The 65021-nt window shown below is 36.6% G+C and overlaps 5 protein-coding genes across 6 annotated transcripts; 1 reads left to right on the top strand and 4 right to left on the bottom strand.

Annotated features, from left to right (window-relative positions):
• Positions 1-7210: 7210 nt before the first annotated feature.
• On the bottom strand, positions 7211-9048 carry LOC109048250 (transcription factor 15-like). Its single transcript, XM_019065938.2, has 2 exons — positions 8301-9048; positions 7211-7577 (listed from the first exon to the last, which is right to left on the bottom strand). Exons 1-2 carry the CDS (start codon positions 8784-8786, stop codon positions 7512-7514), a joined length of 552 nt encoding a protein of 183 aa, XP_018921483.1. The 5' UTR covers positions 8787-9048; the 3' UTR covers positions 7211-7511.
• An 18811-nt stretch (positions 9049-27859) lies between these two features.
• On the bottom strand, positions 27860-33247 carry LOC109083341 (transcriptional repressor scratch 1-like). Of its 2 annotated transcripts, none has more exons than XM_042762399.1 (2): positions 32549-33247; positions 27860-29102 (listed from the first exon to the last, which is right to left on the bottom strand). In XM_042762399.1, the coding sequence occupies exons 1-2, from the start codon at positions 32694-32696 to the stop codon at positions 28318-28320; spliced, it is 933 nt and encodes a 310-aa protein (XP_042618333.1). In that variant the 5' UTR covers positions 32697-33247; the 3' UTR covers positions 27860-28317. The 2 variants fall into 2 exon arrangements, with proteins under 2 accessions (XP_042618333.1, XP_042618334.1); XM_042762400.1 differs by having other exon boundaries at positions 27860-29096; positions 32549-33235.
• A 13096-nt stretch (positions 33248-46343) lies between these two features.
• LOC109070495 (solute carrier family 52, riboflavin transporter, member 3-A) lies at positions 46344-50534 on the bottom strand. Its single transcript, XM_019087063.2, has 4 exons — positions 50332-50534; positions 48339-49495; positions 47553-47676; positions 46344-47438 (listed from the first exon to the last, which is right to left on the bottom strand). The coding sequence occupies exons 2-4, from the start codon at positions 49337-49339 to the stop codon at positions 47226-47228; spliced, it is 1338 nt and encodes a 445-aa protein (XP_018942608.1). The 5' UTR covers positions 49340-49495; positions 50332-50534; the 3' UTR covers positions 46344-47225.
• Positions 50535-54300: 3766 nt separating this feature from the next.
• Positions 54301-61313, bottom strand: LOC109094798 (plasmanylethanolamine desaturase-like). Its single transcript, XM_042762398.1, has 6 exons — positions 61092-61313; positions 59190-59309; positions 58855-58946; positions 57338-57482; positions 57031-57243; positions 54301-56524 (listed from the first exon to the last, which is right to left on the bottom strand). Exons 1-6 carry the CDS (start codon positions 61225-61227, stop codon positions 56403-56405), a joined length of 828 nt encoding a protein of 275 aa, XP_042618332.1. The 5' UTR covers positions 61228-61313; the 3' UTR covers positions 54301-56402.
• A 2201-nt stretch (positions 61314-63514) lies between these two features.
• LOC109095106 (CCAAT/enhancer-binding protein beta-like) lies at positions 63515-65021 on the top strand. Its single transcript, XM_042762397.1, has one exon. The coding sequence runs from the start codon at positions 63725-63727 to the stop codon at positions 64553-64555; it is 831 nt and encodes a 276-aa protein (XP_042618331.1). The 5' UTR covers positions 63515-63724; the 3' UTR covers positions 64556-65021.

The raw sequence follows: 65021 nt of genomic DNA, 5'->3' as shown, positions 1-65021 counted from the left end.
ACAGTGTTGTATGAGACATTGCATGAAATTGCATAGTTTTGTAACCACTAGGTGGCAGCGGAAGACCACTAATGGGCTCATTCAACTAACTATAACAGTACTGTTCATGGGTTTGATGGATTCATGCTTAAACATTATAAAATCAATGTTATAACATTTAAAATCGCATTGAGTCTAAGTTTACCATTTTGTTCATACAGACACATCAGTTTTTACAATTATGCCAGATTATGATTACAGTGAAATCTGAAAATGACATATAAACTCTTAAAAAGAGAAGACTTGCAATAAGTTTTGTGTCACCTATCATTTATTTCAAATACCTATATCTGCGACAAAATGTGTGTGTGTGTGTGTGTGTGTGTGTGTGCATGTATGTCTGTGCATGTGTGTGTCTCTCTGTGTATGTGTAAGCATGCTTATTGAGTATTAATATAATAGTTTAACCATTTTATTTTTGCGTGTATGTGTCTGTGAGCCTATTCTCCGTTTTGGATGTCTTTTACTGTCAGCCAGAACATCTAAGTTGGCCTAGACCCTAAAAGCATACCACCTTAAAGGCCTTAAAGTGCTTGAACCCCGGTAATCGCTGTTTGCAGCTATTTTTTGTGTGTGTGTGTGTGTGTGTGTGTGTGTGTGTGTGTGTGTGTGATTGTTTTTTTTTTCTTTGATGTTTAATGGAACTGCTTATTTTACAATTAGTGCATATAGCTTTACAGTAACTAAAAAGTGAACCAAACCAAATACAGTAAGCTTTACAGTATAACAGAATATTTTCTGTTGTTTTACTCGCTGTTACTCGAGAAAAGACCAAAGCATTAATACAATAATAAAATAATTTAAAAGTTAAACATTATTTGACTGTAAATACATTTATGGCAAGTTAAATGACACTGTAAAATAAAAAATACACTAGATTAGATTCCTTTATTGTCATTGCACAGAGTACAACGAAATTAGGTATTTTTGCTATGAAATAAAATTACAGTAAGTTAAGAGCAAACTGCTGCCAGCTAGTTACTGTAATTTCTACAGGAAGTTTTTTTTTTACAGTGTAGATATGAATTTACTGATTATTTTAATAAATATCACAAATTTAAAAGGTGTGCAATATATTTGACACCTACTTGAACACTTTAAAGTTGGTTTTATGACTTAAGAATTCTCCTCAAATTCTAAAGGAGCCCATATTTGATAAAGAACAAATAGCAATATTTAAGTTTATTTGAATAAATAATACAAATCTAAAAAGTGTGCATTATAATTAAGACCTATATGAACACTTTACAGTTGGTTGTGTTACTGAAAGTCATTCTCTTCAAATGCTCTTGAAGTGAGAAAAATGTATACCAGTGTCATATGTAACTTAGAGACAGTCCCTTGTGAATGTCAACCGCCGGGAAACGACACCTCTGGCCGTTCCGTTGGGTCGTTTGTAAAGCCACAGATACTGTATGGACAATACGGTTTAGTTTTTTTATGTACTGTATCTTGCTGTGCTCTGTCTCTCAGCAAAAGTGAATTTATGTAGGCTATACTGGATATACACCATGTATATCCTGTCAGAGGGAAAGCCACGCCCCCAGCTATGACATGACTGACCAAGTCCATGGTTGACACCCTCTCATTAGCATGTTGCGCAGAGGCAAAATAAATGTGAAACTACATTCAGAAATAAATGAGTTATTAAAAGAAAAGAGTTAAGATGAGTTTAGCATTTCCTTAAACATTTCCCATTTGCCCACCAATTTATTTAATTTATTTGGCTACTTTCATCACACGTTTAATTATTTATATATGCATTTAAACAAGAATGGGTGTATTTATATACACATTTATTTATTTATTTGCATATTTATTTATTTATTTATTGTTTTTGCAGGTTTAGTCATCCGTGTGTGTGTGTGTGTGTGTGTGTGTGTGTGTGTGTGTGTGTGTGTGTGTGTGTGTGTGTGTGTGTGTGTGTGTGTGTCAATTATGTGATGGGAATTTCTTTTTGTCTGTGTCTATTAAATTATTCTTAAATAGATTAAAATGTGGCTCATATAAAAAAAATTTGAGACAAACTTTTGTGTAATTAAAAATAATTTTTATATGTTTAAAATGTTTTAAAAATATTTCAACAAATTGTAAAAAAAGAAAAGGACAACTGAACCTTGGGAATCATAATTTTACATCTTTTTATTTTTATTCATCAAACAAAGATCAGCAGTGAATCATTTAAAATATTATTAATATAGGAAAAACCTTTGTCCACCAAATCAGTGCCAGTTTTTTTGTTTGTTTGTTTTGTTTTGTTTTTTATAAACAAAAAATATTGGACTATATTTAAAAAAAATTAAAGTATGCTTAATGTAATGTGCTATGTGCCTTTTCTTTGTAATTGTTTGTGTTTGTAAAATTTAATAGCAATTTCAGAGTGCACATTATATAAAAAAAAATTCAGTGTGCTAAGAAAACTAAAATCTAATTTATTATGAAAACTTAAAGGCTAAAACATTTTTTAATCACATAATTTGACCTTTTTATTGAGAAGATTAAATATTATCAAAATATTTATGATTCTTTTTTTTTCTTTTTTTTTTACCTTGAAATGCATGTTTGAAACTGTCTGCCGAAGTTTATTCAGTGTCTTACTTTCATGGTACAGTGGTACAAAGCTAGATTTTTAACATTTCTTTCTATTATCATATAATACATATACATATATTTACCTGACTTTACACTGTATGAAATGTTCTCATAGCTTGTGTGTGGTTCTTTATTTCTCTGAACTCTAATCCATTAGGTTTTCTAAAGTAAGTAAATCTTTTACACTCGTTGCAGTTAGAAGGGTCCCAACGTATAATTCATTTGAAACAGATAATGTTTTTATTTCAATATTAATATAATTACCATGGAGGTCAGAGTTCTCTTTTTTCTGGCCGGATACAGTCCTGTCAGTGAATTATGGTGTCTGGGAATCATCCATCTGCTGGGCTGGTGGAGCTGAACAGCAGTGAGGGGTGTGTGTGTGAGGCACGGTGAGACAGTCACAGTGGGGTCGGACATGCATGTTTTGCTTTCCTGTGTGCCCGTGACAACTTCCTACAGAACAAAAACCTTGGGGAGCCATCTCACATCGGACATATGAGCCAGAAATGCACACACCGGAAAAAGACAGTTCTTTTCTATTCATAAATGGCAATGGAGTTTCCATGTACACACAAGCAACAGGGAGCCTTCCTCAGGTCTTTCACGACCATTTTCTGACCTGTCTATTCTAAGTCTTTCAAAACTTGTGTGTATACATGTGTGTGTGTGTGTGTGTGTGTGTGTGTGTGGGTGCCTGGATCCATATACTGGCTGTAGACTCTGCCAAACTCAGAGGAGGGAGTTTCCTTCTGGGACAAGTGTCACTAGGCAACCATCTAGTCTGAGTAGTAGTTTGGGGTCTGAGAGGAAAAACGTTTTTTTGGGTTTTGTTATGAAATGCTTCTAAAAAGCCAAGTGAAAGACTCAAAGAGACCAAATCAAACCCGATTTATGAAGCTCCAAATATCATAGTCAATCCTATAAAATCTGCTGTCAAATGATGAAATCACAGCAGTGAGAGTAAGATTAGACTGCAGTACAGACGGCTTGGAGACATCAGTCACAATTTAAACACTGTGGATCTGCATCGTATGAGGGGAATTCAGACACAACCAGCTGCCAATACACTGAAGTACTATCACTGCACACTCCTGAACCAATTCATTATCATAAAACATATACAGTGAGGTTCAAAATTCTGAGTGCACTTGTGAAAACGTGTCTCTAATTTAATATAGATATTTCCTTTACAAATTAGATGTTCATAATTTATTAGTATGGGGTTAAATGTCACATTTTAATTCCAGTTAATATTTCTCAGGGTATATTGTATAGGCACAAACCTCAAAGACTTGGATATAAAAGTTATTGAAGTTGTATCCACTATTGCTCAGGAGAAATATAGTGGGTATAGAAAATAATCTCCCCCTTTAAAATAATCATATTTTGTTGCATTGCAGCCTTGCATACCATAAATCTGACCACATAGTGGTTGAAGGAGAAAAAGGTGAATGTCCTTGCATGGCCTAGTCAGACCCCAGACTTAAACCCCATTGAAAATCTGTGGAATGACGTACAGACAGTAGCCCACAAACAGTCACCATCAAATTTAACTGAACTTGAGCAGTTCTGGAAAGAAGAGGGCAAATATTGCAAAGTCTAGATGTGCAAAGTTAGTATAGACAGAGACATTCGTCTGGCCAGATGAGAACTGGCCCCCCGACTGAGCCTGATTTCTCCCAAGGTTTTTTTTTCTCCATTCTGTCACCGATGGAGTTTTGGTTCCTTGCTGCTTTCACCTCTGGCTTGCTTAGTTGGGGACACTTCATTTCCAGCGATATCGTTGACTTGATTGCACAGATACTACTGTATTTAAACTGAACTGAGCTGGATGATGACATCACTGAATTCAATGATGAACTGCCTTGTTTACTATTGTCATTTTGCATTATTGACACACTATTTTCCTAATTAATGCTGTACAGTTGCTTTGACACAGTCTGTATGGTTTAAAGCGCTATATAAATAAAGGTGACTTGACTTGACATATCCCAACAGACTAAAAGCTGTAATTAAAGCAAAAGCTAGGTCAACAAAATACTGACACAAGGGGGTGATCCTTTTATTAACTGTGTTTTATTTTATTTATTTATTTTTTTTTTTAAATTCTGACATGTTGGAGTTATATCTTTCACTTGGATGCAGGCCCAGCGCCAGAGGACCGAGGATGACTCCCGGACTTTAGCTTCGCGTGTATAATAGTCTAACTCATAGTGTGAAATAGTCTAACTGAATGCTTTTAGATGGAAAAGCTGCCCATGATTCCTGGTCTAGGATCTGTTTTCTTCATAATAATAGCATAACGAAATAGATTTGGCAAAGAATCCAGAGTATCTGCCCTTTCTGTTTTGGAAGTGTCAAACGATTTTACAATGCATTTCCGCAGAGGAGAACAAAGTAGCCGATCACAGACATGTTTGTTGATTTCTACAACGCAATGGCCAATCAGATGTGTTTAGGTTGGAATCCACGCACTCACCTCTTTTTGCCCAGTGCTGAGTTCTATCATGCTCGTAACTTCATTAAAAATAAGTATCATTGTGTGGTCAGGTCACATTCATTGGTTAAAACGGAACTTTGCAAGATTATGATGAATAAGTAACAGTTTTTAATAAATTTAAAGGGAGTGCTCTTCCCATGCTGTATGCGATAATATATTCAGAATTTAAATAAAGCGTGCGTTTTTCATGCTTGACACGCGGCCACGTACGACACAGAGATAGCTAACTACTACACTATATAGAAAAAGATAACAGCCTAATTTCAGAAGCACAACGTGATTTGATTCTGCAGCCGAGCCTGGTCCTGATCTGACATGACACCTTTGCACTGTGTGGTTAAAAAAAAAAAATCTAATTTCATTACATAAATGACCTAAAATTATTTAATGTCAACAGGTTTTGGAATATTTTCTAATATATATTATAATGTATATAACACATTTATATATATATATATATATATATATATATTATATATATATATATATATATATATATATATTAGATCTCAATATGTGAAATCCCAATCATTAATACCATTATTTCTCAGATGGATTTGGGGCTTTGATTAGACTACATAATAAATATTTATCTGGGCTGTGATTAGACTAAATAATATATAATTTATCATTATATATTCAGATACCTTTTTATATTATTTTTTATATTTAATATATAACATATTTTAATGTATTAAATCTCAGCCATTAATTCAATCATCATAATTTCTCAGATAAATCTGGGACTGACCCCTAGCAGCCATAATTTTCCGAGCAGATCCTAAATCTATTCCTGGTTGTTGAAGAGACCATTACAAAAATCACAATCATAGACTGTTTCATATGAGAAACATACATTCTGCGTAACTGCATCTCTGATGGAACAACTACTTTAAAACCAAAGAGGAGAGATCAGACACAACATATTTGCTGTCTCCTATTAAGGTTTTCCTTTCTCAACCAGTTCACCCAGGGGTCTTTTTTTTTTTTTTTTTACTACATAAAGTTCACAGAATATATTGGGATATTGACAGTTTTACTGATCCATATTTGACTCCAATTTTAAAACACCCACTCAGCTTGTATGTACAGTAACCTTTGACCTTTATCCAAGCATCTGAGAGCTTGGATGCTTAATCTTTACCCAGACCTTCGACCCTGCTTTCTCTTTGTCAAACCCCCCTCTTACACTTTCTCTTGCTCTATATTACCCCACCCCACCTTCCAAGTTGACCCTGGTGGTGATTTATGCAGCTCACAGTTGCACAGCTGCAGCAGGTCCCCATGCTGACCGAAGGGTAGTATTTACCGTAACTAATACACCACATATCAAAAAAACAACAAGAAAAAAGAATGAGAGAGATATGTATAAAAGAATAAAAACAAAAACAATGGAAAACATTTAGATTCTGTTCTTCAAAGAAATTACAAACCAACTTAACAACGACAAAAGGACCACATAGAGAAATAAAGGAGTTAAATTATGTAAAGAGATCATCAGTAAGTTTGATCTGAATATGAACTGATGTTTATTTTCATTTGACTGATTGATTTGAAGCTTTGCCTAAATCCCCTGAGCTCTGAACTGTTCTTCCAGCTATTGGTTGTATTTTCCTGACAGTGTTTGGATTTTTAGTCCTCGAGGAAAGGGATTCAAATGCAGAAAAGCACCAAGTCACTATAAATACTCTATGAGAGCAATTGGGCAGTTTCAAAAATAAGACAATGTTAAAAATTAGTTTTTAAATAAAGTAATATTAAATTATGAAAATTGCTACATTATTTCTTTCACATTACAGAAGCTGAATCATCCACAGCTAAGCTATTATATATATATATATATATATATATATATATATATATATATTATATATATATATTATATATATATATATATATATATATATATATATATATATATATAAACGTTAAACGTCCAGCCAAGCACTGAATTTTGTTTCATCATCATCATTCAGAATTTAAAATGTAAAGAAAAAAAACTTTCAAACTAAAACATGCACAAAAGTGTTTTTTTTTTCTTTTCTTTTGTCTTTCACGCATAATTGACAGAGGACATTTGAAATTTGAAAAAATATATTTTATTTCACCATGGTGTTTTCACAATTTGTGTATAAAATGAATCAATTCTCTTTAACCAAAACGAAAACGAAAAAGAAAAAAAATAAATCTTATGCACTGCATTTAAATGTTCATATCTCTATACAAAGCACACAGAGGAAAAAGTACAAAAACTCAGAATCAACACTTGTTTGAATGGCGAGTCTTCCGAAAATCTCCGTCGCGAGGAGTCTTGCTCACCTCTCGCGCTCCCTGAGTTGCGGTTTCATGTCACGCGCTGCTGCTGCTGCTACTGCTGCTACCGGCGTGTCAAGCGCAATGAAGTGATTCCCCGCATACGGACACAGTCAGTCCCGTCCTTTATCTGCGAAAGCACAAACAGACAAAACAAAAGCTTATTAGTTTCATGTATTACAAATATATGATCTAGGCTATATGATCTGTATTTTTATTTATTTATTATTATTTTTATTCTTATTATTTTTATTATTGTTTTTATTTTGCTTAGATCTGTATATTATTTATTTATTTTTGCTTTATTCAAGATTTTAGTCATGCCTTCTGAATGTTGGGAAACAACTCACCTACAGTTTACGCCTTGATAAAGACTAATGTTTGACAGGGAAAGAGTAAACTACTGTGAGGAAATATAGTGAGGAAATGTAAAACTTTTTTAATCAGCATCTGGCACAAAAAGATGTGTCCAAATACATTATCAGTCGCCTATTAGAGGGTACCAAATATTAAAGTTAAAAAGCTGTCACTAAATATATTATGGGCATAATTACCACTAATAACATAAGGACTTCTATTATTTTTGTAAAGTAAATGTGTTTTCCTTTCGTTTAAAGCTCTCAAATCTAAATCTAAAAATTGCTCTCTTTATCAGCCCGTATTAGCAACATCTCAAGGGTCCTTCACACTTTCTGAGGTGCGTGGATCTGTACATCCTGTCCATTTGCCAATCATAAATGTTTACTTTTATAAAGATAAGTGTTAATTATTAGGCTACTATTTCTGTAGACACTATCTATATCCAAATGCATTATTCTCACGTGTCCATCCATTTGAATTATCTTAGGCCTACCCCTTTTCTCTGGCTGCTGAGGCAGAAAGTACATATGGTGCGCGGCTGCTTTCCTCCACTGTCCCCCTGCGCGCTGTAAACCGCGCTCACGCACGGCTGCGCGTCCTCGCCTCCGTCCCCTATCAGGAGCACATTGGCCAAATGTGAGATGTAACTGGAGGCTAAGCGCAGAGTCTCAATCTTTGACAGCTTTCTGTCCACCGGCTCGGTGGGAATAAGAGTCCGTAACGCCGTGAAAGCAGTGTTGACACTCTGTGTCCTGTCGCGTTCCCGCGCGTTCGCTGCGTTCCGTTGCTTTACTATAACCACACTGCCCACCGTGGAGTTGCGCGACATCCGCCGCCGCTTCTCCGCACTGGGACAGCAGCCGTAGCTCTGCTCCGAGCTGCCGTCGCTCTCGCTGCGGTTTTCCTCATCCTCAGACATCATAGCAACATCCGGGTACGCTAGATGAGTCGCCATGGGCCGCAGCATGGCAAATGCCATCACTTAAAATGATTTGTCCTCCGATCTGAGTGAGAAGAGCTCGATGAAACCGAAGAGGGAAGTATCCAAAGTATCCAAAATGAAACGATGGCTTGTTGTCAAGCACTAGCCACGCAAACACTGCATCGCCAAACCCTGATGTGTTTCAGCAGTTGATCAATCTCATCACATGTTAAAGATCCTCTTGATGTGCGTCCTTATAGTCATTCCATGCGCGAGCAGCTAAAGCAGGAGCAGCGCGCGCGGTCTTATAGGATCAGGGAGGAGCAGTCACTGATATGCAAATAACCAAAGCTACAGTCTCACAGACTTGCTAAATCATATTTGAGCACAACCTATTTTTAATACTTGATAGTTGTGCTAACAAATTCAAATACATACAGGGATAAAGAAAAACATTAAGAACAAACAGAAAAAGAAAAGTTGCATTCAGATGAAAGTAAAAAAACAGTTTTTGGACAGGTATAGGCCTACCATGCATGGCTGTGCTATTCTTATAACATGCACTCTCAGAAAAAAAAAAATGGTACAAAGCTGTCTCTGATTGGCATCTTTTTAAAGGGTCCATATTGGTACCTAAAAGTTACAAAAGTGTACCTTTTGAAAAGGTACCACCCCAGTGACAGCTTTTGTACCTTTTTTTGATAGTGTGTAAATACACTGAGAGATTAGTTTCAGTTCAATACCATGATATTGCCTTCTGGACCATACTGCCACAGTAATGTAAGGCTAAGGGTGTTTTATGTTTTATAGATGTATAGATTTATCATTTCTAATATTTATATAATATTTATAATTTATAGTATTATAAAGTCTTATATTATTGATTTCATTAAATTGGTTTATTATTCCTGGTGTTATATTATTGTTGTTGATGAAATATTGCAGTTGTGTTTTGTCAGTGGTTCTTGTTGCAATATGATTTCCCTGTCCGGTTTTAAGAATTACAAAAAATTATTTTGATTTTTATTTTGCCATTTTTTTTTTTTTTTTTTGTCTCTGTCAGAAGTACTGTAAAAATAAACCCACTAAAATTGAAAACTTCCATTTAAAATTAGTAGGCTATTACTATTATGCAATGTGGAAACGAAGAAAAAATAGACTTTTTTAAAATAAAAGAGCTCGTGCAGTAATATGACCCATGACTGGGAAAAACAGAAGCTGCACCTGCAAGTAACTCTCGGCCGGTGATTATCCTCTGAATTTACTGCTTTTATTGCGCGGCCATTTGACAGCGAGGCGTTTAAAACAACACCGGGCCAATTATGAAGACTGGCAAATGCACTGTAATGCTGCAAAGATAAAGATGTTTATTTACAGAAGCACTTTCCGTCACTTTCCTAAGTGGCTTATTAGAAAAACAAACAAATAAATAAATAAATAAAAAGATTTCGATTGTCATATTCATGGTGAATCGAGGTTTTCAAGTCGAACTGCACCAGAGAGTAGCTATTATTTATTTTTTTATACGGCCCTTTTACTCGCAGTCACATTGGGCATTACTGATTTTGTGAAGTGAGATTTTAAGACCCGCTGCGTTTTGTTTTCATTCAGTGGCTCAAAGAGCACGAGGCCACAGTAAAGAACAGTAGGGGTCTCTCTCTCAACTTTTTACTTTTTCTTTTTCAATTCTTTCTTTTTTTTTAATAACCTATATACAGACGGTCAGATTTGTCCTACATTTGATTCCTCTGCTTCACACTCACACGTTTAAGTTTTCACTTTCCTTCCTGTCATAATTTATGACTGGCCTTGTCATATATGCATAACTTGTCTCACTGCTTCACGATCGTGCTCTCTGTTTCAGTGCAAAGGAATGCAAGACCTTAAATCAACCATATGGGCTAAAGTGACCAAACTCTCAAACCTGTGACCTCTCATCATTGACCTTAGCTTATACTCAAGCAATGTGGACATCCTCATTTGGTCCTCAATATGCATAACTACATGCTTTATTGAAACAAAGACTTTTTATGGAAACTGTTATTTTTTTAATTACTGTAGCTATTATATTTCTGGGCATTTTGACATGCATTTCAACTGATCTTCAGAAACTCTCCTTGTTTTGACAAGTCACCTAACAACAGCTAAAAGCACATTAATGTGACCCTGGACCACAAAACCAGTCTTAAGTATATTAAGTATATATTAAGTATATTATGTTTGTAGCAATAGCCAGAAATACATAGTATGGGTCAAAATTATTGATTTTTCTTTTATGCCAAAAATCATTAGGATATTAAGTAAAGATCATGTTCCATGAAGATATTTTGTAAATTTTCTACTGTAAAATATCAAAACTTTATTTTTGATTAGTAATATGCATTGTTAAGAACTTCATTTGGACAACTTTAAAGGTGATTTTCTCAATATTTAGATTTTTTTTGCACCCTCAGATTCCAGATTTTCAAATAGTTGTATCTCGGCCAAATACTGTCCTATCCTAACAAACTATGCATCAATGAAAAGATTTTTTATTTAGCTTTCAGATGATGTATAAATCTCAATTTCGAAAAAATTGACCCTTATGACTGGTTTTGTGGTCCATAGTCAGTTTTACTCCAGCTTTAACTGTTATGCCATTAATAAGATTAAATTCACATATTTTTTTTGTTGAACTCTCAACTGTTTGGTTTGTAGCCGAGGGGTGGAGGTTCTGCTGGAGTCTATGAGCTTCTGCTGCGGCTGAGCTCACGCAGCGATGGTTTGTTTATAGCCAGAAGCGGGTGTTGGGTAAATAAACATGAGGCAGATGTTAAGAATGATCTAAGAAATAAAGAGTGAGACAGTGGCAAATGGGTTCCAGACCTTCTTTCTCTGTCTCATTTATTTTCTCTTTGCTTCTATGGCCCGTAATACGTCACTTGGAGCAGCTTTCACAAACATGCCAGTGTCACTTAAACCCAGGACTTTCTGTCCCCTCAGCTGCACCAACAACCCCCTCCCAACATCTATGACACCGACGACATTTTCAAAACACCTGCATGCTGTTTTTACAAGCCTGGTGGGCAATAATCAATGAAGCTATGCTGATCCATACAATCTCCAATTTAAATGTTCAAAACAATCATCAATTAAAGGTTTATTAGTCTCAGTTCATATTAATTTCTTTATATATTAATGTAATTTTCTTAAGAATGTATTTTTAGGTAACTGCATTAACTTATGTTAACAAATTTATTGTGTCACCAATTCTTTGCTAGTTATGTATTTATCATGCAATAACAGAGTCAGTGTTCTCATATGAGTTGGATGGGACAAGTCAGTGAGCAAAGACTGCATCTGAATATACAGATTTACAGGGTCAATAACATCACGTCAGAGAGAAAAAGAGAGACTTGCTTAGAAGGAAGGAGAGAGGGACTGTAAAGGCTGTAGGGTTCATACATTTGAGTGAGAAGAGCAGGTGTGTGTGTGTGTGTGTTACGGAGTAGAGGGGGTAGACTATGCTATAATAACTTTCCCTTTATAATGTAACCCGGAATCTGTGGTACTATGTTAAAGGAATATTTGAGGTTCAAGTTAAGCTCAATCAACAGCACTTGTGGTGTAATGGTGATTACCACAAAAATAATTTAGACTCATGCCTTGTTTTCTTTAAATATAAATAAAATAAGTAAATGGGGCCCATTTTTGGATCATTTAAAAGCAGAAATTTATAGCTTAGAATTTTATAAAAGCACTTACATTAAAAGAGAAGTTTATCTAAAAATGCTGAAAATCGACCCTCACCCTCAGGCCATCCAAGAGATGAGTTTGTTTTCTAATCAAAACAGATGTGGAGAAATGTACCTTTACATCACTTGCTCACCAATGAAACGGGTGCCGTCAAAATGAGCTTATAAAAACAATAATTTGCAAGTAATTGATACGACTCCAGTTCATCAATTAATGTCTTGTGAAGTGAAAAAAAACTATGTTTAGTAAACAAATCCATCATTAAGGATTTTATTTATAAACCTTTAGAATTCCAGTCCATAATCAACAATACACTTCCTCCAGCGAAAAGTCCATGCCCTGTTGATTTCTCACATCAGAACACAACATTTGTTTTGTGCTGATTTTGCTTGAAAATGGTGGGAGGGTAAATTTTCATTTTGGGGTGAACTTCTCCTTTAATTCATCTTTTAAAACTGGCTATAACTTCTGTATAATTACAGCTATAAAGCTGCTCTCATCATTTTACAGTGGTTTTATGGCTACATTACAACAGAAATGTAGTATTAAAATCATTTTACCCAAAAAAGTACAATTAAAATCATGTACATGCATATTGTTTAGCTGGCTATGCTACTTGTTGATGGATTGGCACTATTACTTCCATTGTTAGTGCCTCACTGTAACCAGATGTTTGTATTTTTTATGGAAGAAACAGATCAAAATGTACTTTGTAATATTCCTTTAATACACTGCTGTCACAGGGAAATACACATTTGGACATTATTCTAAGCCATAAATATGTTCATAGCATGCATACTGAGGATGTAGTGCACATAAGGATGAGTGCACATTAGAATGAGTTTATCATTGTATATAATGTTGTATTGTTGTGCAGTACATCAGCTGTATGACTGTAGGGTCATTGTCTAATAACTCATATTGTGGCCACATGTGATGGAGGTGTGTGTGAGAAAGAGAAGAGGAAAAAGTGTTTTCAGGACAACTAATTCTTCACAGCATTTGCAAGGCTAATGTTCATCCATCCAGAGGGGATGAGAAGTCCATTATTCAATTGCATGTAACTCAACAAATATGCTGAAATGGTTTGGTAAATTTCCCAATGTGAGTGTGCAAGTATATGTCATTATTTGTCATCATGTAACCCCTCGTGCACTGCAGCGTCAGCAGGGGATTCATACAGCGCACAGAGACACAGTGTGAAATCAGGCGCTATTCAGGGAAATGTTGACTGACCCCTTCAGGTAAGGGTCAATGGTAGGATCCTGCCAAAAGCTGTACAGGAAAAGGAAGTCTATTCATGTCCTATTGCTCCATAACTCTTGGACTCTGACATACAAAAAAAAGACCATGCAGCAGGAGCACCAACACACACTTAAACAGACACTTCAAAACAGAGAACACAGCAAGTCTACATCAATGTTCGGGTGTCTGATGATAAAGTATTCAAACACACATTAATGGATTGAAAATCTTTATTTTCTTTTAAATTGTACAAACTGCAAATCTGTTAATGCTGAATCCAGCTGGTTCTGGAAAATGAAACCGAAAGCTCAGCTGCACCGAGCTCTGAAATAGAAGGCTGAGCATGTTGTAAGCAGGTTACACTATATTTGTCAAATAGAAATGATCTATAGCTCTGAAAGGTTTTACTGTCATATGCTGTTCTATATAATTTTTCAAAAAAAAGTTCCTGAGTAATTTGATACATTCGATTCAAAGGGAAATTTACATCAGAACAGTTCATTCTGCTCGTAATTCATGATTTCAATCCTTTGTGAAAAATATGAAAAACTCTTGGGACTAATAAAAAAAAAAACTGTGAGGTAAGGATATTAAAATTTAACAGGAAAAAAAAAAACTATTTTGAGGTAAAAAAAAAAAACTAAATTCATACCTAGATTGTGATTCAATAATGGATGTTAAATGACTAAACTGGTATCATGAAATTCTGTTATTGAACTACCTGTCTTATTGTGAACGATTCATTCATGTAATTCATTTTAAAATTTCTTTTGACCTTGTAATGTTATTTAAAAAAAAATGTACAACTCGATCTTCTGATGAAACATCAGATTTTCTTACAATCAACTGCAAGTTTACATTCAGATCTGCCTCCTTCCAAACAATCAATAAATTGAACTGAAATTTTTAAGTTATTAGATAAATATTATTATCAAAGTTTGTTACAAGCCAATGACATTTTTAGCAACACACACACACACACATATATATATATATATATATATATATATATATATGTATGGTCATTTGTGCATAAATATAACAATTTCTACAAAATATCATTTATAACCTTAAAAAGAGGAAGGAAGATCTCCATCCGGGTCAAATGTGCCCTCATGATCCTCAGACAGACTGGATTTGTCTAAGAGGGATGATTTCTCATGCCTGTCAAAAGCAGAGTAGTAGAATTACACCGGTTCATGGCAGGTGCTTGCGAGGCTGAAATAATCATGACATTTTCAAACACATACTTATGTGTTAATGTTGCCTCAAGTACCTGGATCCGTTTCTTCTCCCACCATCTGTCATTCTTTGTCTCTCTCCTCCTAGTTAGGAAGAAGAATTTTTGGGATGTAGGAGACATTCTTACAGCTTCCTTTATTTCCCCAAAAAGCAGCAGGTGCAGCCCACACTTCCCAAATTGGGTGTGTGTCTGTGTCTCTTTCTTTGTGTCTCCTCAATCAGGGGTTTTGCGTGTCAGGAGACTTCTAAGGATACATTTTTTCCAGACCGTGTGGAAGCTACAGGAAGTCTTCTCACACGCGACCATTCTTTTGCCAGAAATTTACAGTTGGGCAGGTTTGTTCCGCCGAGGCCCGGGGCCCCCTCTTCACTTCCTGAGGGGTCCCAAAGGGAGGCCAAGATCAGGGCCAGCACCCCAGGGACTCGTATATAGCCAATGGAGAAACTCTGTTATCTTCCAGCAGAGATCTACAAGGTAGTAATCAACAATCACAGGCCTATACCTTCCTCCACGATCAAAGGACAGTAAAGACGTGATTCCTGCAATCAGCAACTGCTGGTGTCCAGCTAAACTCTGTTTCTATGAAGATCCCAAGGTAAGACCACATTTCTTAAAGGGACAGTTCACCCAAAAATGAAAACTCTGTTATTATGTACTCACCCTTATGTCGTTGTATGACTTTATTTTCATTTTGTTTGTCCAAACAATACAACAAGCTTTTGTACCTTTTTTTCCTGAGTGTTTGGGTGCACTTTAAAGGGGTCATGAACTGAGAAACCAAAATTACATTGATCATTTGACATATAAAAGGTCATTGTACTTTAAAAACATCCTGTAAGTTTCAGAACTCAAAACTTTCTCGTTAGTCTAAAAACAGCTTATATTGAAGCTAATCTGCCAAATCGACAGTCTGTGGAATATGCCTCTTTATGACATAATAGTGTGGCTAAACACCGCCTCCGCAGAAGACGATCAACGGCTGCTTATGCATCACTGCCTATAAAAATCTTGATAACATTATAAGTGGACCATAGAGAACAGCACAAAATAAAAAAAAACAAAGGCAGTTCATGACCTCTTTAACACCTTGGAGCTGCTGACATTTGCATGGGATTTTATTTGTCTATTGAAGTCATACCAAACAAACTGTTGCAAAGTTCAAAGTTTAAATACACAATTCAATTCTGATAAAATTCCTACAAATCCAATAAAAAAAAAATCAGCATTTTTATTGTATTATTATTGACTGAGCCACCTGCAGTCATAGCTGTCAGAGAATCTGGGTTTCAAAAGCTTCAGTCATCGTTCTTGTAGAATATGTGAGGCCTTTTGCTATGGATATTAAACCAAGGTCAAAGGTCAAGGAAAGTGAAATGCCGTTACAAGGAAGAAATTTGAGGTGCTTGACCTTTGATCTCCTCAACAGCTGAGAGCAGAAATGTCTGTAAGAGCAGTTTTCATGTCAGATTCAGCGGTTTCACTATATTTCCTCTATATCAGTCTGACTGTGAGCCTCAATCCATCTATATATAGCAGTGTAATAAAACTGAGCTGCTGCATTCAGTCTTTTCCTTCACTCCAGCCTGCTGAGGAGAAGAAGGCTGGCCAGTTCTCATGACACATGACCCCCAACATGTCCTGCCGTTATGGAAGAGCTTAAGAGAATGTCCTACATTTCTCATGCCCCTCCACTGGCACATAAAAATAATAATTTATAAAAATGCTGTGAATATAGTTTATCTAAAAATACACAAAGCACATAGCTTGCTGTGATTATTAAATGTGATGATTAAGATGTGTAGCTTTTAACTTCCAAAGCAGATCTGGACACATGATTCTTTATGAATTTGACTGTGCCAGTCCACCCGAGAGAATCAGTCTCAAAGCTTGTGGTTCAGAGCACAGAGCAAAACCAAGTCCAATGATCTCCAGACCAGCACACGCCTGTGGTCATCTTGTGGATGCTCATGTTGTGGTTTTGCATAGAAATTTGAAAGAGACGTAATGAAAAAATCATCAAAGGTCAGAGAAGCCTGAGCATCAAATAGAAACATACAATACAAATCATCTGCTTTTACCATTGCAGCAACTATTATTATTGTTGTTTTATTTTTTATTTTAACAAATCAAATGCATTTATGAAATATAATAAAGTACAACCTTTCAACTGCAGTGAACTACAGGAGTCCGTGAGTTGATGAAAAGCTAAAACCTCATTGAAAAAAAAAAGTACAATTAACATAAATAATCTTAAAATATTAACAATAAAAAAAATAATAAAAAACACTTAATAAAAAATAATATTTTTATAAATGTTTGTTTATGTACATGTCATATTAACCAATAACAGAGAAAATGTGTTGTTTCATTCGCTGTCAACTTAATATCTAATTGGGTAATTAAAGTTCATATTTAAGCTCAAATTAAAGAATTTCGGCTGGCGAAAATTGTATGGAAGCCCTGCTTTAATCAATCAGTATTGTAACGCTGCCATCTCGTGGTCAGACTATGAACTGACAGATGGAGAGAGATCCGTTTAGTCATCGTGACTTCAATCACACAGTGACCAAGTAAAAATTAATAATATAAATATGACAGGTTACAGTTGTTTTGGATGACTCAAAGCTCTGATTCATAAGAATGAAACTCCTTTAAATGATACATACAGAGAAGAGGAACTGAACCGAAATTATTTTTGCTCTCTGATTAGAAACTTTTGTGAATATTTACTTAATTTTAGCTGTTCTCGAGGAACATAAAAGTGCCATTTTCAAAATAAATAAAAAAAAATGGCACACCGAATAAGTACATTTTAAACGTTAAATGGAGTAATTGTTACCTGTATACTGGTCATGAGGCTTTGGCCTTCTGCTCGTCTAGAACAGGCGGGATGGGATGTTGTGAATGTCCTGGATGTTATCTGAATGGATGGAGCGGTCTTCTCTGCTTAAACTGCTCATGTTTCGTGTTGAAAATCCCGAGTGGATTCACTCCGATGTGCTTTCGGAAAACACCGCTCAGATTTATAAAAAAAACTAGAATCATTTGTTTCGAAAGCAGGGAAGTAGCCTACTGTGTCTGCACATGCGAGAGTAACTGCTTCGTGAAGCTTCGAAACCTTTGCGAATCATTTGTTTCGAAACAGTAGTTCGGAGCGCGTATCAAAAGGCTCTCGTTCGAGATGCATCGGCGCTGCGCAGACCGATCGGTGTATGACATCAAAGTACCGCGAGAGCAATTTATGAGTCGTCTGCTCTCCAATCACTCTCGCGGTACTTTGATGTCATACACCGAAAACAAACAAAACAAATGCTTCAAATGAATAAAAAAAAAAAAAAAAAAAAAATGCTTCAAATGAATAATTAATTTTAAGAAACGAATTATGAAGACACTAATACATTTAATGGTATTGTATTATTTAATGTATTATACTATCAATAAAACATTTGCAGTGGTTTTGAAAAATGTTATTTGTAAAATGTTTTTTATGCATATTTTGGCCTGAGTTTATGTTGCAGTTATAGTTTGGACCAGCAGCTGTCACCAGCGTGTGGTGTTTCGAGCATTTCAATCATATTGCTAGTAGTTTAATTGATTCTAAGCTTCGAAAAGGTTCGCTTCTCCCATCACTACTTTTCCTCTTCCCGTCCGTATTATTATAAGTCAGGCACGCCAGGGACAGTGGGGTCATGACCCCTGCAGGTTTGAAAAGACAGCAACCGACCCCGCACTTTTGATAAGTGAAAATGATGGCGTTATTTTACTGACAAATGTCATGAGCGCACTGTTGTAGCGCTAAAGTACATTTCAGGGCCGCATTAACCATTGGGCTAGGTGGGGCTGAAGCCCTGGGGCCCGAGCAAGGAGGGGGCCCGTGATTGGCTGTGGAGTAGATTGATGGACATCGGTAGCAGATCGCTAATTAAAGCCCCTCCACGCCCCTCACTTAGCGCTATTATTTAGTGGAGTTTTTCCGTAAATTCCATGCCATTAGAGATTATAAGGTCTCATTTGAATTTTGTTTACCAATCAAATGCATTTATTATATATTTTACTTATGAACAAACTGTGCACGTAGCCTGTCTATCAGGTGATCGCTATGCCTAATGTCTGGATTCGTGTCTTCACTTAATTCTGCTGTAATTCTTCACTTCATTCTGATCCCCTGGATCCTGTGTTCTGCAGTGGGGGGCTACTGAAGAACTGTGGGGTGCTCGCCCAGAGGGCGTGCGTGCACTTAAACGTGTCCGTGGCAATCGCGAATCTCTATTCTCACTCAAAGTGTGTGCTTGTGCTCGCTCAAACTACGTATCTGCACTCGCAAATCTCTCTGTGCTCTTGCAGTAGAAATTAATTATTTTCGCACCTGGACTAAATGTTGTAAAAAGTTTTCAACCACTCAGACTTCCACGACTGACCAATGCTAAGTGAAATCTAATTGGCTGCATGAGAGGGAGCTGCATCTGCAATTCTTTTGACAATCAAAGATTGATCTTTAATTTCGTTACAACTGAATAATATTTAGCAATATTAATCAAATGTATAATAGAAATGGCTGGGATTGGGCTGCTTGGATGATTTGTACAAATAAATAACCTAGCAGTTTGTCTGTCTACAAACCCCTCTGAACAACTTATCTAAAAAAAAAGAAAAAAAGAAAACCATATAGCCTGTGGCTCTTACACTGTATATAAAATATCAATGTTATGTCATTTCATCCAGAATTTGTTTTCAGTTCTGATTTTTTTTCTTCTTCATGAAAACCCACTTCATATCAGCTACACATTCATTGGCACTTTCCTCTAAGTGAAAATATAGTTTATGACAGACAACTACACTGTCTGCAAATTCATTAAACCCAGAATATAAAGATGTTATGACAAATATGAGAAATTCGTTATAGAGGTATCTTTGTTCTCCAAATTTTAATTATTTATAGAATAGTGCATCTGACCCTGATCTAAATAGTTCTGTCTTAAATAGTAAAAGAGTATTTTGTATTAATTGTTTTAGTGCAAAAGGGTTGGCTCTACACACAGTAGCCTATTATATTCTCTAAAGGAACATTTTATTGCAAATTTCTTCATGAATGCATTATATTGAATTAACTGACCATCTTCATCTATCAAATTGACAACATAACTTTTTTCTCTCAAACCATTCTTGTTTAAATAGCGTCTTCCTATTTATTGTAATAATTCTATTATTCCACAAGGTGGACCCATGTGGTGTAAAGTTGTGGGTAAATATAATTTTCCAGTAATGCAATATCTGCTTGTGGATCTTTGAAAGCTTAACTGCCCTTCTGCGTCATCATCACGTGCCCACACGAAGGCGCCATCATCATGCAATGAACCTGTGCAAAGGATCATGGGAGCCCGAAGTGTCCATCATTTGTACCCTTCAAAATCCTAATTCCTCATCCCGAAGGGCCCTTTATTGCGAGCGGTCTTTATGAGTTTGAGTCACTGAATCATTCACTCAAATGATTCATTCAAAATACACTGATTCAATTTACTGGTTCAAAACAGTAAAACTGACTGTGTGATTCAACGGTCCAGCCTTGCTTCTTTATTTTCATTGGTGCGGCTACAGGACAAAGTAACCGGCGATATTGTGTCTAAAATGTAAATTGCTTATTGTAATTTATTGTTTATTGAAGTTGTTGTATAAAATCAATATAGTAATTTAATAACACGGCTGTGATTACCGCTGAACTGTTGCTCATGTTGTAGGCTATTGCTTGAATATGATATAGATACAGTTAAAAATAAATGTTAGAGAATGAGCTCTTTGTCGTCAAACATACACACAACTCCTCACAAACTTATTTTTAGTTACAAGAAAAAGGGTAATTGCTGCATATAAACTGGCACAATGCATATTGGATATACTGGGCATTAGTACTTTGCACATAGCATGTGAGACGAAAATCCACATATTTCTCTCTTTTTATCAGCAATGTAAAGATATTTCAAGTAACAACAACAAAAACATATTTTCATACCTCTCACCTAGTGTCTGATGTCTGAATCCTTGTTCTGTTGTTTCTGATTTTATTTCTAAGCAGGCCAAAAAAGTCTTCCCAGAAATGATCAATCATTTGGTGAAAGCTGGCCTGTAAAAACATAACTATTGCCATATGCCAAGAAAATCTACAACAAATTTGTCTCTGCAGTACACTGGACATTTGGCATGATGAGGAATAAGATCTGTCCACAGTAGTTGAGATTTTTTTGGAGGAAGGTTCACTCTGTCTCTCACTGTGGATCATTAATCGAAAGGAAAATGAACATTTGGATCTCTAAATGCTGTGAACTGATTCTTCTGACAGGAGCAGAAGGGGCGTTTGGACCTACTGCCAGCAGGCTGTAACAGACAGATGGATTTTCACACAAACAACAGAAAACATCAAGAGCAGTGAAGCTGGCACACACAGAAGAAGAAGTAGCAAAGGGGAGAAAGTCTGGATAATGAGGCACTGCTAGCAGGAGATGATAATTCACTTTGTGCTGTGAGAAGACAAACTGTCCTCTCTGTGTAGAGTTCAACTCCATAGCTGCAAAGCCATATGGTGGGTTCACTAATAAAATTTAGTGAAATGTCTTAATTGTACCTATGAGCACCATAAGGTGTATATAAATATGTATAGTGGTTTAAAGAAAATAACAGTTAAAATTAAAAAATGAATAAAATCACAGTGCAGCAGCGACATATATTTTCTTCTGTATTGCAGATCAAACAGATTATTGAAAAAGAAAAATACTTGTAGGGCAGAGGCTTGGTTTTATTCTTCAGTTACTGATTGGATGGAGGCAGATCTGAATGTGAGCTTGCAGTAAATCATTACATGGGCAGAGTTTAATGAATGAATTGTTCACAAAAGGATTAATAACTAGCATTCGTAAAATAGATTTATTTCATGCCACCAAATTGTTGGTCACTTGACAATCTTGTTATCGCAAATAAATCTCATTGGCTCTATTTTTCATTTTTACAAGAACCTTCAGTAGAGATTAATATTGTTACTCACGGCTTTAGGATATTCTGTGCACAATTTATGATCTGGCTGAAGTGAAATATAATAACCAGCAGATGGCGGGCAAGCGTCAGAATCCTTTTGATATCAGAACCACACATCAATGAAGTTTTGCAAGCAAAGGACATACCAAGTAAGTACTGACATCCAAATATGCAGCACAAATGTCATTTTCAGTCCCTAACAAAAATAATGTGGTGATACCATGTGATGGCATTAGATAGTGATGCTGTGGTACTATCATACACCCTGACATTTATATGGCACATGCACAGAAAATGATGGCATTACCGTAACCCTAACCCTTTACTAATAAGTTGTTTAAATAACACTTGTAAAATGAGAAGTGTTGGGAGGCCTCTGGGAGCAGGATTGAGAAACACTGCAGTTTCATTCTGTTGGTCAGTTTCAACATCAACAAGTGAGGGTGAGTCAGGGGAGCTCTTATCTCTTAAAGTGTAATTAGTAACTACTGTAGCTTACTAAATGCATCCATGCCCAGAGCACATGCATACACAGTTTTGCATATACTGTTGACACCACATGGATTTCATCTTATGATGGCATTTGAGCACTGGGATTTTCTTTTTACACTGTACTATTTTCTTGTTTTAGGATCAGTGATAGCAAATTAAACCTCAGCGTCATGTGCCGGTAAAGGGTAAAGCTCAGTAGGACAGTGTGTTATCAGGGCTCTTCACTAAGAGTTGAGTGGTTTAGGGTTGCATGTTCAGATGATGGTGTTTAATAATTAATTCTTATGAAATCTAATGGCAGCATCACCACACTGAGACTTCAGTTACACTGACCTCTTTATTCACAGTGGTATTTACTACTAAACCTGGAGCAATGTTATAGGCCTATTCTTTCATAAGGAAACCATGTTAATATGTACAAAATATAGGTCTCTGGCTATGTTTAAAATGTATGTGATGTGTAATGAGTGAAATAATTATTATGTAGGTTTTACATAGCATTACAGTTTAAATATAATTAAGTCTAATTCAGTTAAAATCATCTACTATATTCTAGTTTCTAGTACCCACAAAAACAAACTGATGTTAGTTGCATTCTCTTAAGTTGCTTAGGACTTCTTAAGACAGAAATAAAGTGCCTAACCTAACTCAAGATGAATTAAATGTTCTAAATTCAATTTTATAAAACCAGTATGGCTTTGTTATGCCAATAAAATTTCAACTCTACATAAAAATTATACAACCATAATCAGTACTGGTCTGAACAGTGGCTCAGGGTTTGAATTTATAAGTTGATATTAAGCTTAATTGTTACTAAATATGACCATAGATGAATAATTTTGTACTAAATACAAACTGTAACAGTTTGTAACCAAGCATTTGAGATTGTCAGAGACCAAATCAGTCATCGAAAATCAAATTGATCGCAACTATTCTGTTTTTTTATCCATTGGTGTTTATGGAAGTTATGGCTCTGCCTGTACATGAAAGTAGTAAACCAAGAGCCAAACTTATCCTGTATTTACATTTTTAGAAGCACCAGTTAATTAATGAATATAGCAATGTCATCTATTAAATCAATCACTCAGGCAGAAACTGAAGCCAAACTAAAACACTGTAGCTTGCACTCATGTGTGACTGCACCATAAGGACTTCCCTAATTTCATTGTACTTGTATAGTGACAATTAAGAATCTTGCAGGACAGTTAAGGACATAATGGTCAAATCGTGTTTCCGGTTTCTTGGACATCAGTCCTCCTCTGTCTTTCCCTCAGCATAAGTAATCAGTCACATTCAGCTCTGAGTGCTGCATCTTGGTAAAGCCAGAGTGTAACATAAAATCAATGTTTCATTAAAATTTAATGGCTTGGACTGGCTTAAGAGCACCAGGACAGATGCATGTACACCAGATTTCAGAGTGACTTTAGCTGCTGACTTGATTACAGTTTAGATGTTCTTCCGGTGATAGTTATAGCACTGATGCTTGTAGGCAAGGCTGATCCCAGATCAGCAGCCCCATCGCTGAGATGGGTAGTCATTGTCAGGAAGGAACACAGGAAGAAGTCGCTCATTCATTCTGATTTATGACTGTAGTCTTGCATTTGTGATCAGAATTTATGTCCACCCTACAGTAAGAAGTACAAACTATACAAAACGGAACATACAGTTCTACTAATGCAGGGGTTTTAAACTGAGGTCAGGGGTCCATGAGTGGGATCTCTAAAAGCATTTACATGCACCTTCAGTGTACGTTTCATGTTTTGTATTTAAAAGAAAGCAAAACATTTAGTCAATAAAAAAGAGGCAACAGACTGATTGTGCTATTGATTTTATTGTTCATAAACATCACTATTGGCTTTAACCCTTCATAACAGGCAAAATGTAATATCAGAAGTGGAAAAATCTTTACGTTTTTACACAGGGAGGCAGGAAGATAGAGAGAGAAGGCAAGGGAAAAGAGGAGAGACCATTTGAAATCTCTCAAGGACCATATGGAGGGCTGTGAGTTGCCTACCATATGCTGAAGGCTTTTGTCATGGAAATAACTCTTTATTTTTTGGCACTTCATATTATTGTTCAGCCAGGCTGGGCACTTCCACAAAAGAAAAAAAGAAAAAACAGGAGAGAAAAAGAGGGACAGAGACAAAGAAAAATGGGTAGATCCTGGTGAACAGAGAGAGAATGATTAGCATTGTTAATATTGCTGGTAGCTACAGCAGGTAATGAGCTAATGAAGTCCCTGATCCTGTTCAGCCTGTCCAGGGTTAAACGGCTCAGAAAAGGTAAAAGCAAAGGGATCGGCTCGCATGCGGTGTCTCATTATTGCTGAGATCTATATACACACGTATTTACACTTGTTTCAGGAAAAACGGGAAAAAGCTTTCACTTTCTCAGTCTCTTCAGTTATCTCACATTTCTGAACATTTGTGGGAAAATGATTTTTTTTGAAAACAAAGAGATGGTGGTAGTCCTTTGGAATAGTCTTTAAAAGAGCTCATCTACAATACTTCAAGCTTTGCATAAGTAAAATTGGCTCTGAATTCAAGCCTTATTACGATGGAAAATATCCAGATGGATGTTCATAACAGATAGTCTGTTGATTCTACACAGCTGTGGGTGTGTCAAAATTATGAAGGGATGATTTAGAAATAAAAGCAGGATGAATGTCCATTAGGGTCAGAAATGAATTAGGGTTTGGAGCAAAAATGCCACAAAATGTACTCCAGATATTTAAAATGAGAGGACAAAGATTTCTACGTATTGTATCTGTTAGATAACGTGTGTATTCTTCATATATGCTACCATTAAAAAAAGGAAAACTTTGTAACGTTTTTAAAGTCTCACCAAGGCAGCATTTATTTGATCAATAATACTGTAAAAAAGTTTTATTATGAAATATTATTACATTTCAAAAAAGCTGAATTTTCACTAGCCTTTACTCCAATCTATAGTGTCACATATTATGAATGTTTAAAACAGTTAATATTGCTGCTTAATATTCTTGTAAAAACGGTGATACTTTTTTTCAGGATTCTTTGATGAAAGAAGAAATATTTTTATATTTAACATTTTATGTTAACATTTTAAATTGTGATCACCATTGTGATCATTCTGTCAGTGATTAAGTATACTTCTTTTTAAGTAAAAATGTTCTTGAAAATCAATTTTTAATTTTAGTAGTTGTTATTATATTTCTGACTGATGTCCATCAGCAATGAAGTGTGAAATACCATGCAGAACTCTGCTAGGACACGTTGAGACACACCGTGCCAATGTACGAGGTCAGGAATGGGTGGAAAAGAGGCAAAGAGCAGAAGAAAAGTGGGAGGAGAAACTCATTATCTATTCCCCACAGGTTTTGGACCATTACTGAGATTGTGCCGTCCTTTTTACAATATGCAAAATGCTGACAGAGCCTTTGGCTAGTGCTGCTCGACCTTCCTCACAAGGTCAAACTCAGACTCAATTATGCTCTCAGACTACTGTCTGTCCACCAACACCTGTTAACCCTTTTTGGTGGAGTGGACACAGCTTCTATTCATCTTGACATGAGCTGCATCATATATGCTGATGCATATTGTCCTATGCAATGTTTCATTCCTCAAGATGGAACTAAATTTAATTTTATTATAAAATAAGCAGTTTTGTTTCCTATTTTTCTGCTTCACAGGAGAGACAGCAAAGAGGCGCTGATTTACACTGTCACATTCTGATTGCACTTCTCATCCTTTCATCTCCAAATATCCTTCAGATCTTTATTGTATAGGTTCTGGCACATTGGCACCATATGCTCAGCTATTTCCATCAGTGCTACCATTAAGCCCCTATCACCCAAACACTGAATAATCCATCCTGATTGGCCATTAAGGGGTTTTGGGGGGTGGGGTGGGGTGGGGTGGGGTCATTATTTGTGGGTCTAGGTTTTGGGGTGGGGGTCTAGGTTTTGGGACTCCTATTTCACGGGACACTCTGTTGAACTTATTTGTGGGTCTAGGTTTTGGGACTCCTATTTCACGTCACTGACACTCTGTCATTTTTATGTCATTGACTGGCGGCCACTGCTTATGATGGGATTTATTTGGACAGCTAAAGACAAATTCATGAAATATGTCATGCTGTGGGTTAGTCTTTTTATAATTGCATTCAAAACTATTGCTGAGACATAAGACTGTGATAATAATAGTAAAAATTCTGTTACAAAAAGGTTTATTGCTGCGGATTTTCATATTAAAATGTCATTTAAATTTGTAAGTACAAAAAAAAAAAAAAAAAAAAGCATTTTAAGCAAGCATCTGTTGAGTTCAATTTGCACCTTTAGGGATTAATATGCTGTATTAATGTATGCTTTTGTTGGTGTTAAGATGTAAAAGATTTCTCAATTACTAAATTGTTTGGCATCTGGCAATGAGATGAATTGTGATGTCACAAATGTGGGTGGAGTCACACATACACACCATATATAGACATTCTGGATGGTCTTAGCAGGAAATGGAGTTCTAGAAATGACGAAATGGAGAGAAAATGACCTTTGAGAGAGTAAGGAGGTTTTTAGTTTATTGCCCAATACATTGACTGCAATATTTTTACAGGACAGCTGTAAGATTATACAATCCCAAACTTTTGTTGCTGTACCTAAGAAGAATTATTGCCCATTAAACAAAGCATCATCACCTGAATTCATCTGCTTTCAAACACTGCATACCGTCCCTCTCGAAAAAGAATAAAATCCCTCTACAGCTGAATCATGCATATAAAGATTTTCATTAAAGAGCAGCATCTTAAAAGGTCAACGGCAGTTCAGTATCCAATGACGCAGAGGATAATCAACCAAATAAATAAATAAATAGATAGATAGGTACATAAATACACATGAAATAAATAAGAAAATTAAAATAGTGCATAAATAAATACATAAATACTCAACAACAATACTGGAATGGTAGAAATGAGGTTTGTGTGATGGGCGCTTTGAGAGCGTGGACAGAGCAGAGGTTAGAGGTCATACCTGCCTCTGGGTGAGGTAATCAAGGAGCAGGAAGACAAGGGGCGGAGCTCCAGGCATCTGGAGCACATGCAGTCTGTTTTAGTGTGAGGACGCCCAGCAGAGGAGATGTTGCTGAAAGTCCCTGTCGTCCATATTATGAGTGTTTTGAATGTTTGGAGATCGTTGAAATGTTTAGTCTTGAGTGCTGTTTCCTCCATATCGTAAACAGAGGGATGGTTGCTCTGCTCACATAGTTACAGGACATGATTGGCACAATAAATAAATAAATAAATAAACAAATAAATAATGGAACCAAGAAACTGCAGGAAACTTTGAATATAAAAATAACAATTATAAATAAAATACCAAAAGAGTAACAAAAGTTTGTACCTTTTCAGAGGTCTACAATCTTTTTTGCAAATACTGTCATTATTCACATTTTCATAAAAAGTTTGTGTTGGCAGTTGCAAAAGAATTCAAAATAAAAGAGCAGCATAAAAATACAAATTGATTTCATTTCTCAAAAAGCACAAACCTGTTGCTGTCATTTTTTTTTATGTCTTTTTTCATGATTTGCTATAAAACATCAGGAATCTAAATATTATTACTATCATTATTAATAGTGTTATGTTCATAAAAATTTGCATGCCTGGCCTCATAATTGTACGTGTCTATATGAGAGGGTCTTTTTTTTTACCAAAGAAAAAAATCCAGCATTTATTCATTATTGTCTTCTTATTATTGGGTTGGTTTGGTTTTTTTCTTGGTCAAAATATTGCTTTCTAAAAAAGGGAAAGTGGGGTCTGTGTAGGGAATCTGTGGGGGGATTTTCGAGAGCGTTAACTCATTTTCATTTCTTCTTTTTGCTAATTCTCGGAGCCAGACTCATCCTCGTCTCCGGAACCTCTGAAGCAGGCGGACTCGTAGTGCTTGTTCAGGTAGGACTTCAGCGCGAAGGTCTTATTGCAGCGCTTGCAGCTGTAGTGTTTGAAGGCCGAATGTGTCTGCATGTGCGCTCGTAGGTTGGATCGGTCGGCGAAAGCTTTCCCACAGTGGGCGCAGGCGAAGGGTTTTTCTCCCGTATGCGATCGCATGTGCCCCTGAAGCAGCCAGGGCCGACTGAAGGCTTTGCTGCACACGTGACATTTGTGCTTGAGGTCATGGGTGAGGATGTGCATGGCCAGCGCCGGCATGGACACGTAAACCTTGTTGCAGGTGGGACACTTGCGTGCCATCTTGCTGTCAAGGCTGCGGTGGGTCTGCTTGTGTCGGCTCAGGTTGGATGAAGTGGCGTAGGTCTTTCCGCATTCGTTGCAGGTGTGTCGGGGACCTCCGTTGTTCAGCACGGCCACTTCTTTCTCCTCTGTTTCGGCTTTCCTTGCTTCCGTGACCTCTCCCTTTCTCCTTGAACGTCCATCAGATATGAAGAACGCATCCATGGTGTAACCCTCGCTGAGAGATTCGCTCTCACTGTATCCGCGGGCCGTGAGGCCGGATTGAGGGCTGTCTGGGTGCTCCAGGTCTGGTTGGCAGTACTCCCCTCCTCCGCTGCTAACTGGGGAGTACAGCGGATCCGAGCTCAGCTTCATATCGGCCTGCTTCTCCTCTGTGTATTCAGAAGAGCTGATGTAATCCTGGATGTAGCCTGCAGCAGGACAGAGAACATAAATAGTATATTAACTCATTGACCTTTCACTTGTAAACTGAATTCCAGGTGTAAAGTGATTAAAGATGCAGACAAATTACACTACAGACACAATGACAATATCAGACACAACAAAATAGAAGAAGAAGTGCAATGACAAATACACTCTTGAAAATAAAGGTTCTTTATTGGCATCTTTGTTTCTTTCCATTCCACAAAAGGTTCTTTACTATTACAAAAGTTTCTCTAGATTATTCAAATGTTCTTCACACATAGGAAAAATTGTTATTTTAAGAACCGATCACTGAAAGGTTCTTTCAGGAACCCAAATTGGTGGTCCTGTGGCATTCTACGCTGCAAAGGTTCCTCTTTTGGAACCTTTATTTCTAAAAGTGTAAACACCTGTTTAAGTGATAATTTCCCAAAACACCTTGCATTATCTCTTTCCTTTTGCACACCATAACAAATAAATTTGAAGTATTTGTTGGAAGATGGAAGTCTTTGTTTTAAATGGTAAAATAATATTGGAAACCAACTATATTTTATGCTATTCTCTATGGAAATCCATTTCTGTCTATGATTTATTTAAAATTGCCAATTACCTTTTTACTTGTTTATTTATTCAGTCAGTCATTTTTACTTAATTTCTCATAATTTGGCTTTTCTCAATTGCAAATTTGGTTTCACAATATGAACTCATAGCTCACATTGGTGACTTTATATCTCAAGTGAGACTTTATACTTCATAGTGTGGCTTTATACTGTATCTCACAATTGTGACATTATGTCTGAATTTAAAATTCTTTATTTTTTCTATGAGCTGCAAATGGGCTTCCATAGTTCCTGGTGGCTGTTAGAGGACTACTGCATACCTCATTCATGTAAGTGTGTGTGTGTGTGTGTGTGTGTGTGTGTGTGTGTGTGTGTGTGTGAGAGAGAGATTATGACCCAAAGGGTTTTAACATGGTTAATGGCTAATTAAGCAGGTTAACTGTGGTGGAAGCGTAAGCATCTCTCTTTCTCATCTTAAGATGAAGAAGCCACTCAGACTCTCTTTAGCTTTGATAAGATTATCCAAGGGTTTCTATAGAGTTTTGTGTTTATTCGTCCACACAACATAATCTTTTAAAAGTGGAAGTAAAAGGAGGTTGACATTATGGATGTATTTAAACTGTTTTAAGGAAATCTGGACTTTACAAAACACTTTCACTTCTGTCAGAAGAGAACCAAAGCTCTTTCCCAGATTTCAAAACATTGAAATTGTTCGAAACACTGAATTGTATTACAAATGTATTTCCTGATACAGGGCATCTCATTACCTTTCTGTCTGCAGAAGCATATAAATTCCCTCCTAAATTCTCTAAACTGATTATGGAGCCCTCTGACCATGAAGAGCGAGTCTTAATGCATCGTGAGAAGCTGCTAAAAGGATTTCTGGCAGCTGTAGGGTTCAGACACGTTTATTGCCATTGGAATTTCACCGACATAATACACCTTCCAAGGTGCCATGTCTTCAACAAAATGTTTATAATTAAATCTGTGTTCTAAAAGAGAGACCTAAACAGCATTTAATGCAGTGCAGTATCTGTTTGAGCTAGTTATACAGTGAGACTGAAGACAGCCGTGAGCAATAAGGATACAGCTGGCCAGGAAAAAGATCAACAGGATCAGTAGAGAGACTGAGAGGATGTTATTTGGGATATATAACTGCATTGTCCAGGGCTTAGGGGTTTTTCATAATCATATTTTCTGTCAGAACAGCTGACTACAGGTATTGTTATGCTACAAATATAAACCTGTGGTATTAGACAAGAAAGAATGAAAGGTTTGCACTGTTTGAATAAATAGTGTGAATATTATGATTATAACCATAATATAACAATACAATCAATAATATAGAATGTTTAGGAATTCAGTAATACAATATTCCTATTAAAATAATACCAGTATCAGTGTTTTTTCATGATTATACAGAAGCAAGTGTGAAATAATAGATATGAATAGAATTATTCAATAGAATAAAAATATATTGTGAATACTAAATATTATTATAATGCAAATAATAATAATATAAATAAAAAATATATAAATAATATAAGAAAACATCCAATTTAGTAATATAATTATTATATAGTAATTTTAATTAATATCATGATTTTATAGAATCAAAAACAGTTTTTAGGGTTACATTATTGGCTGACAGGAAGGATGGAGTTTTTTGTCCATTGTTTAAGGAGTTCTGATTCTTGACCTTCAAGATGCAGCAAAAGTGCCTTCTATTTAATATATAATTATAGTAACTGTATTCAAATTATCATACAGAACCATCGAAGGAAAATGATTGATATGCATAAAACATAGAATGAATGTGTGTTTTCGATTTTGTTATTGCGTGTGAAAATACAATCCAAAACAATTTAATAACAGCATAAATGTTGTTTTAAAAGGAGCAGCACAGCTTAAAATTTCATGTAATCATTCAGTGACCCAAAAACAGAAAAACAGTCTGCTGTGTTTTTTTGTAACAGGTGGGAAGATATCCGTCCTTATCTCACTTATCTGTGAAAAACACCATAGCAGGTCAGAGAGAGCCACACATCTGCTGCTGAAATCTGTCTGTGAGGACACAGAGCTCTCTGGACTCTCTTTAGTCTCTCTAGAATAGCTCAGTTTAGCTCAGCCTGTCCCATCATGTCCGCTCAGGGATGCTGGGCTTTACTTTGTGCGTGATGCTATTTGCCCTATTGTGTGTGTGTGTGTGCTGCTGCATCATGTGACAAAAGTCAGCACTGCCTCAAGCTTCTTTTTCTTTCCATCTCTCTCTTTCTCCTTCGAGCTGTACAGTACAGTCCTCGGATGTCTCCAGTGGCGTCAATGATGGCTGAAACCCTACCTCCCCCTCCACCACTTAGATTCATGTACCCGGAAGCAGGAGAGTGAAAAAGAGAAATAGTGAGATGAAGCAGAAAACGAGGATGGGGGAGGAGAGCGAGAAAGAGAGAGTGCTGTTGGGAGGGGGGAGGGTTTTTGGACCGAAACTCAAGGGCAGTATCAGCTAAGGACAAACACATCAGCCCCACAAAGCATTAGCATTAGCTGTTACATACAACAAACTGGTATCAAGCTTACTTCGTACGGCTTTATTCGCATAAGCTGATCTCACTGCATGACCTGATTTGTGTCGGCATGAGTCAAAAAAACAAAACAAACAAAGTCTGGGGGGCACAATGGAGGACGGGGCTGGGGGTGAAAGGATGAAGGGTTTTACGGATTAGTTCATGACAGAACGGGAAGCTTTATGTAACATCTGTTGGACTCTACGCACAATGTTCAAAACACATTGAAATATGGTTTGCAGATATTTTTTGTAGGCTAACCATTTGGGAACAGCAAGCACATGAAGTGTTGCTACTGTATCTGTATATAAAAATATATTTAGTCATCACACTCACCATTTTCGCAAAGCCGGACGCCCAGGCTGGAGCGAGAGCGTGTAAAGGAGTCATCGAGATGATGATGGTGATGATGATTAGACGCTGACACGGGAGACGAGGAGAAATCATCCAATTTGATTTTCTTCACCAGAAATGAGCGAGGCATGGTTCACACGGTCACACGCGCACAGACGCACCAGAAATCCTTCACATGGGCCGCAGACGGACACACATGTACACACACAAAAACCCTGGTGAAAACTGTCCAGAATGAAATCCGTTGTATTAAAAAAATATCCACGTTCCAGAAATAAAATAAAAAATAAAAACAATGTCTAGATAAAGGAAAAATGAAGAGCACGCAGGAGGAGAAAGATGTCTGGTGGTACAATTCTGTGTGTGTGTGTCTGTGTGCCTGCTACTGTACACACACACACCCGCTTACGCTGCTGAAAAAATAAAAAATTCACTTGTTCAGCACTGGATAGCTCCTGGCCTGCAGCGGAGGCGGCTGAGAGGAGGAAGAGATAGAGAAGAGAGAGAGAGAGGAAGAAAGAGAGACAGACAGAGAGAGGAGAGACTGAGAGACTAGCTGAGATCAGCAGTCAGGCAGGTTTTATAGAGGCAGACGGTGGGAGTGAGATCAGGTGGTACATCGCAATGGAGCTGCTCAGCATTAATCCATCAAACATCCCTCGGGACACACATCACATTACTACTGAACCGTCTGTGCCTTCACACACGCAGACAGACAGACCCCCCTCTGATACGCTCCCTCCCCTTCCCGAGCACCCCCATTCTGTGAGAGAGAGAAAGAGAAAAAGAGAAGGAAAGGCCTGAAATGTCACACAATCTTAAAATGAGTTGATACAACAACAAGCATACATTCTGTTCAGTTCCGTTACGCGTCTCCTGTCCCGTCTGTTTCACTGACAATACACATCAAATGCTGGCAAGCTGTACTCACTTCGTTTTCCTCTGTAAATCTGCAGTGTCAACTAGAATTCGTACTCTTCCTTTGTGTTTACGTTTATATGCATTTGGCAGAAAGTATGGATTATACCTTGCCGTTACGAGCACCATTGTTATACATTTAACTCCATGCTAGCTTTTATTTTTGTAGTTTTTGTCACTTTTATTAGTGTATTTGTTTTTATCTATGTAGTTTTAATTTTTATTTTAGTTTTAGTTTTAATAATTTTAATTTTAGCACTTCAGCATAAACTATTTCAGATAGTTGCCAAAGCAACATTTCTAATTTTCATTTAAGTTTTCTAAGTTTAGGTTTTATGTATGTTATGTTATTTTATTTAAGTTTTAGTTAATAATAGCAGTGTTTTAACTGTGTGCAAATTCTTGAACAGTGATAAACGATAACTGTTACATGAAGAAACATTAGACTTTATGAATCAATGCAATTTTGAAGCAAATTTCTAGTACAGTTTGTCGTACACACACACTCACACATACATTCTCAGTGTGCACAATGATGATCAATGCAAGCCACAGTTACTATGAATGGAGCTTCATAGGACAGGATGATGTCGGCATCTGCCTGCACGCTGCACTCTTTATATTCTTTATGTCTTTGTGCTCACATGTAAAGCAAGTGGGTGTCTCTCAAGACGGCCCCCCATTCACTTAATGAAGTGTCTGAATACACCACACCCCAATCTCGATCGCCATTTCTCTCACTCTGAGCAGTTGTCTAAAATAATTATTATACACACACTTTCAATATATTTAGAATAATATTTATCGTTTTTTTTATATTGTTTCAGATTGTCTGAATATTATTTATAATATTTTGTATATGCATATGCATTCATATATTAATATTATATTTAAAAAAAATATTTAAACTATATTTTAATATAAAAACAGTTTTTTAGTGATGATCTGTATATACTTTATATATTTAAATTTATTGCAGCTGTACATTACAAATAAATCTTAATATATCATATTTATTAACTTATTTATTTTTCACATTTATTTACATTTATCTGTATATACTTATACGGTTTATATATATGTTTACATTTTTATAATGATCCATTTGTTGCAATAATCTTAATAAACTGGCAAAGCCACTGAAATGATCAACAAGTGAAATGTTACAGGTTGTGTGTGTGACCCCAAACCTCGTTCACACAAAGAGAAAAAATCCCAATCTTTCATTTGAGCATCTGGTCAGTGCCCCAGGACAGGCAGTTCCCTCCACACCCCCACCCCCACCCCCACCTCAGCACCCGCGGCCAGAGGGCCAGATCAGGTCTGCCTGCTGCGTGCTATGAAAGGCTTTGGGTTTCATCCAGTGATTGTTGTTTGGGGGGATTTACTTACTATCTCCATCTATTTCATCCTCAGATGAGGCTACTTTTTCTCTCTCTCTTGCTCCATCACACTCTTTATCTCACTCTATCCCTGTTTCTTCCTATATCACTCTTTCTGGAATGCTTCCTGTTTCTCAAACAAACGCAGGTGTCTGATTCTCCTCGCCTCCGTTGTGGTTGCATTTATCCGGAAGGTTCTTCTTCTCTTGCTCAAAGGAGAAATCCAAAACCCACAGTGGGAGATGCTCTCCTCCTCTTTCCTCCTTCTCTTTCCTCCTCCTCATTACTGTCTCTCTCCCTCTCATGTTCTTTCTTTATATCCTGCATTCTCTCATTGTTTTGTGACTTTTTAATTCATAAAACAGCGAGGTTCCTCTGAATTTTTCACAATTACAAACTGGATTCGTGTTTTTTTTTTTTTCTGAGCTTAATTGCATTTTTTTTCCCCTGTTTAGCAATAAGAGGTCGGGACTTTCTGAAAGCTCTTTCTTTGGTCTTTCATCATTTTGAGCATAAAAAGTCAAGTGCAGGCTAAAATGTAGACCCAAAACTACTGCCGCTGTTTTTGCTTCTCCTGCTTTCTCTGCATCTTAACCATAATCCAAATTGAAATCCAAACTTTTCAGTCTTTAGCATCTCGTTATTGACCAAATAGAGAGAGTTCACTTGTTACTTAATCAGGTTAAACATCATATTTAATTTGACGTGAATGAAAATAAGGCTATGAGGGAGGATTTACAATATCCAAGTGTCAGTCATTCAGCCTGCAAACACTGATAATGTCTATAAAAATAAAAATAAAAAAAGTGAAAGTGACCGGAAAGATATAACACAACCCACTGAACCTCATATTTTTATTGGTGCCAACTGAAAACAGTATGCAGTATGCTTGCTGTTGCAAATATGAACATTAAACTCAAATATTCTGAAATACAGAATGCAAAAGTGTTGGAGGAGTGTGAATTGTTGAAGAAGGATTGACACCTGTCGAAGCATTTTCCCTTTAATCACATCACTTCCTCTCTGTTTCACTCAGTCGGGGTGAAAAGTAGACCCTCTCTGGGGCTGAGAGATACGAGCACAGGGGTGTTAAGATAAAGAGAGAGAGTATATAAATCCAGGACTCAGTGAGGATATTAGAGAAAGAAAGTGTCCCTCAATCCCTCAGTCTCTAAAACAGGCTCCAGAGATGCCATTTTGGGCCAGATGACAAATGGCTCCTGTCTGCATCGCTGAGGGAGAGAAGCATGCTGGGAGACTGCTCATTTCCACATAATTACCCTCCTTTCTCTCTCAAGATTCAAGTTCCCTCTTTCTACCTCTGTTGCTCTTTTTTTCTCTACCTTGTCCTCCATCTATCCTTCTTTATTCTCTGTCAGACTCAGTACTAACACAGTTTAGTTTCTGCTCTTAGGCTGCATCTGGTCAACAAAAGCATGTAATATTGATTTTCCTTTTTCTCATTCATAGAGCACTTTAAGTCAAAGTTCTTTGACAGCATCATGTCCATCATACTAACCGATTGAAACTGAAAAACCCTTGGTTTCAATGCAAAGCTACAGGTTTTGGAGGAATTAAAGTCATTGATTGATTGATTGATTGATTGATTGATTGATTGATTGATTGATTGATTGGGATCATTTTGGTCTATTTAGACTTTTTTAAACAACATAAGCGTAGGGAATTTTTTTAAAGGTACTTTTTTAAGATAAACTCATCAAAAAATTTCTATTTTTGAGGATTTTCAACAGCTGGAATAAAATAACTGAATAAAATATTATATTCCCTGCATTACAAGAGCCAAATATGTAAGTTTATGCTTGTAGCTGGAATAGTAAAATACTATGTAAACTACATATAAATATATACTATAGTAATTTTTTTTTTTTTAATGAAAGAATATTTTTTTGCAAATTCTTAGCTATTATTTCTTGTAACCTCAGTGAATTTAATAATGGAAATAAAATGTCATTCACAAAGTAAGCTAACAACTACCGTTCAAATTTTATGACATCCTGGTAAACAACAAAAACGCAGCTGATTCGGCTCTTTTAGTGTTTTTTCTGAGATGTCGAATAAGTGCATACATAATTGATGGTGTTAATTCCTTCTCAAAACGTCTTCAGAGAATGAAGGACCCTTCAGCAATGCCTGCACTCAGCCAAATTACACTTAAGTACCTGCTCAATATTTTAACAGGACTCTGGAGTCGGGTGGGAGGGAGTTAAATGATGGGGTGCTGGACGCAGGTGCCTTTATGTATTACAGAAGCACCAGGCAGAAGCTCTTGATGGCACATCTAATGGGCCTCTTAGTTAAATACGATCTTTTCAAATCCTAAACCCTGAATAACCCGTTTAGACAACACTCTAGCACTTCCCACACATGAGACACTCCATTTCATCACATTTCCTTCCGCTTTCATAGCTGTACACTTACACAATATTTCGTTTTTCGGTGTTACCCATCATGACAACTACTTAAAAAAAAAAAAAAAGGTACTGCAGAATTGCAGAAACTTTTTTCATGTAACACTTGAACAGTCAGAAGCACTATATTAAGTGTCTGAGTTCTCCCAGATAAACTGGAGCCTGTCAGCGGTGGGTCTGGAGATTCCTCTCCACTCATCCAGCCAGCAAAGAGAGTGTCTGTCCATGATTACAGACCCACAACGTGGTCTAGAGCCACTCTCCCCATTCTAGAACTCCCTCGGGGTCTGGAATTTTTTTTAACACCTTATAAAATAAAAATATCAATGTACCTCAGCTCATAAAACGCCAAATTAACTTTAACCCACATGATCGGTTCAGACTGACTTTCAGATTTGTATGTTTGAGGTCACCAATTTTGACATGAACCTCGTGTTTTTCCATATACATGGAAAATGTATCCATATACACTATCGTTTTAAAAAAAAATAATAATAATACTGTTATTCAGAATAAAATTTATCAAAAGTAACAGTAATAGTGACTTTAATTCCATTTTATTTCAATGTTAAAGACTGTACAGTCAGTGTTGACTAATAATAACTAATGTATATAAATAAATACACAAGTAGTGGAGTATTATTCTGTGCCCAAAATAGACTAGGGACACGGTGGCCTGGTTCCAATCCTCTCACTTTGTTCTGGTGTTGATTTGCAGCTTGTCAATGAGCAAATTGACTTCAATCTTCTTGATTTTATTGGAAACTGACCCACTGAACCTAGAGATCTATACACCTGCTACCCAAAACACACACACACACACACACACAGACACATACACTTAAAGAGGTAAATAGAGGGAAGACAGAGAGTGAAAGATGGTATAAGTGTGCAGACGAGAGTGGTGCTGTTATCTAGTAAATCGGTCTGAATTGAAGCATCCTGCAGAATATGTGATGAGTGTGTGTTGTGTTTGAGTGTGTGATGGGGGTAGGGTGGCAAAGGAGGGGGACTCTTTGTTCCCAAATCCATCTGCTGGAACCTAACAAAGGGTAGTAAGGGAGCAGGAAAGTGAGGGAGAAAGGGGGTTTAGGGGATGAGAAACACCACACAGATTGCCTGATGTTGAACGCTTGGTGCGTTTGTGTGTGTGTAAATTAAAACAATTTAATCCAGTGCTAAAGTGATGGGCACACATGATGGCAATGTAAAAAAAAAAACCTCAGCTGCCTGCTGTATTGTTGTTGTGGCTGTAAATAATCTTTAACATTAATTTGGCTTCTGAGCACTTGTAAATGAACAGAGACAAATATATTGTCTTTGAAGGACACTTCCTGCAAGCCTGAAGCATGTCCATTAGCTACTGTGGGGAATTTATGAATGTTGCTTTAGTCATTTTATGGGTTATTATAGGTGCTTTTATGCTTTTTCATCAGTATTCTCACCGAATTCGGACATTTGTGACTGAGGGACTGGAACATGTGTGGAGGCTCAAATGATCCCGTTTATGACCCTGGAAACATCACTGATTTGGCCAGTCATGGGATTAATTAACGCACCACCCGGGAGCACATTAAAGCACTTTATTAGTCATATTTCCATGTTCCATGTGAAGTCATTAACACAGAAAAAAAAAAAAAACCTGTCAAAAATTTCAAAAAAACATACAAAATCTCTCCACAGAGCACATAGAAAAAGATTCTGCTTCATATAGTTTCAAAACCTCCATATAGTTTCAAAACCTCTTTTTCTACCCCTCAGCCAGTTTTTCTCTCTCTTTATTTAAATATTAAGGTCAACCTTTGTAAATGTTTTCATATGTGTGATTTCGTTGTATAAGGAGGCATTTAGGCCTTAGGCATTTACATTACAGCTGCAGTATGTGATTGTGAAAAGTAGACCAATCGCTTAAAAACAGCTGGCCCGTAACCTAGAAAGCCCTGTCCAGGTATACATAATATATTAAATATACATCAAATACATTTAAAAATAAACAATGCAAACAATGTGTGTGTGTGTGTGTGTGTGTGTGTGTGTGTGTGTATATTTATTTATTTATTTATTTATTTATATAAAATATAAATATTCATAATCAGTGGTTGCATTTATTAATTTTATTTTCCTCAGTTAATGAAAGCCTTTCAAAATCATCTACTAATATATTATTTTAAAAAAGTTTTTAAAAAAATATATATATATATATATATATATATATATATATATATATATATATATTATATATATATATATATATATATATATATATATAATCAAAATATATAAATTTCTTTAGAAAAGAAAAAAGATTGCACATCCAAAAAGGAAAGTTGGAATGACATTTATGATTTGTGGTTTTGACCTTGGATAGCACAGTAACTATCGCATGCTACAATAAAATAATTACCACATCAGACACAGATCAGTCTCTCTTTCTTTCTTTCTCTCGCTCTCTCTCTCTCTCTCTCTCTCTCTCTCTCACACACACACACACACACACACATTCTCAGTACAAGCTTAGTGTATTCTGCTCAGTTTTCCTCCTTATTTAGTTAAGGTCACTCTGTTTCTTTCTCTGAAATGAAAATGGAAATGTAGCTTTATAAATATGTATGAACATGATTGCCTTCCAGCACTCAGAGTAAAAATATTTAGCATCTTTAATCATGTTTATTCAAAAGTTTGTCTTTCTGCACAACTTGGATTGTTTTTTTAGTGCATAAGCTGAAATATCGGCTGTTTGGGCTCAGGGTGACCTTGCGCAGTACGACAGCTGTTGTCAGATCTGACTGTGTTGCACAACACTGCTGGACTTGTGCAACATGTGAAAGCTGCAGCCAGAGCAACAGAAACATGACTGATGCAAAGTTTAGGCCCAAGGGCCACAAGCCTGTGGGGGAACATGATGTGCTGTCAGCCTTCAGCTCCAGGTGAGGAGTTTGGGTGTTATGGCATGACAAAAGAGCAGTGAGGTAGAATAAACAGCAGTAGTTCAGTGAGAGAGAGATGGAGAGATCGAGCCAGGAGGCACATGTTGGCCTGAATGTGAAAATCTCTCTATTGTCAGTATCATGAAATATATGCATTCTCTTCTTTTTCTTTATTGACCTTGCAATACAAAATATGGTAAGGAAAGTCAGAAAGTATTAAAGGGATAGTTCAGCCAAAATGAAATTCTGTCATTATCTTACTCACCCTCAAGTTGTTCCAAACCTGTATGAATTTCTTTCTCCTGCTGAACACAAAAGTTATTTAAGAATGTGTGTAGCTAATCATAACAACATGTCTATGGAAGAACTAAATGATCATTATGTTTTACATCTTATTCACCTATGATTGGAATTGGGTGATATTGACTGAAATTTAGATTTGATCACTTTTGTATGAAAGTTTGTATGCATAGATCAATTAAATCTTCAGCTGAATATTTATTTTATTTTTTCAACTCTTAAAATCAATAATATAATATAATATAAGTTCATTAGAGATGTATCAGGATCCTTAGTATAGTTTTGTAATACCTTGTGACTTTATTTTGAGCAATATATTATTTATTTATTTGTTTGTTTGTTTGTTTATTGCTTAATTGATTTGGGAGCTTGTGCTTTCTATAGATAATTTTGTAATAGTTTTGATTTTTTTAACAGCATATCTTTTATTTATTTATTTTTAATTTAAAATACATGTCCCTTAATTAAATTTTTGTTATCTAATGCAGTGGGATACATTTATTTTTAAGTGTGGCTTAAACATGAAAAGAAGACAGCTCAGTATGCTCAGGAGACCTGTTTTAAATGGTAATTTTAGGGCCACAGAGATTGCACCCTTCACCTTTAATGAAGGGAAATAAACTTTTCTACACCAGTCTGGTCTACAGTCACTTGTCATGGTTCAGGGGTCAGGGCTTTCATGGCAGTTTGTTGATTTCGTGCAAATTAACTTCAAACAAAAAAGTGCAAAAAAAAAATATGAAAAACATAAAACTCAACAACATAAAAATCAACTACAGAAAAATTGACACATGAAATTTGAGGATCTCTTTGAAGGTTACCATGGTGATGAGCTCATAGTGTTCGGCTGGCTCTGGTCCAAATGGACACTTTCTCCATCCTTTCATTATGTGAAAGCTGCTAGTGTCCTTTCCAGACATGGGTAAAAATCATAAATCAGCAGGATGAAATGGAAGGAGAAGAAGAATGAAGGAAGAGATGAAGGAATGGAACGAGAGAGATGAAGGATTAGAAAAAAAGATGAAGGCAGATATATATTTATATATTATACAGGATTGAAAAGATAGTTGGAGACTGAGAAGTTACACTTTTTTAATGCCAGTGATGATCCTGTGAGTGTGGGAAGTCACTGTACTAGTCTTTCAGGGTATAAGGGTCAGTGGGCTGTAGCTGTAAAGTCTTCTCCCTTCATTCATAGTTCTGTATTTGGCTGTTTATTTGCCCTACAAAAGTGCATTAGCTGTATTAACACCACTGCTTAAGTAACATTTATAATTATCAATGTTGAAAACAGTTGTGCTGCTTAATATTGTTGTGGAAACTAATTCTTTTTACTTTCTCTAGTATACTCTGATGAATAAAAAGTTCAGAACAGCATTTATTTTCAATAGAAATGTTTTATGACATTATGAATGTCTTTACTGTCACTTTTGATCAATCGAATACATCCTTGTTTTTTTATATATATATTACTGAAACCCTTACATTCTAACAACAGCACAAACAGAAACAATGAATCTGAGAAATTTTTAGATGTTTTCTCATATTAGTTGGTTTGTTTCACTTCAAAAATACATAAATTGGTTAGATATTATCAGAATTTCAAAATATGGATATAAAATTATCTTTAAAGTTGATACGCTCATGTAAGCGAACTCTCAGTGGCTATGTTGTTTTATAATGAATGTGTGTTAATGTGAATGAATGTCTGTACAACCTTTTATAGAAATATTTCCCTACATTTAAGTACATAAACATCAAGATATATATTGAATATGGTCAAAAGAGTGAGAAATATCAAAATATTTGTATTACCCAGATATATTAACCATCTGTTGTTCAGAAATGTGTTGAATAACCTAGAATGGCCTCATAACGCATTCACAAGAGATGATGGCTAAATGCAGCTAGTGACTGAAGTTCTGTTGCATTAATGTGCTATGCTCATGCTAATACAGTTCATGCGCTGTTCTCCAGATGTGCCTGTCGTCAAGGTCATCCGCACCCACTAACACAGTTTTAATTAGTATTCAGGCAGCCTGGAGGGGAATTTCTTAATTATAATCCTCCTTAGAGAAAGCTACTGGTGAAGAATATAACAGGTGAACTGACAGAACTGCAAGCAGTATTTAGTTCTTCCATTTTTTAAATCTCCATTTTTTTTTTTTTTTTTTTTTACAATGAATGATCTTGAAACCCCCCAGAAAAGTCTGTTGAGGATATCCTCAAACAATGCACATCAAACAAAGATTTACTGACCTCAAAAATTTACTGACTGCAACAGACCTCAGATACTTTCAACCATAAGTGAGCAATAATGAAGTCACTACAACAGACTAACAGTCTCTCACTTCCTCACTGTGTTTCACATCCTAAACGGCCCCCATATGCCCCAACACACACCCTCAGCAACTAAAGGTTCCCAGGGGCCTTAGCTGACCCTCGCTGAACCTCTCCGGTACAATAAAGGGGAGGAAACATTTACATCTGCCAGACAGTGTGAATGACACCGAGCACAGTTTATTAAAACGCCATCAATGATCACACTAGCGTGACGCTTAAACAGCTGAGCACAGAAGACCAAACAGCTGATCCAGATGCAGAACCACTAAAAAGCCGTTATGCCACAGTTCCAGTTTTTTATAATAATGAATTTTGTAACATATCTTAAATTATTGGATAGCAGGGAAAGTATTGTCTTGCATCATTACAATGACTCTCTGTCTGACAGGAACAGAAAAAGAAACTCTAAATTAGTGTTTCTCAGCTAATGGGTCACCACCCAAACATTGCAAGTCTGAAATTATAATTAATCAAACTCTACAGTATTTTGCTGAAAATTCATCTCTCACTTAGTATACTACAGTATAGTATTATTAATATAACTAATGTTAGTATATAATAATATGGATAATAGTAAAACAGATGTTGTCCCAGTGTTTGTTCCATGTGTTAAGCTGGTAAATCATGCTTTTGCTGTTTTTTTATACACTACCATTCAAAAATTTGAAGTTCTATTCTAGTACCGTAATGTTCTTTCTGTTCTGTCTAACGTTCTATTCATCAAATAATAAAATGTATCACTCTCAATATTAAGCAACACTGTTAACATTGATAATAATATGAAATGCTTCTAAAGAATCAAATCAGCATATTAGATTGATTTCTGCAGGATCGGGTGACACTGAAGACTGGAGTAATGTCTGCTGAATATTCAGCTTTACCATCAGGAATAAATACATTTTTAAAATATATTAAAATAGAAATTAGTTATTTAACTGTTCTTACTGTATTTTCTTATCAGATAAATGCTGGCTCTGTGAGAGACAGCAACATTTGTGTAAAATTAATTTTGGAGCTGTGTTAGATCACCACTTAGTATGTAATGCAAAATTTAAATCCTGAAGCAAAAAACTTAACTACCAATATCAAACTCACTACCACTGTTTACTCCCACTTTACTCTATACTGAATTACTTCCAATCCATGTTCTCTCATTCACTGAGCTGGAGGACATCAGCGTGTCACTTTTCTGTTCACACACAGTGCGTTTCAGCGAGTAGAGTCTCAGCTGATGAGCTAGGAGACTTAAGGGCATGTTGATGTTGTTGAAGTTTGGTCCAGAGCAGATGGAACTCGCAGCAGTGCTTTTTAAAGAGCCCTCAACCCTCTGCAGGTCTCACGTGACCAAAAAGAAGGAAACCAGGTGGCTTTGCGCTCTTGGACCAGCTGGGAGAGTGAAAGACCATCTGACACTCAGCCAGAGAATTATACACTCTCCTCAGCAAACACTTTGCATGTCAATACCATAATAGCACAAAGGGACAGAGAGAGAGACAGAAAGACATAGATCCAAGAAATTGAGCTAATTATCCTGGTACTCGGCTATTTCTACCCCATATTTTACAGCTGAACAATTGGGCCCTTAAGTGGATAAACCAGCACAGAAAGTGGTTTATGGTCGTCTTCAGCTCATAAAGTGACTCACATAGAGTGTTTGAACAGTATGAATCAGTGGTTTTCCTTCATACGCACAGAACCTAGATGAAAGGTTATTTTTTTTTTTTTGAAATTCAAAGAGTCACTGATTTTACACTCTCTCACTCTCTCTCTCTCTCTCTCTCTCTCTCTTTCTTTTATATTAAACAGTATTTAAACTGTGGATTAAACATATAATCCATATGATCCTCAGATGTTTCTTTGTGTAAATCAGGGTGCTGACTACAGTGAGAAGGAGGCATCTGCATGATCTCCTGATCTCTGACCCTTAGTCTTTGCACAGGGGTAATTTAGGCTTTTTGCGCCCCGTTAGGATCAGTCAAGCATTCCCGAGTGCCCAAGAATCAGGGTCAGCAGCTGACATCACTCTCTCCTTTACTCTCCATGTCTCTTTCTTTGTCAGTCTTTTGAATCCCTCAAGATGAGTGTTATACTGCTCATTTTTTGTTTCTCTTCATTAGTTAACCATTTCTGGCAGTCTGATCACCTGTCGGGACTCCAGCAGAACGTGAGATTTGATTATAACTTACCACAGCCAAAAGTCAGGTTTTGGTTGATTTCTTATGGTGCATGTGTAATCTTGGGCTGATTTACATTGTTGGATTTAGTATTTTGTCTCTGTGAGGATGCTATATAATAGAATTGTCACTGGCAAAAGTGGTTTTAGGTTGGCACAAATAGCCAAAATACTCAAACAGTGCAAACAATTATTTTCATACTAAATATTGTTATCTTGTTTTGCAGTACACATGAACATTCTTAAATCATGTTACATTTACTTGAGAAGCAAAATTACACGAGATTTTAAGTCATTTTTTTCTGAAAAATTAATTAAAATTAACATATCTGCCAAGGGTAAGAAAAAAAATCTTGTTTCCCCTTTGCATTAAGTTTATTTTTTTCACCCCACTGGCAGATATTTTTCTTGTTTTAAACATACTCAGTTGTGGGTGGAGGAAGTCTAAGGATTCAAAACCTAGGCTGCTAGATCAGGAGTTGCCAGACTGATTCCAAAATGTGCAACTCAAGAACTGGGGATTTATTGAAATCCCAATCACAATTTATACCCTTGAGCAAGACATTGAATCCAAGGTTATTACGTCTCTGCAAGTTGCTCAGGATGAAACTCAATAAAAGTTTCCACTAAATGGCAAGTATTTGGTAGTAACAAATGAAAAAAGCTTTGCAAAGACCTGAGGCTTTTCTCTCAACTGTAGTAAAAAGATTGATTACTCAAAGACATTCCCTGCGTCCGAATGTGCATACTATCCACCCTATCTGCACTAAATAGTATCGAAAATCACATAGAATTTAGGATGGATAGTATGCACATTGGCACGCAGGCAGTGTGTATGTTGTAGCCATCTGGTGGTCAAAACAATGAATAGCACCTAACAAACTGCTGTGTCCCATTACAACTGCTTCACATTTAGTGCTGCAACTGATTATATATTTCATTTATTTTATTACCCATTATTTTAGAAATAAAAGTCACTGTCAAGATGATTAATTTTTGTCTGTGTTATTAAAAACATTTAAAAAAAAACATAAATAAAATCTGCAGCCTGTCTCTTTTAACCATGCCCCAGTACTGGCTTCAATTGTTATTTAATAGTCAGATGAAAATTGGGCTTCATAAATGGTATTTATTGTTTAAAAAATGCATTGGAGTAATGAAAACCACACTGGAGTTTGCTCCATTTAAACAAGATACAAAGGCAGTCATGTGGTTCCCAGATCAACAACACTTCCGATTTCATAGATCACATGCTTTTGGTAAAATGAATGAAGCTCTGATTCAGTGTTTTAATCTGAAATATTTTATTTATTCATTTTAAATTGAAGCTGTCAGTAACACCCTTCTGCAATAGTTCACCTTAAAACCCCAGGCTGTCTGTCATCACAAAAATATACAGAAAATCAGTGCCATCTAGTGATAACAAAGTGTCATGACTGACATGTTCCAGGATGTGTTTACTATCCCCCAAAAAATGATCTCACTTTAATAAAACAAACATATTATGTGTACAGCAATGCATTTACAGTAGTAGTCTATGGGGCAAGAATGCATTATAATAAATGTTTAAAAAAGTGTTGAAAGTATGAGATTTTTAAAAATGCTTAACACGTTTTATCAAAAAACCTCCTGCAATGGAAGCCATTAAACCATAAAGCTTTCACATAATATGTGCAAGGAACAGAAAGGGACGGTTTACATAGAGAACAATACACCCACACAAGTCTGTGGACTTCTATTGTGAGCGCTGATTGAGGTACAGATTGAGGGACGAGCCAAAATTATTATCAGTTGTAACTGACAACACACCACAGAACTGATAGTGCTTTACTTGTTTGAGAACATTCATTCAACAGAGAACATTCATTTAATTGTCAGCATTTACAATGCAAAATTATTTAATGATATAATCATCAGCTTTTGCTATGATATTGGAAGGAAATACACTGGTATTCCATAAATGATCCCAAAATACTTGTGGATAATTCCAGATATCAGGAACTCACAACATCATAAATAATAATCCACAATGATTTAAAAAAAGTACAAATGTTAAGTTAATGTGAAAATAAAAGAGAAGAGCGTGAAAGCAGATCTAAGGAAGTGCCAAATGTTCGTTAAACATTATGTCACCATCATTAGCTCAGTAAGTAAAAGTTCATTCCCGTTAGTCATGTTAAACCCTTATTATAATGGGCATATGGTGTTGCAAACATCTCCCGATTGGAAGAGGTGATGGATGTTAACCAGTGGAAACATAATGACGGAGCCCAACAAAGAGCCTGCTTGAACTGCTGCTCCACACCAAACAAGGGCGCTGTGACTCCGGTCCCTTAGAATCACACCCACCATCACCTTCACATAAGACAGCAGACCAGTGAAGAACACCCAGGACAAAACCTGAAATAAGTTCAAAACACACAAAAAAGAGAGAATCAAGAGTAGTGTCATTCAAAGCAAACATTTAAACAGAATATTGTAGAAATGGGCTGATTACATATAAAAGTAACTCACTATAATAGCGTCCCCTAAAGGTGTATCTTGGAGTAATGGGCAGGGACTCATGGCAGCCATGGCCATATTGTAGCCTCCAAACACAGAGCCCAGCAGACACAGGATGCCCAGAAATACTAATGAACTGAAAGAGAATTATATTCTCACTGTTAGTCAAACTGCAATTTTGGCCATTGAAATGTGCTTCAAAGTGAATATTGTGGGTTAAATACAGAAAATAATGTAGACTCGCCCCTCAGTTGTAAATGAAACACATTCGAAATGCACTTAGAATGGAAGTATATATATATATATATATATATATATATATATATATATATATATATATAGACACACACACACACACACACACACACACACACACTTCAATTCTAAGTGCATTTCGAATCTTTCATTTACAACTCAGGGGCAAGTCTACATTGTTTTCTGTATTTAATTCTGTATTAATTTATAAATATATATATATATATATATATATATATATATATATATATATATATATATATATATATATATATATATATATATATATTCTTTTTTAAAAGTAGTTATGTTTATACTTTCAAAATAGTGTGATCTAGCCCTTTCCAAGTTTTGCATGTATTTTGACACACTGAGGGATTAAATTTTTATGGCAATTGACAGCAGGCCTCAGATGTCATATATAGTTGTATTTAACCTGGAACATATATTTTTAAAACACAGTTTATCTGCTTTATAGAACAAAATTGTAATTAAATGGTAAATAAATGTAAGATTATTAGATTGTAATTAAAGTAGAGATACCGTTTAGGGAAAAACATGGCAATGATGCAGGCCACTGGATTGGCTACCGCTGACAGAGCAGCTGACAGGTGATAGGCCATGTTTCCATATGGTATACAGGAGAATGTCTGCACTGAGGGCAGCAGTCCGTTTGTTGCACTGTTCACCCACAGAACCATTAAATAGATAAATGCTAGCTGATAGCCGGAGTGCAGTGGTTTAGGAAGCAGTTTTTCCTTTTCTACTGGACTGTTTGTCTTTGGATTGGGGTCCACGGGGCCCTCCAAACCCCTGCAGACTGTTGCGACAGCATCTGAGTCCGGGACGAGATTTTCTGTGGATAGTTCAAATGTACGAGGCTGACGGTTTAATATGATGAAGGAACCCAGGCTTATTGCTGTCATTAAGGCCAGGAAGGAGAAGAAGATCTCAGTGGAGAAATTAGGAGGGAGGTACTGTGTCTCCATGATGAAGGTTGAAGGTTCGGGCTCAGTGAGGTTATCCGATACGTGCGACACATTGACACATTTCGACATCCCGACTCCTTGCGCCAGCGCCACCAGCCCTGGAACCAGACCGCTCAGACCTTCTCCAATGAAGTATGTGGTGATGTATTTGGCTGGAAGTTGCATCATGAATGGCAGGAAGGTGACGGATGAGGTGCAGTCAACTAGAGCGAGAAAAAACGTGAGAATGAAAAATGCTGTGCTATGAGGTTGCCCGAGGATCACGGTGGTGTTCTTCCAAAACACAGCAAGCAAGACACAAGCTACAACACCAATTGACAAGACCGCATAGATGACCAGATTTTCACGTAGTCGCCCGGGACAGAATTTGTGTGCAAGGGTCACCAGCAGAGGACCTAAGTTGGCAAGCTGAATGATGACTGTGAGGTACGAGGGCAAATCCCAGCCCTCCGGCAAAACATTGACTATCAGAGGAAGCTCCACCCACAAGCCATTGATGGACACCCAGGAGCCCAGACCGAAAGCACATGCCAAGGCATGGATGTACAGAGGCATACTGAATAAGTAGTTGGATTGGGTAGTTGAAGAAATATCTGATGTATGATAACTGCTTTCAGGTTTCACTTTGGAATTGTATATGGTTTGAAGCCACTTCAGTTCAGCTGTGTTTTGATGTCTTCTCTTCTTGCCTTTGTGAAGACATCAGATTACCTTTAGTGAGAAACAGAAAAGAAAAATGTAGATGAAGAAGAAATCTTCAAGGTCTAGATAAAGTATTAACAATTGAAACATGATGTGACATCCCTAAGGACAGATGAATCCATTGCAGGACCTTTGGAATTAATATTTTAGAATATATTTTATATATTACTGCTGAATTTTCAGCAAACAATACTCCAGTCTTCATTGTCACATAATACTTTAAAAAATTATTTATCTATCAATGTTTTTTTCAGGATTATTTGATGAACAAAAGGTTGAAAGGAACAACATTTTTTTAATAAACAGATTTTTTTTTTTAACAATGTGACATATATAAAATTGTATTAAATCAAACTAATTATATAAAGTTTCACACAATACAAAGTACAAGTGCAACATAGCAATAAAAAGATCACAAACAGTCATTACAACAATAAAATGTCAATTGCTATATTAATATGGTTTGTTAATTTTATATATATATATATATATATATATATATATATATATATATATATATATATATAATTTTATAATATTTTTTAAAATTCCGCAAACATTTTAAATTCAAATATGAAATGTTAATTCTAGTTTATTGTGTTAAGTGGATCCATGTGCGATCTTATTTTTATCCAATCAAAGACTTCAATTCAAAATGAACTTGAACAGTCTTTAGTCAAAGACAACCAGATTTGCACATATGTAACATTATAACCAACATCCAACATAACAATAGAATATTCAGTCAGCATTATTCAGCAAAAATCTGATGCCAGTAACTCAGGACAAAAGATTGATTTATGTGCTACCTCACTGAAGCAGCATTGAACAAATTTGATACTCACATTACTGCTGAGGCACTGAGCCGGACTGAACACACTCTTTCTCCTCCACAGAGAGTGGGTACTATACACACAGTTAAGTCATAGAAACGACTGTCATTCTCTGGTCCGATGTCCCCTTGTTACGGATTAACTTCTTAACTCCGTCTAAAGATGTCCACAGTTATATGTGATTTATAACCTCAGCGTATGAGTGTGGGTGGGTCTGCCTATCTCATGAAGGTCATTCTGCTCTAATAAGGTACATTACTCTCTGGTCACGTGACAAGCTGCACAAAAAAGCCATTTTAGCTGGTCCAGATTTTCTGCAAAACTCTTGTTGAACGATAGCATTGACATTGATATGAAACAAAATTGATAGGACACGCTAAGCATTTCACAAAATATTTAACTTGTAGCTGTTTCTTTTATATTCTTTTTGATAGCAGGTCAAATCAAAGTTAAAAAAAAACATCACAAGCCATTGTGAATTTATAGCTCATTTAGGCTCAGCATACAGTTTAAATGCAACTTGTACATAAAAAGAAAGTTTTATTATAACTTTTTTTTTTATTATAACACATTAATTAAAGGCATATTACATAAGTACATCAGAACATCACTTTACACTTTACCAGATATCAAAGGTCAATGACTTGACGCCAGATTGGAAAATCTCTGACAGAGAGAAGGCTATAAATATTAAGCAGCAAGTGTTTTCAGCACTAAAAATGATAAGAACTTTCTTTAGCACAAATCACCATCACATGAATAAAAAGTGTTATTTTAAATTACAATATTTCCCAGTATTACTGTTTTCATTAAATATTTTAATCAAATAAATGCACACAAAAAAACTTACAAAAAGTGGTTCTGTTTCTATAAATATAAATCTATTATTTATATTTATATTTATTATTTGTACAAATCTAAATCTATAAGTAATCTGATAACAATGGTTCATGTATTATTGTGAAGTGTTGCAATCTGATCTGGTGTTAACCACCTCTATTTATTTCTCTTTTGGTTCAATAACAATGTGAAGTCATAACAAGGATTGTAACAGGGGTGTGTGTGTGTGTGTGTGTGTGTGTGTGTGTGTGCGCGCGCGTGTGTGTGTGTGTGTGTGTGTAATTTATCTAAGGTGGTGTGTGTGTGTGTGTGTGTGAGAGAGAGAGAGAGAGAGGAGAGAGAGAGAGAGAAGAGAGAGAGAGAGAGAGAGAGAGAGAGAGAGAGAGAGAGAGAGAGAGAGAGAGAGAGAGAGAGAGAGAGAGAGAGAGATTGGAATGAACTTTGGAATGAAGGTGAAAGGTAAAAGAAAAAGAACAAAAGGAATGTGTCACATGAGTTCACAGTTTTCCAAATAAATGGCATCATTCTAATAAATCACCTTACAATGATTATTACCCAAAATATAAGTGGGTTGTTGGATGCAAACATTTAGCTTTGAGGGGCAAGTCAAAGTTGAATGGAAATGTCCTGGTATAATATTTGCTAAAATCCCTTGAACTTGTTGTCTCCCCAGCCCTGTGTATGATGTGTAGCTCACTCAATAATTAACATGAATGGAATAAAGAACAAAAATCAGACAACACGTCTTTCCAGTTCTTTATTAATTTTATTATAAATATGAACGTAATGACAAAAGTTTTCAAAACACAAAACAACAAAAAGGCATTAAGGCATTATTTTCAGTTTTCAACAAGCAGCCGACCTACAAACATTTACTGAATGTGAGACTTTGAGGTGAATAAAATCAGCCGAGATGGTGTTTTAAAGGCTTCTCCTGATAAATCAGTAAGAACAAACATTCAGTAACAAGTGTGAATTTCAAAGGTCATCAATCAAATGAGCCCTGTGTATAAGGGATTGGCTTTGTTTTGTTATCTAAAGGAAATTTTTTTGACCAAGTACAATGTGATTGGTTCAATCTCCTCACAGCCACATACTGCTGCACTGCGCATAGAAAGCAAGGAGCCTTAAAAATGTTTTTAAACACTCTAATTTTGCAAGTTTGATAATACAATCACTGAGTTAGCACAATATCAATCTCCTTTACACATTGCACACCAAACTAGTAACATTTCTTAAGCAAAATCCTACATTTGTGTGGGCTTGTATAATAATTAGCCCTGTAGAACAACAAGCTTAACCAGACAAAAGCACAATCTTCACTGCATCACCACATCACGATGACAGGCTGCTCCACCTCACCTCACCTCTTCCACCATTTATCAATAGGAAATAAGCTTAGAAATGTTACAGCTGGTGGAGTCCTTCAAGATCAGAATATTCAAAAAAAAAAAAAAACATGTAATATGATATGATAGTCCACACTGTGTGTGCAAAGTAGAATGTAGGAGAAAATGTCATAATAAAAACTTAATGGAAACCAACTAGAGCTGAAACAACTAATCGATTTAATCGATTAAAATCGATTATTAAAATAGTTGTCAACTAATTTAGTAATCGATTCGTTGCTAAATAATTTTTATTTTGCCGTAAGCGGCTCATTTCTTGCATATTTTAAATCTGCGGTGACCAAAGTGTGGCAGTAATGAGCAACCGGAGGTTTTACTCAGCCAGTACGCAGGAGAAGTAGCGAATAGCCAATAGCTGGCCTCGTTTATGTCACGTGCTTCCCGCACAGCGCTCTGCCTGCAGCATTCAGCGTGATGGGTGAGGCAGGCGGCAGTGGAGTAAGCTCGAGAAAGAAAAAGAACAAAGCGGAAGATAAAACTAATCGGACGAAGTCATCCAAAATGTGGGAGCACTTTACTTTGAGCCTTCAAAAAAAGAAGAGTAACCTGTAAACTGCGGCTGTTTTCTGCGGCAGGAAAAATATCCTCTAAAAAGAGAGCAAGCCTAACTGTTAAGCCCTGAACATTTGGACATGTTGAACTTTTTGCACTGCAATGCAAAGTTTTTCTCAAATAATGAGTGAATAGTGTTCTGCCTCATTTCCCACAGGTAGTCGAATTCCAGTCAGTTCAGGCATCAGCTGTTTTGTTAACATTTTATCGCTTTATTACATTTTTGAATTTTGCACTGTTAAAAGGACCACTACATATTTAAATCCGATGAAAATCACAGTGTGCAGACTTTTATTTGTGCAGATTCTGCAGTACAATGTTGTTTGCAAATGTTTTAGTCGTAAAAGCTGATAACATTGCTTTTTAACACTTAACATTTAAAGCTTTGTCGTTTACCAGTTCATAATTCAGTCTTGCAGCCTAATTATGACTGACTGAGAGAGGTTAATGTTTAAATGTATTTGAAATGCACTTTTTTTCTAAGTATTCACTGCACTTTTTCACACAGCAGGTTTTTTGTGTGTGTCCAATTTTTTTTCTGGACAACCTTCTGATGGTTTTAACTTTAAATTTTACTTTAAAATGCGAGTTCCATTCAGGTTTCATGCCATTGGCACTTTATTCGAAGGATTGTTTACAATTTCACAGCATAAGCTATAAAGCTGTTTCCCAGGTATAAGCTGTGTGTTTACAGGAAAAAAATAATAAAATGCAAATTTACTGCAATTTATTCTGTTTTATTCTTATTCTTCGTGAAAATATGTTCTGAAAGATTCCTTAATAAGCTTTGTTCGGGATGTTAAAGTACTTTAGGAGCCCTAAGGACTGCCATGGTGAAAACATTATTTGAAATCTCCTTGTGAAATTTGCTAGAGTATGTATGGGTCAGTGTTTTGATTGCAGAAGAGTTTGACAAAGGATAACTAACATAATAAAACACAACTCCAGGTATGTTTTTGATGAGGATATGACAATGCAAAATGGTTAAAATCTCTAAAAAGTCTATGTTAATGATAAGACCCTTTGTTATAATTTACCTTAAAAAAAAAAACTCCAAAACTAAAAAATAATTAAATAAAACCAAAGCTCAATGTAAAACCACTACATCATGACTCTGATGGGACGGAACAAAAAAAAAACAAGCTCAAGCCCTAAAACCAACAATACAAGTGGAGTCCAATGACAAATGTAACATTTTACTAAATCAAATTGGTTTAAGCTCCAGTTCCCCGTACAGTGAAAATCACCACTGGAGTGTCCTCTTCAAATAAACACCGATCGAACACACCACAACAGATCTATTAGCTGAGCAAAAATAAGTTTGGCATCTTGAATCAGCATAGAAATATATAAGATATTAGTCGACTGTCAAAAATACCACAACATTCCACTAAACAAATCTTCCTGAATTCAGAAAAGGAGGAAAATAAGACGTAACACATGAATCAACTCAAAACGCCTCATATATGCTTTTTTACAGTTCTGGCTGACTCCATTGTAACAGTTTTACAACTCTGGACAAATGAATTTGCACTCTAAAACACATTCTCTGACCTTCTGTAGAGCTGACCTATCTAAACATGTACTCACCATACTGACCTATTGAAACACAACAACTGCCGCATTGCTGTTGACGGTAACAAGGTTTTGGCATGAATATTAACACAAGCATAAAACCTATAAACTATGACTTGATTAGGTTGACATTTACAGTTTTTGAGTTTTGAAGGGCTGAAGATCAGAAATATTTTCACTGATAATCATCTGTGCAAACAGGGTGTAACAGTTATTATTCTGCTAGAAAAAAGTAAAAAAAAATAAAAAAAAAATGGCACAACAAAAATGATCACAATTATGTAACATTTGATATTAAATATTGTTCATTTCTTCTTCCATTTCCTCACTCTTATAAGATGACTGTTACTATGGTAACCACACACATGATAAACACTGCCTAAACTACATTGCTTGAATAGCAACACTTTTTAAAGCAAAGCAACGATCCAAAGAATTTTTTTTTCTTATTAGTGAAAGATTTTTTAAATATTTCTAATAATTAAAAATATGACTAGTGCTGTATTAAAATATAAAGTCAAGTAAATTATTTTTTTTCTAATCATCATTGCAGCTTTATAAAAGAAAATGTGTATAACGCTCATTAAATAAGCAGTTAGTAGTAGTTGTAAGTCACTAGACAGCTAGATGTTGATTCTGTCATTTTCATCATGCTCTAATTGCCTTTAACATCTCATATTATTATTAAATAAGAACTACGAGCAGTGTGATTTAACATGCTAGCGTTAAATTGAACATTAAACTGTAAAGTAACAATGTACGCTAACCCAAAACTCAAGCCATGGAGTGAAAGTGTCAGTCAGATTGTCAAGCTCGCATCAACCTACCCTTCGATGAAGTTAATACAAAATAAAAATGGATACATATGAGGCCTTTTCTGAGTGTCTAATGGGTTTTGTTATCTCAGTGTTGAGCAGCGAGGACACCGGTGTAGATCTCATGGCTTATTCACACTGAAACACCTAAATATTAACCTTTGTGTGGAAATACTTCTAATATACTCGGTCAAGAGCTGACTGCTTCCAGCACCTCTGAATTTGCAAATGTGCTTCAAAAGTATTAATTATGAAAGAAATTAAAGAAGTGTAAGGATGAGGCCAAGCAAAGCAAGATTCTTGTGATTCGTCTTTTAAGGCATACTGAAGTAAGACTGCATATGATGCTGCTCTGTCCGTTCAGACACAAGCAACAGATGAAGACACATGTTTTCAGCCCTCTGTATCAAAGAGCCAAAATGCCTTGAGTTTACTGCACTTTATCCCCAAACAAGAGAAGGGTGAGAGCAAGAGATATCAGTCACAAAGGCCAAACCCAAGAGCACAGGCCAGTCCCTCAGAAACAAGCTAGTCAGCAAAGCTTTGAGCAGTTGAAGGATGAGAAGGTGTCCAGAAAAGAGCCCAATTTGTTCACGTATTGGCATTTTAAATTTGCTTGTTTTTTGTTTTTTTTGCACTTTAAAGAGTGTTTCTCAAGTTTTCAATAAGGATTTAGATGTTTGGATCTTTAGAGTGAACAGGTGGGATATTGCTTTCAATCACTCTGTCAACCCCCTTTCTCTTAAATGTTTTGAAGAATTGATGGCTTTCTAATTTGGGCTTCGATATCTCGCTATTCCTCTTGTTCTATCTGAGGGAGGACAGATAGAGAAAGACCGTTCTCCGAATAGCAGGTCTGAGGTAGGGGAGGTGGGTTGGTGGCAGAGGAAGATTACTTGGATTTCTGGGCCCATCTGAGGTCATCTGATCTGGGTTTCTCTCCTGTCAGGCTCTGGATCAGATCTTCCAGGTTTCTCCAGAATCCCAGTTTTTCTAGAGGATAGTTCAACCAGCCTGCACATACAGAGACATTTGGGTCAATTACATATAACAGTATAATTGACATTAATTGATAAAAAAATATAGAATTGAAAATAAATATCTAAATGAGTTTCTATTATGAAGAAAATAAAAAAATCTAGATTAATATACATGTTCAATTTTTTTTATTTTTATTGAATGGATCTAAAAAATGTTGTGGGGTGTTATGTTCAAGTAAAAAATTTACAGTTTTCTTAAACTCTGAATACATGTAAAGTGTACATATCTTACACATACCCTGCTGTTCAAAACTTTGGGGTTAGTAAAATGTTTTTATATTATTATTATCATTATTTATTTATTTTGAAAGAAATTAATATTTGTGTTCAGCAAGGATGTGACAGAAAAGACTTAAAAAAATTATTTCAAATAAACACTATTCCTTTGAGCTTTCTATTAAAAACTGTACCATGATTTCCTCAGTAATATTATTTATATTGTGTATTGTGTGTGTGTGTGTGTGTGTGTAATGCCTGTACCTGTGGTAATGCAGAAGTAGGTTTCATGAGGTGAAACGTGGTGAACTCTGTGGTGTTTCCGTGGTAAAATGATGTGACAGGCCTGAAGAAACGTCACCCAGCGTGGAAGCCCAAAATATGTGTGCGACCACTTGTGAATCTGATTTGTCAATGTAACAAAAATGGCTAAAGCAAAGACGTAACAGTACCAGGGGTAGTTCCGATAGATCTCAGCTGAAGACAAAGAAAGAGAACAGCATGATATGAGAAATGAATGTGGTTCATCGTTTGTCTCTCGGATGGACAGATTATATATCTGGCATCTTACCTGGTGAGAGCAGCAAGAAGTTTGCGGTCATGTTAGCCAGAGGGATGATAGTCAACATACAGTTATCACCATTTGTCTCAATGAAATCATGCCGCGTTATAGCTGTTGGATCGATGTGGTGTTCTCGAAACGGACGAATGAAGGCCTGGGATGGAGGAAAAGCTCATTTAAAGAGAAATAACTATGTGTGTATAATTTAGTAGTTGAGAATATTTTCCTGAGATTCATATTTTCTTTAAAAGATCTTTAACGTGAAGACGTTTAAATGATTTTTAACGTATAAACAAAAATCTTAAAATCACCAATGAAAATGACGATTCTAATTTTTTTCATAGAGTTGTAGAATTTATTATAAATGATTTATCCCTGCAAGTCATTATTTTTTTTTATTCATTTGCACTTGTAATCTGTAATCAAAAACATCAACCTCCCCTCCCCCTTTCAACAACATTTCATCTCTTCACATAAAACTCGGAAAAGAGGTTGGACTATACTGACTGTCCAATGGGAAGGCATTTTGAAGGAGTTTGATTGACATGCGATCTAACCAATCATAATGCCAAATCCAAACAAACAAACCATACAGGAGAGTTAAGCCTGGAATACACTACACGGTTTTTGCCCTGATTTTCCACCGATTTACTGTCTGGAGAAGTTGACACTAGTTGCCGAAAGTCAGAGTCAGTCTGCAGATTTGAGTTGACAGATTTCATAGTAAATCACATAGTGTATGATGGTCACAGACTCCAATTTTTTAGCTTCAGATTATGATTCCATCCAGTCGGAGGAGATCAACAATGTTTGATATTTTCAGCTGATTTTAGAACACGTTGTTTTCATTTGTAACATGTCTCCTAGCAACAAGACGCATGTTTCTGTGTGAGATTGTTGTGATCGGAAGAACTTGAAAGTCTGGTAGTGTGTGATCCTCAGTCATGTAGTGTATAATAGCCAGTCACTATTTACAAAGTTATCAGTTCAGATTTTAAATGTCATGTAGTATATTCCAGCCTTTAGTAGATTAATGTCAGTACTTGAAAATTGTGTATTGACATCTTTTCTTTGCTCCTCAATGTATTTTTAACTGTGTGATGATGTGTGGCATGAGAACGCAATCACCTCAAGCATCACGTGAACCGATAATCTCTTCCTCTTTACTACTAAGTATAGCATGAAATAAACATGAATGAACATTAGCGTTATATTGTCTCAACCACGGGAAGAAGTCAATACACGATAGTCCACTGACGTTAATCTAACACTCCTGTTTGGTTTGTGATTGGTCAGATCACCTGTCAATCAAACTCCCGGCAAAGGGTGAGGGTGAAATCATGACCCACCCTACATTTTTCTCATTACAGAAGCTGTTCCACTCGTATATACCTCATAATATGGAAGAGAAGACTATCGCAACTTCCATTTCACACAACTTTAAATGTCATATTTTATTCAATGTTTTACTTTAAATAACTCTGGCAATGCTTAATAACATATAAAAGAGTGTTTCACTCCTGTACCTTCCCAACGATGGGCAGATCCACTGAACCCCATGTGTCAGCACCCCAGTGGACCAAACCAGAGGCAAAGTCTGCTGTCAGGATCCCTCCCACTACACACACACACACAAACAGCAATCTGAGCATTAAATCAATCTCTAAATCCTATTATAAAACAAAAGTCTTTCAGTTCCCATAAAAAAAAGTAGTTTTTGGTAGTTGCTAGTCACAGTTTTCTCTCACAAGCATTCCTGAATTCTAGGAATTTCCAAGTTGTACTTTGTAACTTCTTTGTTGTGTCTAACCATGACTTTATTAAACACTGACATGTATGCGGGTTTGTTTGTTGTACCAACCGATGCCCAGGAGGATGTACCAGGTGTGTCCCAGGTGGAAGTATGTTACCAGGTAACAGAAGTTGAAGGCCATGAGGGTAAAGCAAATAAGCACACTGATCCATTCCTGACATCTTTTTCCTGTGAGAAAGAGGCAGAGTCAAGACCTTGTAAATGGCAGACTTTAGTCAACAGGGTCCAAAAATAACAGAAATGCACAAAATTTCTAAAATAAATAATTATATAATTTATTATAAATTCTTTACTGAAGTGTGTTACCAACCTCAACCCTTAAGGTAGAGCATTGTGTTAGCAGCGCAAAAGGTTGTGGGTTCGATTTCCAGAGAACACATGTTACAGTAGGTAAAAAATGTTAGCCTGAATGCATTGCAAGTCGCTTTGGATAGAAGCATCTGCTAAATGCATAAATGCAAATGCAACAAGTGGCTAAATACAAATCAACAATACAGCCACATAAAGACAGTAACTATACTGGCAGCTAATATTCCAATATAGAATCATTATCATACTGTATAGAAATTATATAAATATTTAATTAAATGTTTATGACAGATTGAGACAGAAGCATATGCTATGAGCTTATATGAAAGCAATGCTCTCAATGTCACATTGTTTCATTTCACAGCTACAACTTTGTGCCGAGGGCAAATTCACCTTTGTCCTCAATTCAGTGCAGAACCACTTTGTAGAAAATATCTGAAGTGACCAAAGAACATGATTCACCACAGTTGACACAATCTTTGTTCCAAGGTGTCTGATTCATTCAGAGTTAATCTGACACCAAAATACTGAGAGTCAGAAAACACCCTGACCCTGAATTACCATAGTGACTGTAAACAGGACAAGACTATCAGAGGAAGTTCGAGGAGCACTAAATTTAATTCTACCCAGAAACCCACATCAGTCCTGCTTCATTTCATATTGAACAGCAGCACCCCACCCACACCAACTCCAACAAACTCAAACTTGTCACAGTTACCACACCCTCACACAGCTCTCCTTACTGTGACATTTTGTTTCCACTCCTTGTGTTCACACAGAAATCATTTATCTCCTACACAATGTCCACTGTTCCCGGCTGGTACTGATGGAGTCCCTTCTCCTGCAGTACACTTAGCTTTTCTGAGAACAATCTATTTAAATATTGTGGGCTTTGTTTTTGTGTGAACCTGTTGTGCTAATTCTATAAAATACATTATTTGTTGTCATTCATCTTTTAACAGTGTAATCAGCCATTCCTATTAAGATAAAAACAAAGAGTCAACATGACACCGTCCTTATAGGTGCTCTCAAAAAGTTTTTGTTTACATATAAATGCATCTTATACAGTATTCAATAGTGTATATATTTATGTTTTGTGTGTACAGTTTTTTTATATAAAATAAAATTACTGAGTGCATGCATAATTATTAATCTATGTAGTAATCAAGAAATCAAAGCTATCTCCTGTCAGTATCAGACAGCTACAAGTACCACAACTATTTCTGGCACAGAATTGCGTCCCTTGGGACTATAAGAGATAGATGAAAGACATGATTAATAACCTGTTTTGGTCAAATTTTCCAAGACAATAATTTTCGACTCATCAGATAACTGGCGTCACTAATGGGTCGCTGAGCTCTTTCAAACTAGCCACATAAACCTAACTATCCATTCTTATATGCTACAGTAATAACTGCGTCATGTTTACCCCCGCAGAGACCCCAGACTGAACATGTAACGTTATACTTTAAAAACAAACTACTCTAGATTACAAGGCGAATGCTACGGCTCCGTAACCGTGCTGTTTGGGGTTGTCCAGGGGAAACTTGTGGCTGGCAGTCCGTTTAGTCCCCGGTGTGGGCAGAGGCGGGTGCTTACCGGCGCCGACGGGAAACGTAAAAAACCGGTTTAAAATCTCACCTGGCGAGTATAACTCCGCAAGCTCTCGAGCACCTGCATGCTGTGGACCCCATCTCGCGCCCGGCTGCTCCGATCCACTTGGCTCGGGTGTGTGAAAGTTTTCTGAAGACCCGCTTTTGCTCTCGGTGCTCGCCATATTCAGTTCAGTTCGAGCGCAGCGGATGCGTTAATTCCGCATCCTGAACTCCACGCCTCTGTCCGACCTTTTCCGCGTTTTTCCCTCCACCAATTGCGTTCGTCCTGCTGCAGCATTCATCCAATCAGCATTTAGAACACGTTCCCACAACAAACATGACGATCAATCAGAAAGCAAGAATGTCTTGGCCTCACCCGGATCCAACCAATCAGAAAACGGGGTACACAGACGATCAATTTTAATTACTTCAACGTAAAATTGTGGTTTGTTTGGATGGTGGTATTTTTCTGTGCATTGTCTAAATATGTATTTTCATGTTTTTAAAAATCTAATGAAAAAGTAGATGCGAAATACGATGTCTATGGAACAAATAACTGATATTCACCCCCCCCCCCCCCCCCCCCCCAAAAAAAAAAAAAACTGTCATAATTTATTCGCTCTTATTTTGGTCCAAACAATCCATGTGACACTCTTCCGTGAAACACAAAAGATGGCAGCAAATCTACTAAATACAGTTCATAATTTAAAACAGTGTTTAGTACAGTTAAATGAACATCAGTTCTATAGCCTGTGTCAAAATTACGACTTGGCATTCGTGTATGATTTTAGTAAAGAAGGTCAAGATTTCTGACAGAGGACAGTCCAATATCACAATATAGATATTTGATATGTTTTGATGTAGGATTTTCGTCGCATATGCTCATGTCTACAATAAAATATCATATAATGATAAATTTCACATAAAAAAATCATATAATACACAATACTGGTGATAAAATTAACGTGAAAATGTGTAGAATTTCACTATGTGCTGACAGCTTAATGAGTCGGTTCTTGCAAGACGTTGCACGATGGGGGATGTTCAGGAGCTGAATAAGAAAAGGAAATGCTGAGAGAGACAGTGAAGCAGTCTGTTTCTAGAGAACAGTGAAGCAGCTCTTGTTGTGCAATCCTTATTTTGCCCACCAGATGGCAGACTTACCGCATATGTTTATTGCAGCAGCCAACGCCTGCTGCCTCTGGAACATGATCATGACTTATAATCAAATTGAAATTGAAATTAGCATACTACTGAGGGTGCTGAGGATTAGACAATGATATTAATCAGTAATGTGAATAAACCTGATTAACTAACTTCAATGTGTGAATATAAAGTGTGGATCATATTGCAGGCCTGTAGCCTATATAAGCCAAGAGAAAACAGACTTTTAAATGAAATGGACACTTCCGGTCCTAGCAACTGATTGATCAATACAGCATTCCAGAGATTCAGTGATATAGTTACATTCAGTGATATAGTAACAACTTTGACATGTTCACTGTCATAGCCCCTATAGATAATCTTATTTGTCTTGTGTTATATTAGGGACTATATATTCAACTTTAAGAATGACATTTAATGAATTTACTTAAGAAAATATTTTAATACTTAAAAATTCCTAATATTTTTATTATGTGCTAAACATTTACAAAAAAAAAAAAACCCTCTTGAGGTTATGCTTTATTGTGAATACTCACACTAGTCACGATTGACTATATTTACAATATAGCACATCCTCTGGTGCCTTGTTGCTTAGTTACAGCTCTCCAGAAGACTTTACTTTGACTGGTCAACTGATCACATATAGCTGGGTAATGACCATTGCCCATGGCAACAGTTTATAACTGACCACTTCCCTGATAAACATGCCTTTCCTACATAGCTGTACTTATTTCATTAGTTTACTTAAAAGTTATGTAGAATTATGTCTGTAGAGTTATGTAGAGCACATAATTGAGCGAATAAAATAAATACAGATCAGTATAGGCCTATCATAACTTTTAAATAAGGGATAATGATAGACTTTGCAATTACTTCAACTTATTTATCTAAATTATGTCTTTGATGTACGTGTGTTATTTGTATATAAGCACACACACACACACACACACACACACACACACACATAAAAATATACAAAAAATCATATATATATATATATATATATATATATATAATGGGGTTTTTACTCCTTTGTACTCCAAACTTCACTGAGAAAAAATATTTGCCAATAAATCTCATTCTGACTCTGATTCTAAACTTGTTCAAAATTAATCTGTCTTTTGGTTGACGGTTACGCAGGTCGCAGCCTAAACTCTGTATTTGTATCTGATTATGGCGTGATTATTTTCTATTGTTATTGACTCTGTTTTGAGCTCTGAGTGTCTGCGGTTAAAACCAGAAAGACGCGTCACACAGAATCGCCGCCCCCTTTCACACTTCTATAAACACCCCATTCCGAGGCATGGGAACTTATTCGATCTCTCCAGCGAGCGCTGGGCAGGCAACCTATCACCTACATAGATAGACCAAAGTCATCCAGTTACTTCTGCCGACAGAAGACACTCGAATTTTAGCGTGAAGTACTGCGCAGCCGTCGGTGACACTTGCGAAGTTATCAGGGGAAGGCGAAACCCTGATCTCCGTCCTGCCGCAATCCGGCGGGTGTTAAGATCCATGGAAGTGGCCGGTTTTTACGAGGGGGACTACCTCGCTTTCCACAGCACTAACGCCAGCAGCAGTCCAGTCAGCGACGGCATTTGCAAGCAGCCTACGAACGGCTCCATGACGAAGCTTCATGATATTTCTGAGCACGAGAAAGCCATAGACTTCAGCATCTATTTGGACTCGCCCCACCATCTGGCCAGCCAAGACGAAACCCGGCACCGCGCACTGGGAATCTACAGCGAGTTTCTCTCCGAGGAAAACAAGAGCAAGAGAGCAGCGTTACAGAACTACAAGAACTACATCTCGCTGACAGAGCGGGACTCGAACCAGCTGGCGTATCCGGAGCTCCAGGAGACGCGCGTAGACGCCGTGTTCAGTCCGGACTTTCTGGGCAGTTTTGCCAAAACTAACTGGCGACACGAAGAGCCGCCAATGGATGGTTCCGGAGGCTTTGACATGCGCTCGTATCTGCAGTACCAGAACGCTCCTAGCGGCAGCCTGGGTAACATTTCCACCGCGTCCTCCTCCTGCTCTAGCCCGCCAGGTACACCTGCGCCGCCAGGTAAGGGAAGATCTCCTCAGTCTGGCGGCAAAATGGCCTCTGGCAGCAAAGGGAAAAAGAGGTTGGAGAAGGACAGCGAAGAGTACAGACAGCGGCGGGAGAGGAACAATCTCGCCGTCCGCAAAAGCAGAGACAAAGCCAAAATGCGCAACATGGAGACGCAGCACAAAGTGCTCGAGCTCGCGGCCGAGAACGACCGGTTACAGAAGCGCGTGGAGCAGCTGTCGCGCGAGCTGGCGACGCTGCGGAACCTGCTCTCAGCCACCGGCCAGTGCTGACGGTCTCCAGCGGTGCCTAATGACTGTCAGTGACTTTAAAGTGTGCAGAATTTACAGCAAAAGTTTTCTGTGATTCATTCAAAAACGAGCGATCGCTCGTTCAATGCGTTTACAACCGAGAAAGAGACATGAAAGTGGACTGTGCGCCTGGATTGCGCAATATCCCACCGTGTGCTCGGTATAACTCTGGTAATCTGGAAACCCTGTCACGTATTTCGTCTGTAAAGTATTTTTGTACGGGTTTTAAAGTGAGATATCTACTGTTTAATATTCTGTTATTTAAATTCCTCTCGCCATATCTGGGGCAATGGTTGTCATGGGAAGAGTTGTACTGCAGAGGTATGATGCAACTCATTGTAACAGTATTGGAAACGCAGTGAAGTAGTCTTATAAAAATGATAAAGGTACAACTGGTCTACTGTTATATACTATTTTATTGAATTAAATCATTTCTACTATACTGAAA

This window comes from Cyprinus carpio, chromosome A8 (genome assembly GCF_018340385.1).
Source record: "Cyprinus carpio isolate SPL01 chromosome A8, ASM1834038v1, whole genome shotgun sequence".
In the NCBI taxonomy this organism is placed as follows: domain Eukaryota; kingdom Metazoa; phylum Chordata; class Actinopteri; order Cypriniformes; family Cyprinidae; genus Cyprinus; species Cyprinus carpio.
This window is presented reverse-complemented; position numbering and strand designations above follow the sequence as displayed.

Excerpts from the sequence above, each read along its gene's own strand:
- LOC109048250 (XM_019065938.2), bottom strand. The coding sequence starts at position 8,786 with ATGGCATTTGCCATGCTGCGGCCCATGGCGACTCATCTAGCGTACCCG. Across the intron at positions 7,578-8,300 it reads TCAGCAGCCAGAGAAAAGGG|ATAAAGGACGGGACTGACTG; the intron begins GTAGGCCTAAGA and ends GTGCTTTCGCAG.
- LOC109083341 (XM_042762399.1), bottom strand. The coding sequence starts at position 32,696 with ATGCCTCGCTCATTTCTGGTGAAGAAAATCAAATTGGATGATTTCTCC. Across the intron at positions 29,103-32,548 it reads CGTCCGGCTTTGCGAAAATG|CTGCAGGCTACATCCAGGAT; the intron begins GTGAGTGTGATG and ends TTCTCTGTCCTG.
- LOC109070495 (XM_019087063.2), bottom strand. The coding sequence starts at position 49,339 with ATGCCTCTGTACATCCATGCCTTGGCATGTGCTTTCGGTCTGGGCTCC. Across the intron at positions 47,677-48,338 it reads GCCATGTTTTTCCCTAAACG|TTCATTAGTATTTCTGGGCA; the intron begins GTATCTCTACTT and ends ATTCTCTTTCAG. Across the intron at positions 47,439-47,552 it reads CTTTAGGGGACGCTATTATA|GTTTTGTCCTGGGTGTTCTT; the intron begins GTGAGTTACTTT and ends AACTTATTTCAG.
- LOC109094798 (XM_042762398.1), bottom strand. The coding sequence starts at position 61,227 with ATGGCGAGCACCGAGAGCAAAAGCGGGTCTTCAGAAAACTTTCACACA. Across the intron at positions 58,947-59,189 it reads GTACATCCTCCTGGGCATCG|TGGGAGGGATCCTGACAGCA; the intron begins GTTGGTACAACA and ends GTGTGTGTGTAG. Across the intron at positions 56,525-57,030 it reads CTACTTCTGCATTACCACAG|GCTGGTTGAACTATCCTCTA; the intron begins GTACAGGCATTA and ends CTGTATGTGCAG.
- LOC109095106 (XM_042762397.1), top strand. The coding sequence starts at position 63,725 with ATGGAAGTGGCCGGTTTTTACGAGGGGGACTACCTCGCTTTCCACAGC.